Below are 59,275 nucleotides of genomic sequence, written 5' to 3'. Positions count from 1 at the left end.
GCCATTGAATTTCAGGTAAAGCAAAACTCAAGCACACGAAAGCTTTGCGGGGATTTCAAGGCAAAGGAAGAAACATTATTAGAGACAGATGGATCTCCCTTTTCCAATCTTAAATTCTCTCTGCTTCTCTCTGTTTCCACAGGAATCTATGGATTTATTTATGGTGTTTTAATCCTCGTGAAAAATTGGCATTACTCTAGAGCACATTTCTCCTAATCCACGTATTTTTGCAAGCAATTTCCCTAATGCAATGCTATTTTCACTAATTGCATCAATGTTTGTGTGCACTTTCCCTTAACATATATGCACATTGTTTCATTGGAGAACTGCTTTGTAAAACTCAGAGGAGTGTGCATTTCGATGGATAGCTGTGTTTCGGTTCATGTATTGGTTCGAGAAGCATGAATTGGGTAGTTTTTCATCAAAATGCAAACAAAATCAAATCTGTCTCCCATCCCTAAACATCAGCAAAATTTATAGGGGTCTTGTGTGCCTATATTTTTCATATAGTCGTAAGCATAATAGTAGCACCTCTCTCCTAACTATTAATGCATGTGATCTTGAGCAAAACCTCTTAGTTTCCATTGTATTGTGAAGCTGCACTTCTCTGAATGCTTCACACACCACAGAAATTTAGTACTGCTGGGCTAGCAAGCAAGTTTCTAACAATGGCTAGAGGTGTTGATGTTGCAAATGATACTGCCCTACTTAATGTTTCGCAATGATACTTGCACAATTTCAAGACATTAACTTCTCCCATTGTGATATGACACATTCACCATAAAAATCTATACAGCCTATCATTTATTTCTCAGGGCAGTCCAAAAGGTGCCCGTAAAATCGGAGTTGGGCTTCTGTTGATTGTGTGTGTACTCGAAATATACAATGCTTACTAGGGAGGAGTATACAAGCTCCCCTCCCCACCTCTTTGGATCAGGGATGGGAACATCTGGTCCTCCAGATGTTTCTGAAGAATAATTCTTTGAACCTTGGCCATGCTGGTTGGGATTCCAGCTGTTTCACTTGCAAATTCCCCCAAATATATTGTACGTATGGCTGCTGCTGGCATCACATTAAAGGTAAAGGATAAAGGGACCCCTGACCTTTAGGTCCAGTCGTGACCGACTCTGGGGTTGCGGTGCTCATCTCGCTTTATTGGCCAAGGGAGCTTGCGTTTGTCCGCAGACAGCTTCTGGGTCATGTGGCCAGCATGACTAAGCCACTTCTGGCGAACCAGAGCAGCGCACGGCAACACCGTTTACCTTCCCGCCGGAACAGTACCTATTTATCTACTTGCAGTTTGATGTGCTTTCGAACTGCTAGGTTGGCAGGAGCTGGGACCGAGCAACGGGAGCCCACCCCGTCGCAGGGATTCGAACCACCGACCTTCTGATCGGAAAGTCCCAGGCTCTGTGGTTTAACCCACAGTACCACCCGCGCCCCTGACTTCACATTAGGCATGGCCTAATGTAGTGCACATGGAATACTTCAGAGGTTGTCAGTCTCCAGCTCCCATCATCCTCGGCCATTTGCCAGGCTGCCTGGGGCTGACAAGAGTCACACAAACAACTGAAGGGCACCATATTAGCCATACCCATCTGCTACCTTTGCTCTGGCCTGAGATGGTTCATTTCTGCACTCCAGATTGCTATTACTCATGTAAAAGCTGGACCTAGCACTTAGGACATGCATGTGAGATTGCATGAATTCATCTCTGTGCTTGCCTGTGACATTAAGTGTGTGAATGCAAATAAGGAGCTCACTTTTTGTTACTTAAACAGCAAGCAACCTCGGGAAAATCTGAGCAGCCTTGAGACTATGGTTGGTGGGGATGGAGAAGGGGAAGGGTTAACTTTCTCCCTTTTATGGCTCTGACAAGAATAGCCAATCCAAAGGTTCCAAGGAACATTCCCTCCTTTGAGACCAATAGGAGCTTCCACTGATATACAGGAAAGAGCTTCTGAAATGTGATTTTTATCAGGACCATGGCAGAGAGAGGAAAAACTAATATTCTGCTCCCCAACCCATCCCCATGGTCCCAAGGTTGTTCAGGATTGTCTCAGGAAGATGGATTAGCTCTGCTGTTGTTACACATGGAACGCAAGCCACTTGAAACTGGGTCATGTTGGGGGGCTGGTTTTAAAGTAGTAGTGATTCCACTGTGGGGATGGGCTATCCGAAGAGGTGGTAACTAAAGCTACCCTAGTTGGAATGACATGATGCAATGTTGTCCACTTGCTGAGTGTGCCAACTTAATATTTTACATTATGTACATGGTTGTACGCTGTGGGATAAGTTTCAGCTACGAAGGGCTAGCCCAAAACATTTTGGCACCTAAGCCGAACCACAAAATGGCACCCTCCCTCCCCCAAAGAAGAAAGGGTAAGTGAAGATCTACATCAGGAACAAGAGAGGTATGCAGATCTACACCAGGATCTGCTGTCCCTATGGATCTGGCCACCTGATGTGGTCACCTCTCGTTACCTCCTGGGTGGCCCTGGAGCTATGTATAGGATAGCATTTGAATGGTTGGAAAGCCTTCCCATCTTGATGTCCCTACGGTTCAGAGATAAAAACACACCCTTCTCAATACCAGTGCCAAGCTGTTTCCCTCACCAGGGTGTGGTGTGGTGGATGACACAAAGAGAGGACACAGATGAGGGAGGGAACCCATTCACTGAATGAGGAGCACCACATTGGAATGGATACAGGGATGGAGAGAGTAGACCTGGGTCATCACAAGCTTGGATAATATATGCATGTGTGCAACTTGGAATTACCCAGCGTGATGCTTGGCAATGGACCCATAAACTAAGTCCACTAGAAAGCAATGTCATTAAGGCAGGCATAGGCAAACTCGGACCTCCAGATGTTTTGGGACTACAACTCCCATCATCCCTGACCACTGGTCCTGTTAGCTAGGGATGATGGGAGTTGTAGTCCCCAAACACCTGGAGGGCAGAGTTTGCCTATGCCTGCATTAAGGTGATGTTTTTGCAAGTAATCATTCAATCAGATAACAGAAGTGCATATGGGAACCAGCTGCCTGTAGATTATCAGTCTTAAAACTGAAAAATGCTACCCATAATGTAGCTCATTCAATCTCTGCTGCATGGTTAAAGCTAGTCAGACTGGAGTCATTGCTTAGCTGAATGGATTTATTTAAAATAGAAGTTCACATGCACACACACAAAAGCAGAGGTTCACATTTTTAAAAAGCAACCCACCAGAGGGTAAAAGGCATGCCCAAACCTGAAACAGTTTCCACTTTCTTGTTGGGCTATTCTCTGCTAGCAGTCATGCAGTGCTAAAGCTCTGTCACTGAGATATAATTTGGCAGATACACAAGCAGCTGAAAAGCAACCCGACTCCCTTTCTCATTCACCAAAGACTGGTGTATTCAGTCTCATTTAGGCTGTCTGAATACCTTCACCTCTATCATTCACAGAAAGCACTTTGTCTTTTTTTGCAAACCGGTTTTGGTTATACATTCTTGGCTTGCATGAACACACAGCTTTGTGCAAACCAGTGCCTGGATCGGGTATTTAAAAAGGGCTGGCAATGCAATTCTGTGCATGTCTACTCAGAATCAAGCCCCACTGAATTCACTGAGGCTAACTCCCAGTCCCTGCCAAGGTAAATGTGTACAGGACTGCAGCCCAAGAGAAATTCTTAGAAGATAGATGTCTCTAGCTATTAACCATGGCATCAAACTGCAAGTGCAGTATGTGTTTAACTACTGCTGGACAAGCAATAAGGAAGGGCCATAAAATGTTTTGTAGCATCAAGAAGACATTGCTGGAATCAAAATATCAGTCCATATCCCCACCTCCCTTCCAGGGAAAAGACAGGAAGTTTTTTTTTTTTTTTAAATCTAACCTATGACCCATTTGAGATACATATATGATCATTTACAGTATTAAGTCCCTGTCTGGAAGCACCCAAAGTTTGTGTAAAGAAGCAATTTCCCAGGACAAAACCAAAGTAGAGAAGCAAGAAAGGGTGCAAAAGTCTGGGTATTTGCAGGTAAGAAATAGACTTTGAACACAGTATTTTCAGCAGGAAGCTATGTACTTTTTTTTTTTAATCATCAGAATACACAGCATTTCCAAATGAAATAACCCTTCCCTTTCACTGTAAGCGTTGGAACTTGCTTTCGTAATCAGTTACCCTGAAATGACAACATCCTCTTAAAATCAGTGTTTTGGGTGATCAAGGGGTTTAACTGGAGCTGGAGGAAAGCCCCTGGGGGCTCCTGCCTTACCTCCGTTTGATCTTAGAATAAGAGACTGCAATAATAGCAACAGTCTTTATCCTGGTTATGCAGAAGTTGGTTGATACTCAGAATTCACTGTGAATTGAAAGTGACATAAGATTAGGGAGCCAATAAAGGTGGATGGACCTGTCCCCAAGGATTGTCCTGAAAAGTACAAGAATTGCTGAGTCAAGGTACAAATGCTGAATCAACAACTTCAGGCATGCAGAAACCCAAAGTCTAGATTTAACCTCTTGATGCGCAAGGAGAAGCCGCTGCTACATGCTTAACGTTGGAGCTCTTCACACTCTGGGTGCTAAATCCTTCGGGAGGAGGGGTATGGCTGTCTCCACATGGGAGACCTGCTTCTCCACAGGGAGCCATGCCTCTTTTGGAACCTGCTGGGCTGCAGGGATCTCTTCCATTTGTCATAATGTGACCACCTCTTCCAGGTCCACAGTGGTGGTCAGGATTGCACACAACAGCGCCCTGGCTCCTCTGCACAGCTGTGGAGGGAAAGGGAAGGAAAGGACCACATGATGAGATACATAGAAAGGGTCCACCCAAAAACAGAAAGAAATGAATTAAATTAGCAATGGCATTTCTGGAGGCATCTCTTGGAGGTACTTACAGATGTTCACAGCACATTCTCCATCGCCCATCCTAGAAGGAATTAAATAGATTGAAATATCTCATTAGCTGAATATTAGGTCTAAATCACCAACAATTTCATAGCTAGAAATAGGTTGTGCATGTATACGTGCATATATATGTGTGTGTGTGTGTGTGTGTGTCTGTCTATCTATCCATCTGTCTGTCTATCTATTTATCCATCTGTCTGTCTGTCTGTCTGACTGTCTGTCTAGGTATGGCCCTTTAAAGAAGCAATCCAAACTACCCAGATTGTGGGACAACATACAGAAAAAACGACTTGGCAAAGGCCAGCATTAAACAGCACCCACAGCAGTAAATTCTCAGTGAGAAAAGGTAAAAGGTAAAGGATCAGTGGACGGTTATGTCCAGTCAAAGGTGACTACAGTGGTACCTCTGGATGCAAACAGGATCCGTTCCGGAACCCCGTTCGCATGCTGAGTAGAGTGTAACCCTCGACTGCGCGTCTGCGCGTGTGCAGGTCATGATTCGCCACTTCCATGCATGCGCATGATATCATTTTGAGCATCTGTGCATGCACGAGCAGCGAAACCCAGAAGTAACGTGCTCCATTACTTCTGGGTCGTCGCAGAGCGCAACCCGAAAATACCTAACCTGAAGCTACTTCAACCTGAGGTATGACTGTATGGGGTTGTGGCGCTCATCTCGCTTTCAGGCCGAGGGAGTCAGCGTTTGTCCACAGACAGCTTTCCGGGTCATGGGGCCCACGTGACCTAAGCACTTCTGGTGCAACAGAACACAGTGATGGAAACCAGAGTGCACGGAAACGCCGTTTATCTTCCCGCTGCAGCAGTACCTATTTATCTACTGGCACTTGGCGTGCTTTTGAACTGCTAGGTTGGCAGGAGCCGGGACAGAGCAATGGGAGCTCAGTGAGAAAGTCACCACCCAATTGCAGGTGGGGAAAAGCCTGGGAAAAGTCAAACTAGCAGGTCCTTCATGTTGTGAATGCTACCTGTCACCACCTGGGGGCATGTTTATCAGAAAATATTCTAGCTTGTAAAACTGGTGAGTTTAAATCCTCCTGTATTAAATTTTCTCGCTGGGCTGATGTTTTTTTTAAGCATGTAATTAAAAATAAAATGAGAACCTGACTTGGCACAAGCCTTTACATTCATTCTTCCCTCCTTTATTCTGATCACTTGTGCATAGGAAAAAATGCACACAGAACATATATACTTTGTTGTGTTTGCTTCTATACTTTTTACGAAGCGCTTTGCACATGAATAAATGTCAAGGAACCTCTGCATCTACGCTACGGAACTTCTGTATGTTGCAAAGGATTCTGGGGATTCTGTGGCATATTCTAGGTGTACATTCTAGGTGTTTGTGTGTGTGTGTGTGTGTGTGTGTGTGTGTGTTGCTACCATCTTAGATAGACTGAAAGCATAGCCTACAGAACAGGTTCTCTGTTGCGGCTGCATATGGCAAAGGAGGATAAATGATGGAGAACAAGCAGTCTTCCAGTGAATTTTGAATCATTACTGATTTCCTTATGGACCTTTATATGTGCACTGCATGACAAACACTCTCATTGCCTTCAGATAGCTGCCTGCAAGGATTGGAATCTCCCTTGCTCCACACCATAAGTATATGGCAGGGGTGGGGATGTTGCCGTGCTACAGCTCCTGGTTTTTGAGCTGAAAACTGTATCACAGAATTTGGAGAAAGTGTCAGATCTGAAGACTAATTACCGGTACATCTCAAGCCAAGTATTAGTCTGGGAGATGTGAATTAAGTCAGTTCATTTAAAAATGTGGACCAAACAAAAACAACCTTCATCCCTATTTGTGATACAGTTCCCAGCCTCCCCCCAAAAAACCCCCCACACACAACAAGGTGCATTTTAAAAGCATAGGTTGAAATAAAATATATTTAGAAATCTGCATTTTGAAATAAAGTGATATAGGAATGTATGTTTGCAAATAAACCATGTTTACAAATATGTATTCGTCTGGAGATTTCCTGTGCTGATCTTTTTTATGCAGATTAATTCAGAAAAACACAGTAAGGGTATTCATGTGTTACATTCAACAACTGTACAGTTTGCAAACCTGTGTACACCATAGGTTGATTTGTATTATACAAATCAACAAATGTACACACTTAATATTGCAGTGAAACTTTGAAATTTGCTTTTCTGGGGGAGCTTTTCTAAAATAGACTTTCAAATGGGTCCAGAAGAGTCTCACCTGAACTCCTCTCCTTCCAGGAGTTTCCTGTAGGTGGCAATCTCAATATCCAGGGCCAACTTGAGGTTCATCAGTGTCTGATACTCCCGTAGCTGGCAAGCCATGTCCTGCTTGGCTTTGTGCAGGGCCTCCTCCAGACCTGCCAGTTTGCATTTGGCATCCTTCACCGCCATCTCCCCACGTTCCTCAGCTCCAGCTACCTCCTCTTCCAGTTTGCAGCGCTGTCGGCACAGAACACACAGAGGGAAGGCGAGAGACAAAGAAAAGAGCACACGACAACAAAGTTCTGTAGCATGAAGAGTCTAAGATGAATCTCCATTCTCCTTTGGTTTTCACATGGCTATCGGATGGGTGGTGGCATGAGAAAAGTTCTTGAACAGCTTGTGAGTGGCTGTTCCCCAGGCTTGCACCACTGTACACTCAGGTCCAGTGGCACAGATTCAGGAGGCCAAGGAAGAGGGAAGAGGGCGAAGTTCCATTGCAGAGTGGAACTCCTTGCACTTAAGGGATGTGTTAGGTACAACCCAATGGACATCAAAGGGAACAAGATAGTTCTCATCTGGATGTTTTGGAGCACACATCCAACTCACTAAGGATTTCACATAATGAAACAAACCTTATCTCTTCTTCCAGCACAGGCAGAATGGGTCTTGAATAACATATCCCCTTCTTAAGATGACAATGTGTTAATCAGCCACAAGAACTGTTAATATTAGGTCCATCACCGTTATGACACTCCTCAACAATAGTGGTGTTCTTGTTGCAGCCAAGCTCCACTGGTCATTCTCACCTGGGATTTGACATTTGAGATTTCACCCTGCAGTCGGTGAACCATCCGAGTCAGCTCACCAAGTTCATCCTTGACATTGCGTAGATTGTCACAGTGTTTGGCAGCCGTTGTCCTCAGCTCCTGGTACTGCAAGGAGAGAAGTGATGTGGCTGGGCAAAATACCAATGCATCTGAAACCCATATGGATAAGTTGAACCTGCTTGCCAAACACATACTCTCTCACTGAGCTATAGATGGTACCTATCACAGGCAAGTGTTCCTCTACACCAGCGATTCTCAACCTGTGGGTCCCCAGATGTTGTTGGACTACAACTCCCATCATCCCTGAGCTCTGGCCTTGCTAGCTAGCGGTGATGGAAGTTGTAGTTCAACAACATCTGGGGACCCACAGGTTGAGAAAGGCTGCTCTACACCCAGCTTCCTCCAACCTGAGGCCCTGTAGCTGTTGTTGTGACTACAGCTCCCATCGTCCCTGACCATTGACCACATGGCTAGGGCTGAAGGGAGTTGGAGTCCAACAATATCTGGAGGGCACCAGGCTGAGGAAGGCTGGCCTGCATTATGGAACCAACGAGGAGAAGCTGGCAGAGGGGAGCTGTTTTAGGTGGTCATCCCATGGCATGCATACCAGGTGATTCCAGCCTTATTATGTGTGTCACCCAGAAAACTATTGTCGCTAGGTGACCAATACACCAATGTGGTGTAGTGGTTAAAGTGTCAGACTAGGACCTGGGTGGCCAGGGTTCAAATCTCCACTCAACTACGAAGCTCATTGGGTGACCTTGGGCCAGTCACTGACTCGCTGCCTAACCTACCTCACAGTTATTGTGGGGAAGACCTTGGAGAAAAGGGAGGGATATAAATGCAACAAACAACCAGGAGGAGGAGGAGGAGGAGGAGGAGGAGGAGGAGGAGGAGGAGGAGTTGGAGGAGCTGGCCCATCTAGTCCAGCATCCACTTGTCATCACAAAGCCACTTCTGACATAAGGAGGAGGTAGTGTTGCGGGCTCACGCCCCCAACAATCGTGAGGGGCTGGCTGCAGCCCCGCGCGACCAGGGGAATCCTCGGGCTGCGTCAGCACCAGAGCCAGCCAATCAGCTGGCTCTGTGGGCGTGGCCTGGGTCATTTAAGCCTGGTGCGGCTCCGGGATCTCCCCTTTTCATCCCAGCTGCAGATTCGGTTTCCCACACCCACCCTTTAGGTTTTCCTTCTGACATTGCTATGGACTTCTGTTGGTCGCCATTAAGGGGCCTGGTAGGAATTTTTTCCACTTGGCAAATTGGCCATTTGGTTTTTTCCGCCTACCTTGTAGCAAATCGTCACAACATCTCTTGGTTATGGCAGTTAGGCATTGGTATCACCTCCCTCAAATATTTAAGGGTAATCTGGTAAAGGATTCTGGGGGACGTTGCCTCGTCCGAAACCTATGGAGGCCAGGGCCTAAAGCACGCCCCCAAGTGGTGACCCCTGGGGGAGTTCCTAGCAATGTGCATCTCAGGGCTCCCCCTGTTGGTGTTAAGCCTTTCCAGTTTTCATGCTAACAGGCTGAAGCTGGAGAGTCTGATAGGACCAATGCCTAAAGCCAATACAGCTCTTACCTGTAACCAATAAAGTTGTGGCCAATTTTTGCCCATTAACCTTAATCAATGGTGTCCTGTGTCTTTATTTATTCCAATTGGGGGGAGGCGGGAACTCTCCCTCTCCTGTGTGTTCCAGCAACTGGTATTAAGAAGCATTGCTGTCTCCAGCTATTTAGGTGGAACATAGTCGTAATGGCTAGTATGGGGTATACACACACACACACACACACACACACACACACACACACACAAAACATATATAATGGAGATGTTCAAGAAGACAGATCAATGTACCTGGCACTGGCACCAAGCCTCAGCCTCGGCTCGACTCCGGGAGGCAATGTCTTCATACCGACGGTGGAACTCTTCAATGATGCAGCCCACATCCAGGCCTCGGCTGTTGTCCATTTTCACTGTGACACAAGTGTCTGAGATGCATGACTGCAACTCACATATTTCCTATGAATTACACAGAACACATTCAGCCTGTGGCTGTTGAATTTCCTTTTTTTAATGTCACAATCCTGAGTTGGATAGTAAACTATTTTACTTGGGATCAATTTTTTTAAGTCTAAAAAAAGGATGCTTGTACCTAGACCTTAAACACATTTATGTCTACATAAAGTGGTGTTCATGCATAATATTCAACAAGTATACAATCTGAGTGCCTGTGTACACAAATAGTTGAGGTGCACATTTAGGTGTGACAATGACACTGTGTACATATCAGTTGAGCTGTACAAGTCAAGAAGGGTACATTTATTTCCACTTATTTCAGGGGCTCTTAGGAGGACAGCCTTCATCTTAAATAAGAGGGGAGGGGAGCCTCTGACCTTCCAGACAGGACCATGGGAACCATTTTGTGATGACAACCAAGCAGCATGATCAAATATACACATTCCTTGTTACCTCTTCAAATGTATTTCTGTAAAAGCAGATGTCTTGCATTAATGTTTCCACCTTGGCTTCTTTCTGTGATTTGTCCATGAAGACACAATCCACTTCCTAGGAGAAGACGAAAAGGCACAGTGCTGAAGCAGAGTTTCGTCACAGCTCCTACTATCTGGGTTGCCTAGACAGCTAGTTAGTGAGTGAGGAGTATTGTTGTACATCACTTGCATGTGATGTAAAGCTGATGTAACTGAGTGCTTTGTCAATAAAGAATTAAAAATCCAGTTGCTTATCCTCATTGTTCTGGTTGTGTTCAGGACATTTATGAATAATTTGCACTTTCATAAAAGCTTTATCTAGCTGGTATACAACATGCAAAGCTATAATAAAATCAGCAAAGTTATCCATGAAGACATTGTTAAAAATCAATAAAACATAAATAAATACTGGTCTGCTTGAAGGGCTTCAAGCCAGGTCTTTTGAGTCTTCACCTAGACCAGGGAAGGAGAACCTGAGGCCTTTCAGATGTTGCTGGACTCCAGCTACCATCAGCCCCAGGCAGCATATGATGGGAATTGTAGTCCTTCATCACATGGTAAGCCACAGATTAATCTCTTTTGGTCAAGTCACTACACTGCATTGGTTCTCAAGAACAAAGTGATCATATTCTTGTGATACTTCTTCTTGACATCTGATCCATTCTGATACCATACCAACAAACCACCAATAATTCTCTCAAGGTCTTTAGAAGAAATGTGGCCCATCACTTGCCTTCTTAAGTGCAACATATTCATTTTCAGCACAGGTCCTTCGACTGCATTCTTCCTCAAACCTGGGGAGGTTATAAAGACAGACTTCATGCATTAGTGACTAATAATTAATATCACCATGTTGAACCACAAAGAAAGGAAGGCCTTTCTAAATAGAAGGTCATTATGTCCTCAAATGACTAGCCCAATAGTGACTTGTTAAGGCCTGGGGGTCACGTTGAAATAGTCCACTTATGGGTAGACTGGACCACTAACCAAAGCCGGCCCTAACATTAGGCAGAGTGGTGGCAATGGCAAGGAGTGGCAACAAGTTGTTGGAAGACAGAGCAGTGAGTTTTGTGTGATCTGCCCTGCACTGTCTAAGCTAGCCAGCTGTCCCATCACCAATGTTGAAATAAGATTCAACTGCCTGTCTGGCTGGTTTGTGTACACAGAATGGTGGTGGTGTCAGGAAGCCACCATCATTCCTTTGCATCGGGCAGCAAAATGTATTGGGCAGGCCCTGTTGTTCATATTGCAGGCACAGACTCCATGGCTCACATGACTCAAGGTGCCCCCATCATACAAAGGTCCCTGCATATACTGTACAAAATGTAGCCAGTTGCAACTGGGCATGTAGCCAGTTGGGGGAAAGTGGGAAATGAAAGAATGAATGAATGAATGAATGAATGAATGAATGACAGGAGTTTGGGCCATTGGTCATCATGACCCACTACCAAGTTGTGGCCTGGTCTGATGTGGGTCGCAACAGCAGCACAGCCACCATACAAATATCTATTGGCACTGGGTCACCCAGTGCATCGGGGACGCAGGTGGCATTGTGGTCTAAACCACTGAGCCTCTTGGGCTTGCCGATCAGAAGGTCGGCGGTTCAAATCCACATAATGGGATGAGCTCCTGTTGCTCGGTCCCTGCTCTTTTCAACCTAGCAGTTTGAAAGCACACCAAAAAGTGCAAGTAGATAAATATGTACCGCTCTGGTGGGAAGGTAAACGGCATTTCCGTGCGCTGCTCTGGTTTCGGTGTTCCATTGCGCCAGAAGCGGCTTAGTCATGCTGGCCACATGACCTGGAAAAACTGTCTGAGGACAAACGCTGGCTCCCCTGGCCTGTAAAGTGAGATGAGTGTCGCAACTCCAGAGTCATCTGCTACTGGACTTAACTGTCAGGGGTCCTTTAGCTTTTTACCAGGTCTGAAAAAGTTGAAGAGCATTGAGAGCATTGAGCCAATGGCCACCTGCTGCCAAGCAGTGCAACTCACACCACACGGCTTCCCACAATGAATCCTTGGAGCTGTAGTTCAACCGTCACAGAGCTACAGTTCCCAGCACCCTTAACAAACTACCTCGAACCCAGATTTACCACTTCATTGAGGAAAACATGATGGCCTTATGCAGAGAATAACCTGCAGGGAATAACCCTGTTATTCAGCCATGCTGCTGTTGCGACCCACCTCAGACCAGGCCACTTAGAAGAAAAATGCTGAACCCAGCCCTGGAGTTCACCTCTTCTTGTTCCCTTCCATGCTTTCTCTCCAGTTGTTCATTTCGACCTTCAGCTGATTCCTCTCCCATTCCAGGCACTCCAGCTCCTTCCTCAGCCTACTGATGTATTCGCTAAACAGGGGCTCCATGTGGCTTTTCTGGCGCTTCTTCTCCTTCAAGAAGTCCCACTTGGTCTTCAGCATCAGATTGTGCTGCTCCAGGAACCGGACCTGAATGGAGAGCAAAAGCAGCTTAACGGGAGACCATTTTTTAAAAAAACAAAAGGGCGGTGTATTGGTTGATCATGTTATTTATTCACATGCTGTGTAAGAAACTAGACAGCATCTTAAAAAGCAGAGACATCACCTTGCCAACAAAGGTCTGTATAGTCAAAGCTATAGTTTTCCCAGTAGTGATGTATGGAAGTGGGAGCTGGACCATAAAGAAGACTGATCGCCAAAGAATTGATGCTTTTGAATTATGGTGCTGGAGGAGACTCTTGAGAGTCCCAAGGACTGCAAGAAGATCAAACCTATCTATTCTTAAGGAAATCAGCCCTGAGTGCTCACGGGAAGGACAGATCCTGAAGCTGAGGCTCCAATACTTTGGCCACCTCATGAGAAGAGAAGATTTCCTGGAAAACAGCCTGATGTTGGGAAAGATGGAGGGCACAAGGAGAAGGGGACAACAGAGGACGAGAAGGTTGGACAGTGTTCTCGAAGCTACCAGCATGAGTTTGGCCAAACTGCGGGAGGCAGTGGAAGACAGAAGTGCCTGGCGTTCTCTGGTCCATGGGGTCACGAAGAGTCGGACACGACTAAACGACTAAACAACAATGTAAGAAACTAAACTGGAGAAAGAATGCCTTTTTGGAACGTTCAACCATCCAAACCCCCATGCACTTTGAAGTGGTCCCCATGTGAACTGTGATACAGACACAGGAAGGTCCTACATGTACTTCAGTTGAGAAGGCAGATATATGTGCAGAGAAATGCTTCTGCTGATCTGCCTCCATACAACACCAAATGTCTATAAGGGCATAGATTGGGGATGAGAATTCCCATGTCCTGGGGGGACCACATGTGACCTTCTGGAGTTCCCTATCTGGCCCTTGACAGTCCCCCAGGCCAAATCCAATTCTGAGCCACACCAGTCTTTCTTTACATTTCCCTTGCATGTTTTTGCCTGGCTGGAATATGTTCTCAAACTCTGATAATGCTGCTTGCTTGCCTGGGCAGAGGATAGAGAGGGGCGTGTGAGATATGAATAAACCAGACTATGGCACAAAAGTAAAATTCCCATTCCTTGCTCTGCCCACTTTTGCTCTAACCTTCACTAACAGGTAGACCCCAGCAGGTTGCCAAGAAAGGAATGTGGCCCTTGAGATGAAAAATGCCATCACCCCTAGATTATAGTATCAGAGAGCATTGTTTTCATTCTTTTTTGTACCATGTGGCATAGAGGGCCACCCCGGCCATGCCTTTCTCCCACGTAGTTGATTGGGATGCATTCACAAAGAGGAAAACACATGCAAAGGTATTTCACTGGGACTGAAACATCCATATCAGTTTTGCAGAAAAGTTCTGCATGAGGACTATCCTATCTTCTATTGCAACGGATCCTTACATATGTTGTTTCTGTATCCATTACAACAACCCTGTAAGGAATATCCTTGCAGTGGGGAGCAGGGATTGACACTGAAAGAACACTTTCTCTAAGTTGAGAGAGGAAGAGGGGGCATTTAAATTCACAACCCCTATCCGTTAGCTCCTGTCTGCAGCCAGCAAGTGCCATGCTAATGCAGTGATCCGGGAGGGGGGAGGGGAATCATTTTGTATTTTTATTTCTTATGTCTGATTTCCCAAGCACATTCTGCTACATGTATAATATAAGTGTAAACATTAGTGCCTGGAATAGTATTTTGTGCTCTGGAAGGAAGAAAAGAAGGAAAATTCAAATAAACATTGACAGGGTTAGTTTCCTCAAAACATAATACACTGGAGGCTTATTGTGCTTTTACAATAAGTAAAATTGTTGCAAATGCATAGGGTACGTGACCAAGCATTACGGGAGAATACAGAGAGCACCCATCTCTCCTTTCAAAAAGTGGGCAGTGTAGATTTAACATATAGATTAAGAGAACAAGAAGAATGTATGTTTAAAGAAGACTGGAAAACGTTTACTGAATACATGGGTGAAAATTGGGTTCATTTAAAAACGGTGGTAGCATTAAGATAAATTCAACAAACTCAAGTAATTTTTTAATGAAATGATTTTAAAATGTTGTCTTATTTTATTGTTGTTAGCCGCCCTGAGCCCGACTTCGGCTGGGGAGGGCGGGATATAAATAAAAAATTATTATTTATTATTATTAACAGTGTAAATAAGTTTTGATAGATGTAACAATGGTTTCGTTCATGTGTTTGCAATAAGTTTTTCAAAAGCATCTTATAAATTCACTGTTCAGGGAGGATACTGGACTAGATGTGACTTGCCCAAGACAACAAACTGAATGCAAAGCATTCCCACAACCTCACTTGATTCCCAAGCCTCACTTGATCCCCACAACCATTTCTGCTTCAGAAGGCAAATGTGTCAGACTTGGGAACAAGTGATTTGGCTGAGACCACAAATTTCCAGCCTCTGCAAAACTAAACCATCAAAATATTCAAATCCCGAAACATTAAGCAGTGGCGTAGCGTGGGGGTGCGGGGGGGCCGGCCGCACCGGCCGCAACATCTGGGGGGTAGGGTTAGGGGGCGCAAATCCACAGGTTAGGGGGCGCAAATTACTTGCCTTGCCCCGGGTGCTGACAACCCACGCTACACCACTGACATTAAGTTCTGATAACCCATATTGGTCATAACATTATGTTTGCTGACTGGGAACAGTTGTGGACCACTGGTATGAAATTTACGGCATGTAATGCCTTAAGGGAGAATATTATGAAAATGATATATAGGTGGTACATGACCCCAGTCAAGCTTGCAAAAATCTATCACTTGCCCGATAATAAATGTTGGAAATGTAAAGAAACTGAAGGAACATTCTTTCACCTTTGGTGGATGTGCCCAAGGATTAAGGCTTTCTGGGAAATGATCTACAATGAATTGAAAAAGGTATTTAAGTATACCTTTCCGAAGAAACCAGAAGCCTTTCTCCTGGGCACGGTCGGCCAATTGGTGCCAAAGGACAGAACTTTTTTATATATGCAACAACAGCAGCAAGAATACTCATCGCAAAGTATTGGAAGACACAAGATCTACCCACTCTGGAAGAATGGCAGATGAAGTTATAGAATATATGGGACTGGCAGAAATGACTGGCAGAATCTGAGACCAGGGAAAAGAGTCAGCGGAAGAAGATTGGAAGAAATTTAAGGACTATCTAGGGAAATACTGTAAAATTAATGAATGTCAGAATGATGTTGGTTAGAAAGTGTGATGGGACGATGAGCTGCTTGTGCGTAAAATGCAAGTCCCTCAGAGTTTGATCAGGTTTTCAAACCTCTGCCTGTGACGGAGCCCCTCCAGCATGGCTGCGTCAATCACTAGTAGAATCCGAAAGTGGCTGCTTTCGGAATCGTTTCCAACATAAAAGCTCTTTAACGGAAACACGTCGTCTGGCCTCTCGGCGTGACAGTTTCCGGCGAGGTGTGGGTGTCCCTATAGGAGGTCCTGAGACCTCCCCACTGTTTTCGCTGGAAGCGTCTCTGAGCCATCCCTCCGACTCACTTTCCCTTGGAGTTCTTGCTCGCCCTCTACTGGTTCCCTCTTCCGCTGCTACTCCTCTCTCAACCTCAGTGAGCCTTTGCGCCCCCGGCGCTTTAGATGGCAGTTCCCTGACATCCACCTCCCCTCCAGGGCCCCCTTCACCCCCTCCCGTCTCCTCCCCTACTGGCGGTGAGGAGGTAAAACCCCTGAAAGAACCTCCTTCGTCTTCCGACGTCGCGAACACTTCCCTCCACTTGTTGCTGTTCCTACTCTCTCGGTAATCTTCGTCATCGGAGTCCACTCCCTCTTCCAACTCCGACTCCGCGAACCCTTCCATTTCCTCTTCCTCATCGGTGGTGCCGAAATACTCCCTCCTAAACCTTGCTATCGGCTGAGGTTTCCTCGGGAACCTTTGGTGGAACGTTTCTGTTAAAACCTCGTCATTGACTTCCTCTGCATTCACCCAGGTGTTTTCTGACTCCGGTTCCCCTTCCCACGCCACCAAATACTCCACCTGATTTCCCTTCCACCTGGAATCGAGGATTTCTGCTACATGGTTGCGGCGTTCCCTCTCTTCCAAGGCTGGTCCCCTGACGTACTCCCCTTCACGTCCCCCCCTGTATGGTGACAGTAACGACCTGTGGAACACTGGGTGCAATTTCATGTGGTTGGGTAATCGGAGTTTGAAAGCTACCGGGTTGACCTGCTGAATGACCTCAAAGGGTCCCAATCTTCTGGGCCTCAATTTCTTACAACCCCCTTTGAACGGCAACCCTTGGGTTGACAACCACACTTGATCCCCCACCCTTATGGTTTCACCTTCCCTTCTGTTCTTGTCTGCCTGCTTCTTATATTGTGCCTTAGCCCTTTCTAAGTTGAGCTGGAGCTGATGATGGATCGCTTCCATCTCTTCTACAAAATGTTCAGCCGCTGGGACGCTCCATCTCTCCCCTCCTTCCCCTGGAAATGCCCTGGGGTGACACCCGTAATTTGCCAAAAAGGGACTCATCCCTGTGGACACATTCTCCGCATTATTGTAGGCAAATTCTGCCAACGCCAACTTTTCGACCCAATCGTTCTCTCTGTCATTGACATAACACCTCAGATATTGTTGAAGAATGCCATTTGCTCTTTCCGCCTGCCCGTTGGTTTCAGGGTGCCGGGCAGTTGAAAAATTGACTTCCACGTGCAGCAAGCTCATGAGCTTCCTCCAGAACCTGGAAGTAAATTGTTTGCCGCGATCTGAGATCACCCTCAAGGGAGCCCCGTGCAACCTAAAGATGTGTTCTACAAACAACTTCGCTGTTTCTTCCGCTGTGACTGCATGTGAGCATGCTACAAAGTGGCACATCTTAGTTAACAGGTCTACTACTACCATGATGGCTGTTTTCCCCTTGGACTTTGGCAGATCCGTCATAAAATCTATTGATATCGCTTCCCAAGGCCGTTCTGGTGTGGGTAATGGTTCTAATAACCCTGCCGGCGCCCTTCTTTCCCCTTTGGCTCGCTGACATTGGTCACACCCTCTTACATACTCCCTTACATCTTCCCTCACCTTAGGCCACCAAAATTCCCTGGTAACCAACCACATGGTCTTGTGTTGTCCAAAATGTCCCGCCGTGGGGCTATCATGCAACTGCTTGAGTACTCTCCCCCTCAATTCACCTTCGGGTATATACAGTGCCCCTTTGTAATACAATGCCCCATTTCTTTCCTCAAAACCTCCGGGGCTCTCGCCCTCCCCCCTGAGACCTCTGAGCTTATCCTGGGCATATTCATCATTTTCCGTTTCCTCTACCAGTTCTCGTTGCCCCACCAGCGCCGCCCCACACACCCAGCGGTCCTCAGGGATGACATGTCTCTCTTCGATCACCCCCTCCCCTTCCCAATACTCTGGTTTGCGTGAGAGCGCGTCGGCCCTGACGTTTTCTGGGCCTGGCACATAACAAATTTCAAAGTTGAATTTGGAGAATTCCTGTGCCCATCTCACTTGTCGTTGGTTGAGCACTCGAGCTGTTCTCCAATACTCTAAATTCTTGTGGTCGGTGCACACTTGCACCTTGTGTTGTGCCCCAATTAATAAATGTCTCCACCTCCGGAATGCTTCGTGAATGGCAAGTAGTTCCCTGTCATACACCGTGTAATTCCTCTCGGATTTATTCAGCTTCCGCGAGAAGAAGGCACACGGTCTCCACTCCGACGCACTCCTCCCCGGTTGAAGAAGGACCGCCCCTACCGCCCGGTCGGATGCATCGGTTTCCACTCTCATGGGTTTTCGTAAATCCACATGCAGAAGTTGTTCTTCCGAGGCGAAAGCCCTTTTCAGTTCTTCAAAGGCTCGATCCGCCTCTACCGTCCAAACAAATTTCTTCTTGCTGCTGAGGCAGTCGGTGATGGGCGCCGTCAAGTGGGCAAAGTTCTTGATGAACTTCCGATAAAAGTTCCCAAACCCCAAGAATCTTTGCACGTCCTTCTTGGTCTTCGGTGTCTTCCATTCCAGTACCGCTTGGACCTTGCCTGGATCCATGGCCAATCCCTTGTCTGACAAGCGGTACCCCAGGAATTCCACCTCCTTGGTATGAAACTGGCACTTCTCCAGTTTCACCCACAGCTGGTTGGCTTGCAGCCTGCCCAACACTTCTCGAACGTCCCTCACATGCTGTTCCTCATCTTCCGAATACACCAACACGTCGTCTAAAAAGGCCACACAATTCTTGTAGAGCAAAGGTCCCAGAACGTGGTTTATAAAAGCTTGAAAACAGGCGGAGCCCCCTTGTAGACCGAAGGGCATAACGAGGTATTCAAAGGCTCCCAAAGGGGTAAACATGGTGGTCTTCCATTCATCTCCCTTCCTTATGCGTATCAGATTGTACGCCCCCCGCAGGTCCAGCTTTGTAAAAATCTTTCCCTTCCTTACTCTGGTCAAAATGTCATCAATTCGGGGCATAGGGAAAGCCAGGGGCTCCGACACTGCATTGAGGGCCCTAAAGTCACACACCAGTCTCGGTTTGTCTGTGTTCTTTTTGTCCACAAAAAACACTGGGCTGCCCCCCACCGCTCGGGACTCTCTGATGAAACCTCGCTTCAGGTTTTTGTCAATGAACTCCCTCAGCTCCTGCATCTCCCTGTCTGACATGGCGTACAGCTTGCCTACTGGGAGTTGGGCCCCAGGGAGTAGGTTGATTTGACAGTCAAAGGGTCTATGCGGTGGCAGTTTGTCTGCTTCCCTTTCGCTGAATACGTTGCTCAGATCTGCGTATTGCGGGGGCACCTTCCCTTTGTCCATTACTTCCATCCCGGCTAGGGTGACTCTGTCTCCTCCCGAAACCTTCCCCTCCTTGCAGTGTTCTAGGCAATGCGCTGACCCAAAGGAGACCACCCTCTGATGCCAGCCCACTAGCGGATCGTGTAGCGCCAGCCAGCTCATCCCCAAAATGATGGGCGCTCCTCCCAGGATGGCCACATTAAACGCTATCTGTTCGGTGTGCCTTGCCACCCTCATTATCATCGGGACAGTCTGTTGGCTAACTTCTCCCCCCAACAGCTCTCTGCCGTCAATCGTAGTCACCTGCAAGGGGTTACTTAAAGGGATGGTCTGTATCTGGTGCTCAGCTGCAAACTCCTTACTCATGAAATTACAGGAGCTGCCTGAATCCAAAAGCGCCTTGATCTTTAGTGGGTGTCCGTTTGGCAGTTCTAGTAACACCTCTATCACTAAAGCGGGTCTGGGAGGTTCCGGCATGGGCACTTTCACTGCTCTTTGGCCTGGCTGCTGTGCCCCGACGGTGGCAGCCAGGCGTTGGCTTTTACTTGCTCCTTGCCTTCCTCTTCCTTTCCCCCAACAGCTCCTGCCATCCCTTGCCATTCCTTTCTTTGTGGGCAGACTCTGGCAAAGTGCCCTGGCTGTTGGCAGAGATAACATCTCTTGGCGCTCCTTCCCTCCTTCTTCCGCCCTTCACTGGGATTTGAAACTGCGCGCGCCCGCGCTGTTCCAACTTCCATCGGCTCTGCCGGCGGGAAAGGTGGCTCTGGAATGTCTGGAATGCGGAACTCCCTCCAACGGTCTCCTTTCCCTTCCCGCTTTTCCAAAGCCCTCGCCTCCTGGCGCGCTCCTATGCACAGCACAGATTTGGTTAACTGATCCATAGACTCCGCCCTGGGCCCCCGGGAAAGCTCATCTTTGACGGTTGAAGAAAGCCCCTCTTCGAAAAGCATTTGGATGGGCTCCGCCGATAGGTCCCACCCCAATTTATGAATCAGCATAGTAAACTCAGTCCAGTACTCACGGACAGATCTGCTTCCTTGCTGGCAAGCCATTAACTGCCTTCGCACCACCCCCTGCTCAATATCGCTGGAAAACATCAGGTCCATGGCACGAAAAAACTTCCTCGTGTCCTTTAGGATCTCATTATTCGCTGCCATCAGGGGTCTAACCCAATCTTTCGCCCCGGATTCGAGATGGCCAATCACAAAAGCCACTCGCGATTCCTCGTCGGGGAAGTCATCAAACTGCAAGTTTAGAGCGTATTGCATCTCTGTTCTAAAGGCATGATAGTTCCTGGGATCCCCCCCGAATTTCTGCACCAATCCTGGCACCTTTCTGGCGAGCGGGGTGGTTTTCTCCTTTCCCTTTTCTGCATCCTGAGCCCTCCTCTCCTCAAGCCTCGCCGTTTGCAGCGCCAACTGGATCTCCAACGCCCTGTACCTTTCTTCCAGGCTTGGACCCCCTCCAGCTGCTCCTGCTCCTCCGGTTCCGGCTGGGTTGCTCATGATGCTTCTCCCTGCACAAGCTGGCTTTCGGTGACTTTCGGATTGCTGTGATGGGACGATGAGCTGCTTGTGCGTAAAATGCAAGTCCCTCAGAGTTTGATCAGGTTTTCAAACCTCTGCCTGTGACGGAGCCCCTCCAGCATGGCTGCGTCAATCACTAGTAGAATCCGAAAGTGGCTGCTTTCGGAATCGTTTCCAACATAAAAGCTCTTTAACGGAAACACGTCGTCTGGCCTCTCGGCGTGACAGTTTCCGGCGAGGTGTGGGTGTCCCTATAGGAGGTCCTGAGACCTCCCCACTGTTTTCGCTGGAAGCGTCTCTGAGCCATCCCTCCGACTCACTTTCCCTTGGAGTTCTTGCTCGCCCTCTACTGGTTCCCTCTTCCGCTGCTACTCCTCTCTCAACCTCAGTGAGCCTTTGCGCCCCCGGCGCTTTAGATGGCAGTTCCCTGACAGAAAGTAAGGGGTTTTCAGCTGTAATGATTAAGTTAATGGGGGGGAAGGTTGAAAATTAAGTGAAAATTAATGGTGAGGATTTGCTGAATTAATAACTTGAATTGGAATACAAAAAGGGGAGGTATGAGGAGGTCTGGGAAATAAGTTATAAGAAAAGAAGTGAATGGAATTTTATGTGTTTTTTAATTGTTTTTAGTTTTGTATTTTTGTTATTTCTTTATGTTTGTGTTTTTTTATTATAAAATGTTAATAAATATCTTATAAAAAAAAAGTTCTGATAACCCAAGTCCCAAAACATTAATTTTCTTTCCATGTCTCCCCAAAAATCAATTCACCCCCCTTCCCAAATTTTCTCAACAACAACAGCAACAAAAAAGTGCCCCGCCCCACAAAAAGAGAGTGGTTCAGCTTCAGCAGGTTTTTAATTGCTGCTGGAAGTGTTTTCTTGCATTCTCTGGCATTTCCCAAACTGTTAATTTCCACATTATACTTGAGCATTCACATGATGTAAAAGCTACTTCTGGAGAGGTAATGGAATATAACTCATGTTTAGGGGTCATTTCTATGTTACATGAGGGACGCAGGTGGCGCTGTGGGTTAAACCACAGAGCCTAGGACTTGCCGATCAGAAGGTTGGCGGTTCGAATCCCCATGACGGGGTGAGCTCCCGTTGCTCGGTCCCTGCTCCTGCCAACCTAGCAGTTTGAAAGCACATCAAAGTGCATGTAGATAAATAGGTACCGCTCCGGCGGGAAGGTAAACGGCGTTTCCGTGCGCTGCTCTGGTTCACCAGAAGCAGCTTAGTCATGCTGGCCACATGACCTGTACGCCAGCTCCCTCGGCCAGTAAAGCAAGATGAGTGCCGCAACCCCAGAGTTGGTCACGAATGGACCTAATGGTCAGGAGTCCCTTTACTATGTTATAGGGAATCCCTATGCAGCCCCCTTAACCTAAAAAATTGTGAAAGTGGTGAAATTTGGGGCAGTATACCAGCATACAGCTCTTTCCAGGCAAGGATCATCGGGATACAAAATCACACATGTGCAGAAATTGTGGGAGAGTAGTGTGTCACTGGTGTGAGTGAAATTTAATGCAACACGCTGGTATATAAATAAGGGGGTGGGGAGAGACCATGGATCCATAATGCAACAGGCACTGAAGTGTGAAACCTGAGAGAAGAACTAGCATTATATCAGGAAAAGCAACACAATATGTCCCACTGAATGAACCCACTGCTGGCTCTTTTGAAACTGTTTTTATTGTATGCTGTGAACAGTCCTGCAACTAAAAAATAAATAAAAATCAAAGAGCTATATGCAAAATGATCTCAGCAAAATAAAGAGAAAGAAAATTCCCATTTCTCCCTTCTCCCTCATGATAACTCTGCATCCTTCAGCATTCTCTATCTACACACAAATACAGAGCCAATGACCTGCGATTTTCACACTGTTAATGCTCGGGTCAAATAGAATTCCCCCTTTGTCTTCAACCACATACAATTATCTGACCACTGCTTGATCGGCATGAAAGCCCATTCAGCTCAGCATCCTGTTTCCACAGTGGCTAACCAGACACCTCTTAGAAGCCCACAAACACGCTATGATTGCTACACCGCTCTCCCTACTTGTTCTTCTGGACAATTTCTAATCTGGATTTTTCTGTTGGCATTGGCATGCTGAAAAGGTTGCTTCAGGTGCGCACAGGTTGTTCTTGATTCCACACCACATGGTTTCTAGAGCCACCAATCCAATAAGCTCTAAACAGACCAGAATCTAGTAGAAAAAGAAAACTCCCAAACCTTCTGCAAATAAGCTTGAGGAATTTGGAAAGCTGCTAAATCAGACAACTGGTCCATCTAGCCTAGTATTGCTCCAGGCATGGCCAAACCTGGCCCTCCAGATGCTTGGGGACTACAGTGGTACCTCGGGTTACAAAGCTTCAGGTTACAGACTCCGCTAACCTGGAAGTAGTACCTCGGGTTAAGAACTTTACCTCAGGATGAGAACAGAAATTGTGTGGCGGCATGTGACGGCAGTGGGAGGCCCCATCAGCTAAAGTGATACCTCAGGTTAAGAACAGTTTCAGGTTAAGACCGGACCTCCAGAACAAATTAAGTTCTTAACCCGAGGTACCACTGTACAATTCCCATCATCCCTGACCACTGGTCCTGTTAGCTAGGGATGATGGGAGTTGTAGCCCCAAAACATCTGGAGGGCCAATTTGGCCATGGGTTTCAAACAGGGGATACTCCCAGTCCTATCTGGGGATGCCGGGGATTAAATTTGGGGCCTTCTGCATGCAAAGCAGATGCTCAACCAGCAAGCTGTGGCCCTTCCCATTTTATCCCCTTTTCTCCTTTCTGCATTTGATTCCTAGGGTACAGTAATCTGTTTCCACACACCCCAGAAACTGGTCATTGAAACAAGTTGAAAGGGTGCTTCTCTTGCAGAGGGTGGACCATTCAGCTGATTTGGATATCAGTGCCAGCTGCTGCATGGACTGGGTACATCTCTCATATTCTTACGCAGCCATCCCTCTTTGTTTTCAAAACCCCAGCTTTCAAAATGTGTTTGGAACATGACTGAGTAACTTGCCAGTGAGGCCAAGAGAGCAGCTGGTGCCACCAGAGTAGGACACAGGCCAAAGGGCCCACTCAGCAGAATGAACACTCACACTTTACATTGTGGGTGCCCTTTGCGGGGTCTCACGCGGTGCTACAGTTCCCAGGGAACTTACTGGCAAACAGGGAATGGCCTGCCTCTCAGTGTTCTTTCTTGGAGGTTCATGCCCAGCCTCAGTAGTCAAGTTTCATTGCTGGGAAGTGGGGCCAGTCCCATATATAGAAGGGGGTGGATCTGACAGTATCCAGGCAGTCGGCTTAGGAGATTCACCCTCCCTGCCCTCCCTTAGTTTAATGTTTTCTTGTTTGCAGGCTAACTTTTTCTTCCTGTTTAGCGGGCGCTGCTATGGTCTATGACTGGTTGCTGTTGAAGGACTGTGAAGAAATTTTTCTGCTTTGGCAGGTTTTGTCTTCCCAGTAGCAATTCATCACAACTTTGGCGGTTATGGTCTTGGATGAAATCCTTTAGTCTTTTCTTCCCTATAATTGGGGGGGGGGGCGTGAAGTGGTGACCCCCCTGCGACAGCGATTCCAGGGTCCCCCTCTTAAAGGGGTTATATAATGGGTTTCATTGGCCATATACTGAAAGGTTGTCAGTGAACTACCCTGCGTGCGGAGATATGGGCTGGGCTGCCTGCTACACTTACATCTCGCAGAGCACATATTGCATTTACCCTGATGTTTACCATATTCCAGTTCCCCCACCTGCAGGGCCTAAGCCAAGTTCTTCCTACATTAATAAAGTTGTGGCCTAATTTTAATTCCATATAACATTGTCGGAGTCTTTATTCCTTCCTATTGATCCCTGGGGGCTGGGGCTGTCGCCGCCTGGTCACGCAATGAGCAGGAGGGCCGTCAAATGCCCCAGGGGTGGCGTACCAGATTTCAAAGTAAGTGAAGTATTCCATGTTGCCATCTAAAGCGGTTGCAGAGGACACAAGGCCATTAGGTTCAGAGTCTAAGATTACCTAACTGCATCACTACCTTGGAGAGGAGCCAAGTCCGAAAATGTATAAGAGAATTTCACACTGGCCACTTCTTCTATGTAATAGCAGCTGTTGTCCATGTGCTCTCAAAGTGAGTAAGGATGGGCAAACCAGTCCCTTCATGGTTTATGACACTTTTCCATGTGTTCAACCAGAAGTCTGCCCTGCCCTCTTTCCACATGCTCCCCCTGCCCCACAACAGCCACGTGAAAACCCACATTTAAATATGCATTTAAAAAACATTTTCTCTCCAAATATGCATCTCTAAACATTCTTTTCTTACAAAATACACATTTTTTAAATGTAATCCTAAACTTTTTTGCATAGAAAACTGGATGAGAACACTTGGACAACAAAGCCAGTGGGCAACAAAGTTCCAATCTGCACATTGGTCCAAGAGATGCCAGTGTCAGCTGGGAAGGGAGAGGGACAGAGAAAGGGCCATTGCATTCACAGGAGAATCAGAAGCAGCTGGCATCTGTCTTTGGTGAGCAAAAGTCTCCCATCTCTGACATTCCCTTGCACAAGTTCATATTTTCCTATTTCAGTTTGCTTTCCAGTATTTTTTTATGCAGTTGGAATTTAAGGGCTTTGGGGTCAATGATTGAACAGCAGGCTTTAAAGACACATGGTCAAAGCATCGCATTGAATGCTGACCTCTTAACTCACCTTGTCAATGAAACAGGCAAATTTGCTGTTCAGGCACTGGAGCTCGTTCTTCTCCTGGCATTTCATCGCTTGGGCGGCAGAGTTGATTTCCAGGTTGAGAGGTTGCAACAGAGACTCATTGCAAGTCACAGGAGTGATGAAGGGCGTCCCAGTTCCGCTGGCAACGGGTCGCCTAAACCCATATGAGCCATAAGGACTGTGACTGAATCCAGTGCCAGAATAGCCGACTCCGCGATGGCCATATCCATATCTAGCGGAGTGGTAGCCACCGCTGGAATTTCTGGATCCTCTTGAGCTGATGCCACCCAGACTTCTGCTGCTAAAGTAACCAGCTGCCCGGAACCCAGAGCTGGATCCCCTTGAAGGGCTGGGAGAGCTGGTACGGTCTTTGCTCCCGATCGGCGGAAGGACAGCTGAGCAGGAAGTAAAGCTGCTGGGTCCGTTTCCAGGGCTTGATGGAGAAGACATTGCTTCTGAAGTGCAATGCGTTCGAAAACGAGGAGAGTTAAAAATTGCAGGAAGGGCCCACACAAAACAGCCTGATCCACTCTGAAAAGAGCTTGGCCTTTATATCTCTTTGGAGAACTGGGTTTGGCAGTCTTATAATGGGGAGATCAGAACGTTTCCAGCATTTATGAGCTTGGAATGCTGTGCTTAATTAAAAAAAGCAAAGTGTGGCTTATTGAGCCTATAAAATATACACAGCTACTAGTCATTGTCCAGAATGCACAATCTACAAAGCTGTATTTTTCACTCTCCCTGGTTCTTGTTTTTTAGATTGTTAATGGCAGGGGTGCCAACTTGAATAAAATATTGGGAGGGGGCAAGTAAGCCCTGCCTTGCGTAATTGATCACAAAATGCTGCACATGCACTCCAAAATGCCCATCAACTTTGGGGCAGCCCCCTGTCTTCTACACAAGTTGGAAAGCTAACATTGAAAGCTGTTGAAATGGAAAGTGCAATAAATATAAGTGTGTGTGTGTGTGTGTACCCTACATTTCCCCCCTACAAAGCATGTGCTCAATGCAGCTTACAAATAAAAAGCAAACATAAAACAATGATGAGCCAACCATTAAAAGACTATTATTATTACTACTAATAATAATAAGTCATGCTCAAGATAGACCTATTGAAATCAATAGACCAATATTTCAATGGATCTATTCTGAGTATGACTAATTGAAAATAACAATAACACATGATAATATTGTTAAAATATGCAATAGCTTGTACAATATTATTTCCTGATATAGCTACAGAATGAGTGAAAAGTCTCTAGCATCTCAAGGAAGAAAAATTTCAACTTACACATTTCTTCAAATATTTTCCCGAATTCAAGTACATTCAAATACAGCCAAATGCATCAATAAACACAGATAAAACTTGCATAGATTTAGAAAGATTTCCATAAATAAATAAATTCATGTATATTTATGCTCTTCCCTGAATTATGATCACAAGAGGAAGGTGGACTGGCTCAATGAGAATTAGCCAATGGGTGTGGCAGGCAGGGACACTATTCTGCATGTCCAGCAGCAGCTGATGACTAGACCTGCAAATCTACCAGATAACAAAAGGAGGTAATGCTGTGTGTGTTTTCTTCCACCCTTTTATACTTTTTTAAACCTTTATTTCTGCAAAACGTTTTTAAGCATGCTTATGACTACGTGTCTCTGTGGGTTAAACCACAGAGCCTAGAACTTGCTGATCAGAAGGTCGGCGGTTCGAATCCCCGCGACGGGGTGAGCTCCCGTTGCCTGGTCCCAGCTCCTGCCAACCTAGCAGTTCAAAAGCATGTCAAAGTGCAAGTAGATAAATAGGAACCGCTCCGGCGGGAAGGTAAATGGCGTTTCTGTGCACTGCTCTGGTTCACCAGAAGCGGCTTAATCATGCTGGCCACATGACCTGGAAGCTGTACGCCGGCTCCCTCAGCCAATAAAGCGAGATGAGCGCCGCAAGCCCAGAGCTGGTCACGACTGGACCTAATGGTCAGGGGTCCCTTTACCTTTACTGCGTGCATGTGACCTCTTCCCTTAAAATCACCCCGCCATCATTGCAATGTCTCCCATTCTACAGCAAATTGGACCATAAATTTTGGTGGTGCTATTGCCCCTTTCCCTCTTTCATCTCTCTTTCTACACTATGGGTCTTTCCTGCCAAGTGGTAGGCAAATCTGTCGGTTTTGGTTTCTCTCGGTTTCTCACAAATTCAGTTCTCCACGTTTCCACATCATTTTGCAATTATTATTATCAGTGTTTTTTTCTTCAAAAAAACCCAATGATGTTTAGGGGTACTCTCATTTTGACTCAAGAAAACCACCATTTTATAGTTCAAATCAGGAAAAATAAATACAGTAAATGGACAAAAGTGCAAAGATTTACAAAATGTTTAGGGGTACATGTACCCCTGCATCCCCCCAGAAAGAAAAGCACTGATTATAATTATTATTAAAAGTCTTCATGCATATTCATCAGCATGCAAATTTCTCCTAATATACAAGTTGTTATGCAATTTTGCCTAACACATACACAAAGCAAATACATTTTTTGTATGTTCTTTTTGCTAATATATGAATTTATGTGTACATTTTAGCAATGACTTCTTGGAGGAAGAACTGCATTATAAAATTCAGAGAAGCGTGAATTTTGAAGGACAGCTTTGCTTTGCTTCACATATCATTTCAGAAAATGAAATAGGTGAGCATGAGCAACCTTGGTTCATTAATTCCAGTGGGACTTCTTTGAGTAGCAGTTAGTTAAATTCAACCAGCTGTGACCCAGACATTTTCCTCTCTTTCCTGGTGGGCTTAGAAGACCCCAATAAATATATTTTTTTAAAAAAATCAGGGAGGAGCTTGACAAAGTCCCAGAAGTCTGAGTAGACCCCTAGATACCGCAAACAAAACAATAATATAGCTGCTACTTGTGGAGCAACCAGAGAAGACAGAGAGACAGAGGCAGAGAAACCCAAAGCTACTAATAATGATTAAGCAAGCCTTCAAAAGGGCGGCAGCAACAGATCCTATAATCATAGTTTTTATTGGCAGATGAAGCTGGGATGGCAACAAAAACCACAAGGTTAATTATGGCATCTGCTCGCTTCACTATTCCTCACAAGGGCCTAGATACTTGGCTTGAGCATTGTGATGGTCATCAGTCTGTAGTGTAGCCGGTTAAGCAAGCATCACGAAGCGTCCACCACATTCAGGAATGTGCTTCTGGTGTGGTGATGACATTTCTGCAAAAGCTTCCATGGGGGTTAATGAATGTTTAGCACTCAAGAGCCCTTCTTCCTGGATGCCTTCACTCACAATGAGCTAGTTACCCAGCCTGGAGATTTTGCAATTAGGTTGCATGGAAAGGTTCAAAAACGCCTCCTTTTTTGAAGGATGGGCAACTGGAGTGGCGTTCTGCCTTGGCCCTGGCCTAATATTGTGTGACACAGATCCATGGCTGCTTTATAGGAGGCACACTCAGAAGGGGAGCTGCCGGTGTTTTGCCTGGTTATTAAGCCCATCACATGAGAAGCCTATTGCCCAAAATTCCCAGCTCATAAATGCCTAGAAATTGCTATTCCTCCACACCGAAGCAGCCAAACCCAGCTTCCCAAAATGGATATAAAGGACGACTTGCCCTACTTAAACCCACAAAGCCTTTGCCTCTCCTCTCCCCCTCTCCTCCCCCCTGGAGTGCACCTTTTGCAATTCCTTTCATCTGCTTTTGCTCCTCCAGGCAGCAATGTCTTCCCACTGTGGTTCTGGATCTGAACCAAAAAATTACAGCTCTTATTCTGAGGTTCTGCCCACCAAAGGAACCCAGGGCCTTATGAGCCAACCTCTTTGCCCTCCAATGGGTATTGGGATATATTATGGAGGAGCAGGTGGCTTTAGCAGCAAGAGTGTTGGCACTTATGGACCCAACTTTTCCACCAGTAGCAGAAGTGGCCGTCATGGTGTTGTTGCTGAGCATAGCTACTGTGGCACTGGATATAGCTGCAGCTTCATGGATACCAGAAGCGTCATGACCGGTACATCACGCACCATCGCTCCTGTGATTTGCAACAAGTCCCTGCTGCAACCTCTGAACCTGGGAATTGATACCACAGCCCTAGCGGTGAAGTTTCAAGCAAAGAATGAGCTGCAGAGCCTCAATAGTAAATTGGCCTCTTTCATTGACAAGGTGAGTTGTGGGAGGGGTGGGGGGAAATAGGTGTCAATCGGGATCTATCAGAGGAACACAATAGAATAGTTATGGTGAAAGGGAGTCAGATTAGAATGAGATTCTAATGCCAAGTTTTAGGGAAGGCCTAGCAGAACAATCCAGAAGAGCTTGACATTCTTGACCTTATTCTTGCAAATACTACTGATGAAAAGGCCTTTATGTTCTCTAAGAGCAATTAAAAGGGAATTGGACAAATGTCTTGCACAAACACTGAGCAAGGTTTCGTTACAGAAACGTTTGTCCCTGGACAGAAAAATTGTTGACCTTTTTTTTTTGTCGAAGTTGTTGAGCGTTTCAGAGAGAAGTAAGCAACAATGATATGGGCCGATATGGGCTGCCATACGTCCGGATTTTCCCAGATATTTCTGCAATATTTCAGCCTGGACTTGCGGTTTGCGGCTACAGTTTTCTGGAAATTCTGGATGTATGGCAACCCTATTTCGCCCAAGTATGTGGCAAATGTGGGGTCACAGGTGGTGCTGTGGTCTAAACCCCACAGCCTAGGGCTTGCTGATCAGAAGGTTGGCGGTTCGAATCCCCACAACGGGGTGAGCTCCCGTTGCTCGGTCCCTGCTCCTGCCAACCTAGCAGTTCGAAAGCACGTCAAAGTGCAAGTAGATAAATAGGTACCACTCCGGTGGGAAGGTAAATGGCATTTCTGTGCGCTGCTCTGGTTCTCCAGAAGTGGCTTACTCCTGCTGACCACATGACCTGGAAGCTGTACGCCAGCTCCCTCTGCCTATAAAGCGAGATGAGCGCCGCAACCCCAGAGTCATCTGCGACTGAACCTAATGGTCAGGGGTTCCTTTACCTTTATATGTGGCAAATGTTCTGTACTGACCCTAGAGATAGCTGATGAGTGGGCCTTGTGTTACATAATGATTGCTCCCCACATCAAACGGGGGGTGCCTTTTGCATGGTTGCATGCAGCCCCCCCTCCGATCCCATGTGGCTCCCAGCAGTACAGAGCGTGGATATGCCCCCCTCCACTGGACACCGGGAGGTAGCCGTCTACCTCTGCCAGATACCCAATCCCAGCAGGGGGGGGCATTGCCAGGAGAGAGTTGGCCAGGTAAGGGGAGGGATTGACCACACAACAGTGGGTGGAACTTACCTGGGAGTTCTCAGTTGGCTTCTTTTCTTGGGTTGCAACAGCAAAACTGCCATGGGCTCCTGCAGTTTCCAACAAGGACTTGCAATGCTCCTACACAGGCCTGATGCCCAGAATTGTCTAAGGGACAGGATAGCCTCAATGGACCTATTTGAAACTAGAGGAAAATTCTGTTCGGATAGCAGCTTTTTTCCAAGTGTGCCTCAAACTCATTTCCCATATGGCAATTGCCTACATGACCATCGCCTCCATGTAGGAAGTCAGCATGTGGAGGACACTTGTTCACCACCATGATTCATAACAAATGCTTGCATGTCTATCCCACCTTTGACACATTCTCTCAGCTCTGGGAGAACTGCTTTGCCATGGGTTCACCCCAAAGCACTGCTATAGGAGTTTGGATTTGATATCCCACTTTATCACTACCCGAAGGAGTCTCAAAGTGGCTAACATTCTCCTTTTCCTTCCTCCCCCACAACAAACACTCTGTGAGGTGAGTGAGGCTGAGAGACTTCAGAGAAGTGTGACTGGCCCAAGGTCACCCAGCAGTTGCATGTAGAGGAGCGGGGAATCGAAGCCAGTTCACCAGATTACGAGTCCACCGCTCTAACCACTACACCACACTGGCTATAGTGTTTAATGACTCACAACCACATGGAGAAAGCCATTCACACAGGCCTTTCCCATGGAATCAACATCCTTCATCCCATCAGAGTGCTGAGTCAATGGGGAAAGTGCATATGAACAGTCTTGCTTTCATGGTTGCAAGCCTTTACTCATAGGATGAAAACATGTTAGAGCAGCTACTGTGTTTAACGAGTTTAACACAGTGTATATGCTATGTGTAGACACATTGAGATACTGTGGGAAGTCATGAGGAAATGTTATTTGTTTGCTTGCTCCATGTATGTCCCACCATTCATCAGTTCCACTGATCCTAGGGCATGTTACATCTATGCATGCTCTATAATGATGCAATGCATTATTTTATATAAATAAAACATCACTATCCACTTTACCAGGGATGTGGGTGGCGCTGTGGGTTAAACCTCAGAGCGTAGGACTTGCCGACCAGAAGGTTGGTGGTTCGAATCCCCACAACAGGGTGAGCTCCTGTTGCTCGGTCCCTGCTCCTGCCAACCTAGCAGTTCAAAAGCACGTCAAAGTGCAAGTAGATAAATAGGTACCGCTCTGGCGGGAAGGTAAACGGTGTTTCAGTGCGCTGCTCTGGTTCGCCAGAAGCGGCTTAGTCATGCTGGCCACATGACCTGGAAACTGTACGCCAGCTCCCTCGGCCAATAAAGCGAGATGAGCGCCGCAACCCCAGAGTCGGTCACAACTGGACCTAATGGTCAGGTCCTATCCACTTTACAGCTTTGGCTCTTTAGAGCCTATCGACTTCCTTTATATCATTGCATTTTGTACATTTTCCAATTCTAATTACACCCATTACAAAATAGCTCAAAATTTAAATAAAAATAGAAAGATTTCTCATTACAAGTCTTCAGACAACCCTGCTAGTGATGTTAATTGCTTACAATAATCTGGGTGAATCATTGTATTTCAATATTCTGTTGGAAGCCACCCAGAGTGGCTGGGGAAACCCAGCCAGATGTGGGCGGAGTATAAATTATTATTATTATTATTAATTATTATTATTATTATTATTACAAATATTTTATAAATTTACTCCAGTCCTTTTGGAATACTTGATCATGCTGGTTTCAGATTTCTCCTGCCAGCTTCGCCAGTTCTGCAAAGTCCATTATCTTCATCTGCCACTCTTCTTTCATTGGTATTTCTTGTTGTTTCCATTTTGGGGCTAAAAGAATTCTTGCCACAGTTGTTACATACATAAACAGTCTTTTATCTTCCCTTGGTATCTCTTCACCTACTATACTCAGCAAAAAGGCTTCTGGTTTTTTAACGAAAGTATTTTTAAACATTTTCTTTAACTTTTACATTTTATATACCATTTTCCCAGAAAGCCTTTACCTCTTTACAAGTCCACTCCATGTGGTAGAAGATGCCTTCCCTTTCTTTACATTTCCAGCACTCATTAGTTCTTGTTACAAGTTCAGTGCTACCTCAGGTTACATATGCTTCAGGTTACATACGCTTCAGGTTGCATATGCTTCAGGTTACAGACTCTGCTAACCCAGAAATAGTACCTCGAGTTAAGAACTTTGCTTCAGGATGAGAACAGAAATTGTGCCCTGGTGGCTCAGGGGCAGCAGGAGGCCCCATTAGCTAAAGTGGTGCTTCAGGTTAAGAACAGTTTCAGGTTACGAACGGACCTCCAGAACAAATTAAGTACTTAACCCGAGGTACCACTGTAATATTAATGATGTGGGAGTAGGATTGCTCTAGAGCAGTGGTTCTTAAACTTTGGATCCCCAGATGTTGTTGAACTACAACTCCCATCACCCCTAGTTAGCAAGGCCAGAGCTCAGGGATGATGGGAGTTGTAGTCCAACAACATCTGGGGACCCACAGGTTGAGAACCGCTGCTCTAGACTATCAATAGTGACTGGTGGAACATTTACTTGGCCCCCCACAAAAGGCTGAGGTTTTAGGCTTCACTGAGAAACAACAATGATGCTTGCCTCGTTTCAAGAAGGAGGGAATTCCACAACCATGGTGCTACCACTGAGAAGGCTCCCTTTCGTGCCACCATGCCATGGGCCTCTCTTGGTGGTGGAACCACTAGGCGGGACTCTTCTACAAATATTAATGAATAGGCAGGCTGATACTGAACAGCAGGTTGACACATGAGCAGTTGTCATGTCTGTGACAGTGCACATGGTCAGCACGCTAATCCACACAATTAATTGTTGTGTGTGAAGTGCTGCTTAAGTCATTTACAGATAGCTTGGCTGGCAGTGCAAAATTATGGAATGTTTATTCTGGCTCCCAGATCAACCTTGTTTCTTACATCACCATTGTGGTGCACAGGCCTGTCGTCTCTGTGTTCCTACCCCATGGATTCTAGTAATGTCTGGATGGAGGTAGGGGTGTTGGAGAATTCTGAGGAAAACGGAAACAGAAGCAGAAATTGCTGGTGTTTGTTTATTTGTCCCATATCCGGAAGAGCCACAAACATTTTCCTTTTGGGATTCAGGTCCGATTACTGGAGCAGCACAATCTGATGCTGAAAACTAAGTGGGATTTTGTGCAACAAAAGAAACGTTGCAAGAGCAACATGGAGCCCCTCTTTAATGAACACGTCGGTCAACTCAAGAAGGAGCTGGAGTGTCTTGAGCATGAGAGGGAGAAGCTGCAGGCTGAGCGCAACACTTTGGAGCGCACTGTGGAGGGCTATAAAGAGAGGTGAGCTCTAAAGATGTCTCTAAAGATTTCACATTCCATGTTATATAGAGTACCCATAAAGAAATAAGAAGGTGTGTGTGTGTGTGTGTGTGTGTGTGTGTTGAGAGGCATGGAAAAAACATTGTGGGGGAAATTCAGATTTACCGCATAATGTAAAAATCACAACACGCACATGGATTTATACCCACCTGAGGTCACAAAGCGTGTTCTCCTTCATGGAGAGCACGTGTTGCGGTGGGGTCTGCTGAGCCACCCCTCTGTTTCCAGGCAGGGTCTCTAAAGATGGCCTGGGGCAGTGATTGGTTCACTGGGTTGCTGGGGTAAAAGTTATGTTGCAATTTTGGTGGGAGGGGTAAAATGTTTAAATACTCTGCACGCAGCCTGGAGCTTTCTCTTTGCTGTGTGCAACGGATCACCTGCCTGTCATGGGGTTGTCTGCCGTTGGGGCAGGGGCTTGGTAGGAATTTTGTCCATCTGGCTGATTAGCTGGGCCATTTGGTTTTTGCCTACTGCGTAGCAAATCGTCACAACTTGTAAGGTTGCGGTTAGGCATTGGTTATAAATTGGTGGAGGAGGGGTTAGGATAGGCTGGGCCTGCCCCTCCATGGTTGCTGCGGAAAGGGAATTCCGTTAAAGGAATCCTGGGGCTTGCCATCTTTTCGTCCAATCCCTGTAATGGGACTAGGGCCTGCAAGCCTTCGGGGAGCATGCGGATGAGAATTGAGGGTCTGTGACTCAGCTCCATTTCTTCCCGACTTGCTTTCCCCCGCACTGTCTTTCGGTGGTGCCCGGAAGTCAGTTCTGTCCCCAGGCGGGGGGACAGATAGTCTTAACCAATGCCTAAACAACCACTCACGGTTTTGTATTTAAATAAAGTTGTGGCCAAAATTATGCCAAAAACCTTAAACAAAAATTAAGTGTGTGTTGTGAATTATTTGGGGGGTGGCTTGGGGACCTCGACACGCAAGAAAGAATCATCTAGTACTTTCCTCATATTTCCGTAAGCCTCACAAGAATCCTCCGGCTTTCTCCCTCCCCAAAATGATCTCCTTCAGATGTTAGAATCCAACTCCCATCAGCTCCAGACAACATGGCCAGTGGTCAGGGTTGATGACAATTGTTACCCCAAAATATCTGGAGGTTGCAGAAGACTGCCATGAAGTGTTGTGTGGTTATATCCTTTTAAAGGGGACGCGGGTGGCGCTGTGGGTTAAACCACAGAGCCTAAGACTTGCCATTCAGAAGGTTGGCGGTTCGAATCCCCGTGATAGGGTGAGCTCCCATTGCTTAGTCCCTGCTCCTGCCAACCTAGTAGTTCGAAAGCACATCAAAGTGCAAGTAGATAAATAAGTACTGCTCCGTCGGGAAGGTAAACGGTGTTTCCGTGCGCTGCTCTGGTTCACCAGAAGCGGCTTAGTCATGCCGGCCACATGACCTAGAAGCTGTCTGCAGACAAACGCCGGCTCCCTCGGCCAATAAAGCGAGATGAGCGCCGCAACCCCAGAGTCGGCCAAGACTGGGCCTAATGGGTCAGGGGTCCCTTTACCTTTACCTTTATCCTTTTAAAAGCTTTGTGTGGATTTTATAACTTCCCCTAAAAATGTCTTTCCAATATCTAATTCTTTATGAATTCCTATTTTCTTTGGTGTTTTGTTTTAATGTTTTTCATTGATTAAAAAATATTTTCCCTTATTGCATTAGGTACGAGGAGGAATGCAACAGGCGAACATCTACAGAGAATGAGTTTGTGCTACTGAAAAAGGTTAGGCACAGGAACATTTTTGTCAGAAGTTGCAATTTTTATCTTACTACCTATGCAATCACTTTATTTAAAAACTCTGAAGTGTATTTATATAATCTTTGTGTTTGCCCTGAATTATTGAGGGTGATCTGGGTCATGATTATTTCACTTTTCCGACTGCACCATTAAGAAGGCTTCTCAAGGCACACTAGGGATTCCCTAAGTTTCCAAGTGGCCATTGCTATCAAAAACAAAATGCACAGCCATTCCCCTCAGGGAACAAAGCCAAACTAACTAGGAAAATGCCCAGAGTTCATAACAGAAGGTGGATGTGTTGCTGTGGGGACAGGACTTCTTTGTCACAGACAGGTCAAGCTTATAAAAACAGAGAAATATTTTCCGAGAGCACTCCAATTAAAAACTGCTTGCTTTTCATACAGATCTATTTCAAGGGAGAGATCTCCATGCAAATATGTGGGTGAGGGCAGAAGCTAACCCACACCAATGATTCTTGGGTTTCTTGGGGACCAATCACCACTTTTGCCTTTTGAGCTTCATGGCTCATCCCATTCCTTGTTCCAGGTGGTAAAATGTGGTACAAATCGCTGTGGTTTCCTTTCTTTTGCAGGATTTGGACTGTGTCTATTCACACAAGGCAGAACTGGAAGCCAAGGCAGAAAGTCATATGAAACAAATCAGCTTCTTGAAATGTGCATATAAACAGGTGATAAGATTTTCTGCTACTGTGGTGAAGTATTCTCACTCAGTTCTCTTAAAGAAAGGTCTAAAACAATAAAACACAATGTTCTCTTGGCTCCCAGGATGTAACCAAAATCTTTGCTATTGGAAGCAAAGGATATGATGGGAGCCCGTTCACCCATTCCAGAAGCTGATTGGACTGGCAGGCCACATCGGCAGGGATAGATTTAAAGCACTATTATATAAAGCACTATTTCCAGAACTTTAAATGAAGGCCTAACATATTACAGAAGCTGTCTAGGCCTTTGTGTTGTTTAGGTAAAGGTAAAGGGACCCCTAATCATTAGGTCCAGTCATGGACGACTCTTGGGTTGTGGCGCTCATCTCGCTTTATCGGCTGAGGGAGCTTGCTACAGCTTCCAGGTCATGTGACCAGCATGACTAAGCCGCTTCTGGCGAACCAGAGCAGCACACGGAAATGCCGTTTACCTTTCCACTGGAGTGGTACCTATTTATCTACATGCATTTAGATGTGCTTTCAAACTGCTAGGTTGGCAGGAGCAGGGACTGAGCAACAGGAGCTCACCCTGTCATGGGGATTCGAACCACTGACCTTCTGATCGGCAAGTCCTAGGCTCTGTGGTTTAACCCACAGAGCCACCTACCTACTAAATCTAATTTTGTTTGTTAGATTAATGCCAGTATGATTTGTTAAAACCCAGGTTTGGTCAAAAGTTTCTAAACCTGAAGTTACTTCAGCACTTGTCTCAATTCCTGGTTACACATACATAACTGAGACTTCACATACTATGTCACTGCAGGAAATTTGTGAGCTCCAAAACTGCATTTCCGACACTTGTGTTCTGGTGCAAATGGACAATAGCCGAGGCCTAGATATGGACCATGCGATTGAGGAGTTCCGGCGTCGATATGAAGCAATTGCTTCCAGAAGCCGAGCTGAGGCTGAGGCTTGGTTCCAGTGCAGGGTAAGGAATTGGGCAGATTTCACCCCAGGGATCCTTTCTCCTACATCAGTGGTGGAGAACCTGGAGCCCTTCAGATGTTGTTAGATTCCAGCTTCCATCAGCCCCAGCCAGCATGGCCAACTGTCAGGGGCGATGGGAATGATAGCCCTGCAACATCAGGACAGCCACACATTCCTCACCCCTGTCCTTGGGGAAGCATGGCCGAGTTCTTGCCTGCTCCACTTCTTAACCAGTTATTTTGTTTTTCATGGTAGTATGATGAGCTCAGGACAACAGCAGCGAAACGCTGTGATGATCTGCATAACGTCAAGGAAGAACTTCAGGCTCTGACCCGTGTTGCTCACAGGATGGAGTCAGAAATTGCAAGCGTCAAGGCTCAGGTGAGTTTAATGCAGGGATGGTGAATTTGTGGTCATCCAGGTGTTGTTGAACTACAGCCCCCATCACCATCCCTGACCATTGGCCACGTTGAATGGTGCTGATGAGAGTTGGGGCCCAGGAAAAAGTGGAATGTGACAGGCTCCCTTCCTCTGGTCCATTGGTTTGTCCATTCAATAGACAAGTTTGGGCAGCAAACCTGAATATCAAATGCCACATGGAGGGGCATTTCTCAGGAGGCCCTCACAAATTTTGAAAACAACTTAAGGGCAGATACAGATGTTCCCCACAAAGATGTGCAAGCTGTTTCCCTGTAATCCCTTCCCATTTCATCCCGATAACGTCTGGTTCCAGGAAACTTTGGGGTTGGATCCACTTATTTTTATTTCCTAAACCATTTAACATGTTGCAAAATCTCAAAGTGGTGCATACTATGTACAATATAGAACAACACCCATGGAAACAAAAATACAGCCAGAAACAGTATTAAAAAGCTAGAAAAGGAATTAATAAGCAAATGCCACTGTCTCTCACAGATGGCATTTCATTGACTTGCTTTGGGAACAAGAGCAGGGCAGGGAGTTGCGAACTCTTTTCCTGATGTAAATTTCACAGTACCAAAAAAGTGTCATGTGCCTTGCTAGAGGAGGCAGACATATATGTTACTTAAGGGATCATCTTACCTCGTATGTTCTGACTTGATCACTTCAGACTGCAGAACTTGCACTTTTATGAGTGCCACACAATGTCTGTTTGCGTTTGTGAGGAGGCGAACAGTACTTTGCAATTCCATGACTGTTGATAATAGTCAGGCACCATCACTGCATTCTTTTAGATACCTGCTGAAAACATTTCTGCTTCGTCAGATCTCTCCAATCACATGATTTGCTTATAATGTTTTATCGGGCTTTTTAAATAGATGTTTCGAACAGTTTTGAAATGTATTTTAAATGTGTTTCATTTTATTTGTTGTATTTTTTAAAAAACTGAAGATATGTCTGCTTCCCTGAGCTTCTTTGGGAAGAAGGGTGGATAATGAGAAGGAGGAGGCGGAGGAGGCAGATGTTTCCCCAAAGTGTGTAAATTTAGATGAGGAAAATGACACTGGGAAAGGATTCCCCCTTTCCTCCCAGGGCAACTTTCCAATTCAGCTCATATTTATTTATTTTATTAAATTAATACCCCTCTGTTCAAATATATCACCAGGGGAGCTTACAATAATAATAATAGTACATTGGAACAAGAATAACAGTACATTGGAATCAGATACAAAGTGCAAATCTCTTTACTCTGTGTATCCACACAACTGCTTTTAAGTAGTAGTGAAGCTGGCAGGAGATCTGATAAAATGCGATATACTGGCCCTGATTTGGAAGCTTCAAAAATAATAGCACACCAGAGCACTGCAGGATATCACAGCTTGCCAATGGCTCGCTTCATATGGAACAAATGTTGGCTTGGGTCAAACTTCCAAGCACACCTAGGAAGGTCCATAGAGTGCATGTCCTGTGCATTCTGCATTGACAGCTTCGCAAATTGGAAGAGGAGGTGTCTGGAGCTGAGGAACGCGGGGAGATGGCGGTGAAGGATGCCAAATGCAAACTGGCAGATCTGGAGGAGGCCCTGCACAAGGCCAAGCAGGACATGGCTAGTCAGATACGGGAATACCATGAACTGATGAACATTAAGCTGGCTTTGGATATTGAGATTGCCACATACAGGAAGCTTCTTGAAGGAGAGGAAAGTTGGTGAGTGTAAATTAAGCTTGTTAAAAACATCCGGTGGGAAGAATCCCAAGCAATATGTCTTTTCCTAGTACGATTCCAACTAGGGCACTGGCTCCTGGTAGGCAGGTTTTTTTTTTAGGGGGCTGGGCCCCCTCAGTGCTCAGAGGGCCCCTGCATGTGTCAGGACATTGTGTCTGTTCTCCTCAATCCTCTGGAGAAGGTGGGGCCTCTGCTTTCCAAACAATACGTTTGCTTTACCCCCTATGTTCAGAATAGAAATGAAGTTATTTGCACAAAATTCAACATGTGGCAGATTTCCAAGTCTGAAATAATTGGGTTCAGGCATTTGAATTTTGAAATATCAAAATGAAAAGTTTCATTACGGAAATGAAAGTTAGGTGCTGCAATATGAGGGCTTTTTGTTCTCTTACTAAAACAGACTCCCACTCCAGAATTTGCCTAAGATTTCAGGCTTTGAAATTGGACATTGAAATATAAAATAGATCCATTCTGAATGCTGCATCTTGACAAAATCTAGAGATAATATTTGAAAGGGTTATAACATTTATAACAAGTATTTCGCTTCCAGTTTGACTTTTAGACCTTCAGGGTTTTTTATTCTCTTTTTTTCTGGTACACATTATCCTTTCATATACTCGGAAACAGAATGGATATTTTTTAAAGCACTTTTAATACTTTAAAAGACGCTGCAAAGGCTAATTCACATGTTGTCCACTCACTTATTGACTATAGTTATCAAGAAGTGACTTGCATCTGTAAAACAGCCATCACAGGTAGGATATCTGCATGAGCTCATTGGGAGTGCCAACTTGAATAAAATATTGGGGGCCCCAGATGCACACACACCATTTGAATGCCAATGCCCATCAACTTTGGGGAGGCCTGCCCCCCTCAAATATTTTATTGGTGGGGCCAAAGTGACCTTGGCCCCTAGGAGTTGGCTCCCATGAGGCCCATTATCAGCACCCAGCCTGGTAGGGGAAATGCTGTGGTCCATGGGCCCCGGACCACAGCTGGGGCTGCTCACTGGCTGCAGCCTCACGCAACGATTTGCTTAACCACACAGCCTGTCTCCTTAGAAAATTTTTTTTTAAGGGATTACACGCAAAGGGCCCATCAGGGTGTCATTGGGGTGGTCTGGAGGGTCCCTTGCTCAGGGTCCCCCTCATACCTGGCACCAGCCTTGCTTCTGCATGATGGTTTTCAATAAAGACATTTAAGTCATTTGACTGTAAGTCATCAAGTGACAATGACTACTAACACATCAGTGAGCCCTAAGAGGCATCTCAAGCCTGTTGAGCATAGACAGAGATCTGAAATGGTTCTTCTTTTTTTCATTTCTCCCTAGGTTGAATGAAGGGGAGTGTGCTGTGAACATCTGTAAGTAGCTTATAAACTGAGATAACTATATGACAAGTACTATGAGACCCTAGTCCACATCCTCTTGGTGGTTTAAAAAGGAAGGGTGCTACAGCACACACACACCCAAATCCAGGGCCATCTTACCCATAGCCGCTAGGGGTGCGGGACATCTGGGCGCCGGGCTCTCAGGGGCACCAGGCTGAGAGTCCGGGGCCCGAGAGTTGAGTCCGGGGAAGAGCCCGCCTGTTGGTTGGAGTGCTGTGGCGGGCACTTCTGCTGCGGATGGCTCTGTGCCACGAGTTTAGGGGTGGCCAAGCCAGCGAGACGCTGAGGCGACCGACCGGCTCCGCCCTCCTGCATGCCTGGGACTGGGCAACCTGTGGAGGGGCGCCAGGCAGATCTTTGCACCCGGGTGCCACAAATGCTTAAGACAGCCCTGCCCAAAGCCACACATATTTCCAACCCAGTCCCTTCCTGGACCCTCAAAGTATCCTTCCTAGGGCTAAAACGTTTACTCAGCTGATTAATTAGACTGGTGGATTAAAAACCTTCAAACTGTTTAAAAACATGCCACTATTGGATCACTATTGCTTACTTCTTTAACAAGCTTTACTAGAAGTACTTGCAGAACTCCAGATTGCAGGCTCCATTTTAGAAGAGTGATTTCCCCTAAACTCTTACCAGTGACTCTTCTAAGATGGTGCCTGTGGTGATGTGTGCGCCATCTAAACATTCCAGTATAATTTGTTTTCCTTTTGGAATATTGCTTTTACTCCAATTGAAAGTTACACAGATTTCATTGATGTATTTATTGATCAAATACACAGTTGAATCAAGTTCAGCATTTGAGTTTTAAAAGGAGATTTATGGATTGGTTGCACAGCACTAATCTCCACCCACCCACACCACAAAGAGGCAGTAAGTGTGAGACCAGAGTAAACCAGCCACCAGCTTTGCCACCTTAAAAACAAAAAAGTGCCTTGTTGCATCAGTTCAAAGCTTTATCTTGTCCTCCGGGCATTCTTTCTCCAGTGCTGGGCCTCCAGCTGCCTATAAACTCATAGATCATAATGAGACCATGAGAATCTGCCTTATACTGAAATATATAAATAAGTAAGTAAGTAAGAAAGTAAGTAAGTAAGTAAGTAAGTAAATAAGTCCAGTAGCACCTTAGAGACCAGCTAAGTTTGTTCTTGGTATAAGCTTTTGTGTGCATGCACACTTCTTCAGATACACTGAAACAGAAGTCACCAGACCCTTATATATAGTGGGAGGGTGGGGTGGGGTTTTTCTCAGGAGGGTAGTAGGCGATGGGTGATTGGCTCAATGGTAAACCTGTTGACGACAGTTAACAACTGCAATTAGTCCTACAGGAAAAAGCAAGGAATAGTATGCAGATGATTAGCATATGTAATGAGACAGGAATCCAATATCTCTAGTAAGACCAGGTCTCTCCATAGTTTGGAGTTTAGTGATAAACTGTAATTCAGCAACTTCTCTTTCAAGTCTTTCTGAAATTATTTTGTAATAAGACAGTTGCTTTGAGATCCTGTATTGAATGTCCTGGGAGATTGAAGATAAGACAGCTGCTTTGAGATCCTGTATTGAATGTCCTGGGAGACTGAAGTGTTCTCCCACTGGCTTCTCTGTCTTGTCTTATACTGAGTCACACCATTGGTCCACATGGCTCCATGTGAACTAGTAGCAGCTCTCCACAGTTTCAGGCAAGATATGTCACCAACTGCAGATTTTGGGGACTGAACCTGGAATCTTCCGCATGCACAGCAGATGCTCTACCCCAAAGGGTCTTCAGCAGGACCAGGTGGCTATAGGCATCTCCTGTTGTTTGTCTCTAACATCTGTCATTGGTAGCATACTGCTTCTGCATATGGAAGTCCCATGCTTACCCATTAGTATGTCTTACAACTGGCCTTGATGGGTCTACCCTACATGAATTCATCTTCTTAGATACTTGGCTAGCTGAGATCACTAAAAGCCATGAAGCTTCCATAAGAAGTGTGTCCTTATTCTGGTAGGAAGCTAAGTCTAGATTCCCCAAGAAACGTAAATGTGCTGTTCTCTTTTCTTCCTCCTCAGCTGTTCAGAGAAGTGAGGGGGCGATAGTGAGTGATGGTGGCCCCCACCGTGGAGCAGGAGACACACATGGAAGCAGCCATAGAAGTGAAGGTGTTTGCAACCGTGATAGGGCCACCTCTGGCAGCGGCACAACCACAAGGAGCGTCCAGACAAGTGGTGGGGATGTTTGCAGTTCTTCTTGCCCAGTGAAACATGCCCCTGCTCAGGGCTTCAGTGGTGGAAGTACTAAGACCACCACATTGCGCTTTGTGTCTGCTAGTTACTCATGTGAGCCACCACATTGAAAATAAGGAGTCCTGTGTAGAATGAAACACAAATGTTTCTCAGCTCCTGATATCAGAATTCATTGCTGAGCAAGAAGCGGGGGCCACTTGTTGATGATTTGGGGTACAAGAAGCGAAATATATAAATCTGAAGGTGGAAAAAAACCCTGTTTTCTCATTGTAGTCTTTGTCTGATAAAAGGCCCTTTCTGATATCATCTCAGTAGAGTAGGAGGCTGCCACCATCTGTCTCCCTCTGGGGCTGCTCTGGTAACACTGGAAGCCCAAAATTATTTGGGAGGAATCTACAACACTTTCCCATAGCACCACTGCCTCAGCATCTGACCAGAGAAGCTTTCATTTGTCATATTTATTCTTACATTTAGATCCCTCCACCTTTCCTCCAAGGCAGGGATCAGCAATTTATTTCAGCAGAGGGCTGGTCCACTGACCCTCAGACCTTGTGGGGGGGGGGCGGACTATATTTTTTGGGAGGGGGAATGATGCAAGAGCACCACGAGCCCTGGTGGCTGCTTACCTGTGTCTTGCAAGCAGCAGGGGCTGGCAGCATCAGAGGGACGATGAGCAGTGCGCAAAAGGGCTCTGGAGAAGGGCTGCTTTAAAATGGCGGCCGCTTGAGCAACAAAATGTTGCAGTATGGTGGGCTCCTGTGCAGAATGCCAGCCAGCCAGCCAAACTCTTTTTCCAGAATTCTCCCATTCAATTCTCCTCCACGCAACAGACAGTCAACACTGCATACCCACTATGCATGCTCAGTCCTTACCAAAATGATTTTAGTCTCAACCCCCAAACTTGCTTTTTTGTACTTCTGCAAACCTTGGGATTTCCCCAAACTTGCAGATTACTTCCCTCTTGTGCATAGGCAATGCTATTTTGGTTACACCCCCTGAGCCAGCCGATTGGCTGGCCAGGGGATGACGCGGCTCGAGGATTCCCCTGATCGCACGGTGACCGGAAGCCAGCCTCCGCGCGCCTGTAGGGGGCGTGAAGCCCACAACACCACCTCCTCCCAAGGTCGGAACTGGCTTTACATAAAGATTCACACTTGAAGAATGACTTCGCTATTAGTATATATGATAGGATCTGGCTGGGACTCACATCAGAAAAAATAATAATTATTATGGAGCCTTGCATTTTTTTTCCATAAAGCTAAGATACCACCACACTGTAAGTCATGTGCTGCTGTATAGGTTTATTGGAAAATACAGAAATTAATCCAAGAGAAACGCAAACCACGGGGACAGCAGGAGGAATAATCAGCAATGTCCCCACCTCTACTTGTACACTGAATAAAGGAATGCAACTGCAAATCAGTGCAGCTAGCTGACAGTGTGGTAAGCTGGAAAACGACAGTTTTTGCATGTGTGTAGTTGCCCCATTGGTGTGCATGAAATGATCTGAAGGAGTTAGCCGCCACTTAGCATTCATCTATCCAAGAAATCCCCACAAAATCAAATCCCTGCTTATTGCAAAAAGCAATTGTTTACATACTCTGCTCTCGAGGAACCTCAGAGTTCCTCAGAAGCTTATCAAAAGCCTTTTTCTTTGCTTTTTTTTTTTTAAGCTGATTGGTCATGGTGGAAAACAGCTTGCCCACCAGGACCAAGTTAGCAAAGAAGATTTGGGTGAGTGTGTTCTGCATTTTACTGTCAGTTGGAATCTTGTGAGTGGTAGGGGGAAAAGATGTGCTTCCCATCTGGAAGGCAAAAAAAAGCTGAGTGCATAATACTAGCATGCACTGTGCATATTTGACACAGTCCATATATATTTTGTAACTAGGTGATAGGGATGGAATAGTTTTAATTGGTCTCAGGTGCTCTCCCCCGCCCCCCCCCACCCAAAGTTCAATTCTTCCCATTTCTACACCAGTCTGCAACCCTTAAAAAAACCAAAAAAAGACCACCTGAAAATTAAGGTGCATTTTCATCTGCATTTCACTTAATATGTAACCCTAAGGAATGAAGTTTTGTGTGCACTTTCCCATAAGACATGCTTTGTTGCATGCTTTTGGGTGTCATTTGTGTCGGAGAACAACATATCAAGACTCGGAGAAGTGCAAATTTTAAGGACATTTGTGTTTTGATTCACATGTTGCTTCAAGAACTGTGAATTAGGTAGGTTTGCATTTTAATGTGAACGAATGTCTCACCCATCCCTACCAGGTGTGCATACCTGGCTGAAGAAAGGAGTATGCAGAGTAGCCCTAAATGCTCTTCTAGAAGGTTTAGGTGTCCCGCTGAAGCACCGAGTTCCCCTTTCAGAATGCTCCTTTTTGTTTTCGTTTTAATATTTTGTTCTAAAAGAAGTGGAAGTGGACACAAATTTGACATTAGAGCTTTTTGCACTTCCCGCACTGTGTGCCCCAACTGATAGGCAAGGGGCACCCAGCTCACTGCCACCAGCCATGATGCTTCTTCCAACAATCCCTCCACCTCGGACTATGGTCCTGCTGCTCGAAGCATATCCTCCTCCGATACAAGGATCAGAATCATACACAGCTCCTCCCTGGGTCCGACACACTGCTGCAGCAATAACAAGGAAACACAATGCAGGCTTCATTAGTTCAAAACTCAAGAGAGATCCGCAGGAGATCCATAACAAAAGTGAAAATATAGAAAGCGAAGTACGACTTACAAATATTCACGGGGCAGACCCCTTCACCACACAACCTGTTCAGAGAGAATGGGAAAGTCTCATATTTCCATTGCATCATGGATGTTGAATTCTGAACTGCAGTGATTCCCCCCTTGTCTTGGTTCATGTGGCTCACCACATGTTGCAGTTGCAATCAGTTTCCAAATGGTGGCCCTCAAGGGTTGGGTCATGCTGAGTTAAGATCAGAGGTAGCCAACATGGGGTTCTCCAGATGTTGCTGGATGACAGCTTTTCATCATCCCTGACCATTGGCCAGGCTTGCTGGGGCTGGTGGATATTAGAGCCCAGCAACATCTGGAGGGCACCATGTTGGCTAGTTTGGCATAAAAAGGTAAAGGGACCCCTGACCATTAGGTCCAGTCGTGGCCGACTCTGGGGTTGCGGCGCTCATCTCACTTTATTGGCAGATGTGGACAGCATGACTAAGCCGCTGTTTACCTTCCCGCCGGAGTGGTACCTATTTATCTACTTGCACTTTGATGTGCTTTTGAACTGCTAGGTTGGCAGGAGCAGGGACTGAGCAATGGGAGCTCACTCCGCCGCGGGGATTCAAACCGCTGACCTTCTGATCAGCAAGTCCTAGGCTCTGTGGTTTAACCCACAGTGCCACCCGTATCCCTGGCATAGACCTCAGGAATTCTATGGGACTTGTTTGTAATGACTAGCCAAAGTCCCGGTGACTTCAGCAGACCTATTCTACATGTGACTATCTCTGGATCCAACCCAGTGTGTGCACCTTGCATTGAAACAATCAACTCACCTGCTCTCCTCTCCTTCCAACAGCTTCCTGTAGGTGGCAATCTCAATATCCAGGGCCAGCTTGACATTCATGAGCTCTTGGTATTCCCGCAGCTGTCGGGCCATGTCTGCTTTGGCCTTCATCAGGGCATCTTCTAGCTCTGTTAGCTTGCACTTAGCATCTTTGAGAGCCATCTCTCCACGATCTTCTGCTTCTGCAATGGCAGCCTCCAGTTTGCTGCGCTGCAGAGGCAAAACCCAGAGACATATTCCCAACACATTCTCATCCATTGGGCTGAACAATTTAAGCTACCATGGATAAATTGGACATTAGGGCTAAAGTTCTAAAGGAGTTTTTTCCAGCCTGAGGATGACATTCCCTTCTGGGAAACAGTGGTGGATGGAGACAGAGGCAAAAAAGGGTTGTGCAAGGAGTGTCAATTTTATCTCTGTACAGTAGAGTAGTTTCTATGTACATTCACACACCCCTCTGTATCCTCCATCCAGGCAACCAAAAGTTAAAGGACACATTCAAGTCAGGCCAAGAAATCTTAAGCAGGATGCAAAGCATAGTCAGGGAACAGATGTGGCCTGGGAAAAGTCCTGAGGGCCAGATGGAGAAAGTTGGAGGGCTACTTTTGCCAGAGCTTCTACCCAGGCCTGAGGTTCCCTATCTCTGATCTAGAGGGACTGTAGTGAGAGTGACTGATATTAGAACCTACAACTCTTCACATTGAATGAGTTCTGGAGACCCCAGAGAGGCAGCTATTGTATTATCTTTGCAAGAATTACACAATTCAAGTCAAGGCTCTCTGTTGCACCAGGCACTTCATTTATACACTTTATAGCAGGAAACATGAAGATCCCCCCCCCCCAAAAAAAAATCTTGCCCAGAGCAAAACTAGAAATTAATTCTGAGAATTCTGCTTAGGTGAAATATCTGTGGGAGGTTTCAGGGTAGTTAACAGAAAGTTGATCAGACTTTCACTAGGTTTTTTTTAAAAAATTAACTATATTTCTTATTTCTGTCAATATAGTCCCAAATGTGTGATCTGAAAGGACGCGAAGCTGCAACCTTGCTGAAGTTAGGCAGCTCTGGATCTGTCCAGTGCCTGCTTATTAGCTAATAGACACTATGGCTCCTACTCCTTCCAGTCCTCTCGCCTTCACCCTTTGCTTTCATCAATATAAACAAACAACAGAGTTTCTTCAGCATTAAGAGCTGGCTAAAAAAATCCCCAGAAGATTATTTATTGAGAAACGAATATCTCATCCCATGCCAACAATATTCCACAAAGCACACCCCTCAATTTTCCTGCCCACAAATAGCACGAAGAATTGGAGGGTGAGGTTGCCCAGCCTTCATATTTTTCCTCAGCTTGCTGGGAGTTTCTTCCAGGAACAAACTGGTATAATTGGGGCAGACACCCACACAAAAGTTGCCCATAGTTACCTGTCCTTTGGCACTGTCAATTTCAGCCTTCAGTCTCTGTATCATGCGGTTCAACTCCATGATCTCGTTCTTTGTGTCACGTAGGTTGTCACAGTGCTTGCCAGCTGTTGCCCTCATCTCTTCATACTTAGAAAGAAAACATGACATGTGAAATACCTTCTGGGACAGTCAGACTTCATAATTATCCAAGCAACTCTTCCCTCTTAATAATCCATAGTTTACTAAAGTTCAATGATGTTTCAGTAATTTTCATGTTAGACAACAATTAACCATAGATTGCATCTCATTTTTAAAGCCACCAATCTTCCTATACACCTTTTTTTAAAACAAAAAACACCAAGCTTTATTAAAACATCATCTTTTTTTTAAAAAAAGTTTGTATTTAAGCATCAACAATGCAATCAGCATCTATCTGATGGTACTTGTGAACGGCATTATCTTAGCCATCAAGACAGAAAATGTTTCAACAATGCTCCAGGAGCTGCTAGTATTTTCGGTTGTGAACTTTCTCTGCTAACATATACAATATCAACTATCCTTTCCTCCCAGAGAAATCTAAATCTCACCTTGCACTGGTACCATGACTCTGCCTCAAAGCGGCTCCTGTTTGCGATGTCTTCATACTGGGCTTTGACCTCAGCAATAATGTCATCCAAATCTAGGGCTCGGCTGTTATCCATTTGCACAATAACAGAGGTATCTGAGATGCAGGCATGGAGTTCCTGGAGTTCCTGTAAGAAGATAGGTAAGAGATTCCTCTCTACACCTGTATACAGGACCGGCCTCGGTCCTGTATACCTGAAGGAGCGTCTCCACCCCCAACGTTCAGCCCAGACACTGAGATCCAACGCCGAGGGCCTTCTGGCGGTTCCCTCATTGCAAGAAGTAAGGTTACAGGGAACCAGACAGAGGGCCTTCTCGGTTGTGGCGCCTGCCCTGCGGAATGCCAGGGGTGACTAACTCCCAAGTCAACAGCTTGATGCACCCACCCCCAATATCCCACCATTTTTGCTGGGTGCAGCAAAAAGGGGAGGGGTGTTAAAGAAGACACAGTGCTGGGCTGGATGGAGCCCAGAGCCTTGATTCAGATCAAACATTTGATGAGCAGAGAGGGCAGTGACAGCCCTGACTCCTCAGCTGTTCTGTATGAATCAGCTGAGGAAGGAAAGTTGAGTGCTTCTGCCTGTGTGTATCGTATGTGTGTGTGCATGCAAGAAAATACATGTGAGTGTGTGATGGGTACACCCCCTTTTGGCCTCACCAACTGCTGGCATGTGCCCATCTTGCCTCAAGTTTGCCCATGGGTGAATTCTTGGGCCCCAAAATGGTTAGCCACTCTTTACTTCCTGAAAGGCTCCAGGAATTATTAAAGAGATTCTTTGCCATTGGGGAATGCAGCCAGACTGATGTGGAATACACAGCAAGGCACAGGGCTGCATAAGAAAGGGGGTTGATGGGGGGGAGAAGAACACTAAAAAAACCTTCAGCACACCTGAATTAAAATGTAATGAAGTGATCAGAGACCAGATAAAGCTTCACACCAGAGACCCCTTGCAGTAGGGGAACTTAGGTCTGGTGATGCCTCCATCCTCTCTGCTTGAGGAGGTAACCCTCTCGCTCTTCTGACTCACATTATTTGCCCACAGAATGTCCTGCAGTTCTGGAGCCACCCCTCCACTATCACACCACGTCCAGGGGCATAAGAAAATTTCCCAGCTCCAAGGGGGGAGGCAGTGCCTGTCAGTTTTCCCTAAGGAGATGGAGCGTGAGGAACTCTCCAGACAGCAAGACCCCTTAAAGCTTTCACTTTGCTCCAGATTTATGCCAGGGAGACATTCCAAGCACTCTGGGTATCAATTTTGAACTTGTAATCAGGTACTGCAATGGGCACTCTATGGTCCTGACTGGCCTATCTTGGACTTCTTCCATGCTTGCCTGGGAGACTCCAGTAAACTTCTGTCTCAAACAAGACAGACTGGATCTGGCCTGTGGGTTGCCAATTTTCATCATAGATGTGTGTGTGTGTGTGTGTGTGTGTGTGTGTGTGTGTGTGTGATCAGCTCCAGCTGCATAAGGTTGAATACTATGCATTGACTTAACATACCCGAAGTTTGGTTGTGCTTCTGAAAAATCAAATGGGCTCATCGGACATATGTCAAAATGCCTCTGTATACTGGCTAACCTTAGACTTTCCCCCTCTTTTATTACCATACATTCTCATTGTTTCTGTTGCTGTTTAAAGGAATATAGACTTTCCCCATTTCATCAATAAAAAGTGGGCTACAATGTGTATTGCAGATTAGGAAATGTCATTACCGCCTCGTACAAGCATCTCAGAAAGTTGATCTCCTCAATTAAGCTTTCCACTTTCGCTCCCAGGTCAGCCTTGTTCATGTATATGCAGTCAACATCCTAGGGACCAGTTAAACATATGGTAAGACAGGATATTTCTAAACTACAATTTCCCAGAACACAACAGTGGGCCATTGGTAGAGTACTTTGATAATGGCACATACCCAGTATTTCATGCAGTAGAGCAGGAAGCCTGTTTGAAGAAGATACAAGTGGGACATCTGACAGTGTAGAGTGCTTGCTGTTTAGGATTTCAGCCACTCCATTCCATTTTCCCCCTTCAATACCCAATCAACATCCCATGGCCACTGAGCATGCTCAGTTCTCACTAGAAAAAAGACCCTTGTTGGATCAGACCATTTTATGCAATTCAATCTCCTCTTGTGCCGTGGAGGGGACTGTCCTTTCACCAGTGCTGAAGTCAGATACTCCTGCCAATCTGCTTGGCTCCTTGGCAAAGAACCATCTCGCTCTTCATTCTCAGGAAAGAAGCAGCTTTGGCTCAGCCCTGGAGTATCATCTTCTGTCTGGAGAGGGCTAGAATGGTGCTATCCTTCCATGTCTCAACATGGTTTCAGTACCTCATTGGTTCCTTATGGCCTTGCTATGAATAATCACAGGTGAAGCCTATTTTGTTTTGCTTTTTTGCTTTTTTGCTTTTTAACCTGGGCAGCAGCTAGATTCTTGACTATGTACCTCTTTAGATACTTCCCCATTACCTGCACTTACCATCTTATTCTACCATCTGAGTCTGTAGACTCAACATGCAATTCTGCTTCCCCCTCTGTTGTACCTCAGGACTGGTCCTACCATTAGACAGACCGAGGAAGTCACCTCACAAAGCACCCCAACATGGCTGCGCCCACTGCTTTTTTTCTTTAAAAAATTGTTTAGGGGTACTCTCATTTTCCTACCATATTGAAATACTGCCCCTCAATGAGTCCAAACTTAGATTCACAAAGTGTTTAGGGGTATACGTACTCCTGCGTCCCTGCAGGAGGGGAAATCACTGGCTGTGCCTGAGATATTTTTCTCAATAGCCTGCAAACCAATCTTTACAACACTGAAACTTGGAAAGAAGACCTCCAGTCACATCTCTGCCTTTAGATAAACAACTAGTAAATGGACACTTTCTATATCCAACACCAGAAAGAAGAGATGTCACTGGAGAATGGCCATAGCACAGTGCTAGAGCATCTTCAGAAGGTCCCAAGTCCAATCTATGGCATGATCTCCAGGTGGAGCTGGAAATGTCCTCTGCCTGAAACCCAAGGACAGCTGTTGCCAGTCAGTGTAGATGACATGGGCCAATGGTTTGACTTGGTACAAGGCAGATTCCTCTGCCCCCATGCTCTTTTATTTCAATCAAGATGTGCATCACTTACCTTTTTAAGTGTTACAAATTCATTCTCAGCACGGGTTCGTCCATTGCACTCCTCTTCATACCTGGTGAGAAAGTGGATCAATTCTGGACAAGGTAACGTGCATGGGGCACTCAACCTGATCTGATTGCACAAGATTTGTGCAGAGCTTGTACAATTCCCACTGCATATTGACATTCCTTCTGAGTTGTTTGCACTGTGGGTATATGATGTCACTCAACATCGTCTTTATCCCACCTTTCCCAGTGCATTTTCCCATCAGTTTCCTTACTACGTATTATGTGTGAAGCAGATCTGTTGGCCAGGAGACCAAATCCACCTTATTTGTGCAACTTGAATTTGCTGGTGCACGATTGATTCATACTGCAAAATAGCAACAGTCCAAAACTGGCCCTATTCTTACACTGTAAAAAGTCTGTGACGTTTGAACAGCATAGCAAATGGGTTTTTCTTATAGTTCAAAGAAATACAGGCATCGTTTGGAGATATTGGGGGTTTGGTTCCAGACCACTGCAACACAGTAAATATCACAATAAAGTCACACATTATTATTATTTTTTTGTTTCCCAGTGCATATAAAAGTTGTGTTTACACTATACTGTAGTCTATTAAGTGGGTGGGCTGCCTGTAGCTGCACTAGTGTCCTTGTAAGGTGTGGCAGGAGTCGCTGTGCGACGGGTACAGGTTCCTGCAGCCTTGTCTCCAACCCAGCAGCAACAGCAGCAGCTATTCCAGTCCTTCAACTTGTAAAAGAACACAATTTCTGAGAAGTTCAATATATCAAGATGTACCAGTGCTATGTTCTTTGGCAGAACTATCATCTAATTTCTTGTATGAGACTGGGAATGTAGCTTTTAGTTAAGGGTCAAGTTTTTTAACCTAGCATGGGAATATGGATCCTTTTTAGACAAGGGGGGAAGAATCTGTGGCCCTCCAGAAGTAGTTGGACCACAGCTCCCATCATCCCTGACCATCGTCCATGCTGGAGTGCAACAGCTCATGGAGGGCCACCGGTTCTCAAGTCAAGCTATCCCTGTAGTAAAGATAGGAAGAGGATAAGCCATGAAAGCGGGGAATGGGCCTCCTGAACCTCTCATCAGCACACAGGAGCCAGGAAGAGGGATCTATCACACTTATGTATTTAGTTTTCTTATTATCTTGCTTTCCTTCCATCATGAGAGCCCAAGGCAGCAGTGATGTGGTTTCCAGGTGGTCACCCAGACAGGTCTTAATTAGACATAGACCTGCTCAGCTTCAGCAAGGTGGTAATCTCATGAACCTTCAGACCACACCCTGGAACTAAAATATGCAGACCCAACAGATATCTATGCTGCACTGCATAAGCTGTGCATTGTTCATCAAATGCAGAACATCACAATTCTTTGCAGAATGAAGTCCTGGAGGGAAGGGTGAAGTCTTTGCAGGATAGCTTAGTGCGCTTAGCCTCAGTGCATGTTGATCAATCACCTTTGCATGCAGAAACAGTGGCAAGTGGGGCTTATTGAGTCCTTGAAAATGGCTGCTTCTGAGGGAATACTTCACAGAAGCAACATCTTCAAACTTTGCATAAGCAAAATCTATGTTGACTCAGACTGGCATTAAAGAGATTAAATTTATTTCAATCTGCTATGTGTCACTAAACTTTTGAAGAGCTGCATATATTAAGGACCTGTTTGTATGGTGTTCATGTGTAGTAGAATACCCCACAAAAACGCTTTTTCTTCTTCAAATGAAGCTTATGCAACTTCGGAAAATATGCTGTGCCCCGGTAAAAATAAAAGCCACTTACTTTCTCCTGTAATCCTCCAGTACATCTCTTGAGTTGGTCAGGTCAGTCTCCAGTTTACTTCGGTCGCAACCGAGACCCTCCAGCTGCCTCCTCAGGTTATTGATAAAGGAATCAAACAAGGGCTCTATGTTGCTCCTGACTCGTTTCTGCTCTTGCAGTAAGCTCCATTTTGTCTCCAGCACCTTGTTTTGTTGCTCCAAGAAGCGGACCTAGCTCCCCCCGCCCACAAAACAACTGTTGTTATTATGAAAGTAGGCATACCCTATGTATTTATCTGCATGTGTCCTATTTCAACAGCCCTTCTCCTTCCTGCCACCATAGTTATACCTTCCTCCAGCATGGAGACAGGATAATGGAGCATATGGAACACTCAGGCCCTACCTACTCAAACTTGGCTTTGTAGCCACATCTCAAATAACTTACTGTAGTTTGATGTGTTGAGGTGCTGCTAGAGTAGTTTAAGAATAAATCCCTCGTGTCAGGGAACTCTGGGAAATGTGAAGGGGAATAGGATTCTCCTAACAACTCTCAGCACTTGTAACGAACATTTTTAGAGGAAGCCATGACTGTTAAAGTGGTATAAAGGTAAAGGGACTGCTGACCATTAGGTCCAGTCGTGACCGACTCTGGGGTTGCGGCGCTCATCTCGCTTTATTGGCCGAGGGAGCCGGCGTACAGCTTCAGGGTCATGTGGCCAGCATGACTAAGCCGCTTCTGGCAAACCAGAGCAGCGCATGGAAACACTGTTTACCTTCCCGCCCGAGCGGTACCTATTTATCTACTTGCACTTTGATGTGCTTTCAAACTGCTAGGTTGGCAGCAGCAGGGACCGAGCAACGGGAGCTCACCCTGTTGCGGGGATTCGAACCGCCGACCTTCTGATCAGCAAGTCCTAGGCTCTGTGGTTTAACCCACAGTGCCACCCGCATCCCGTTAAAGTGGTATAATAGTGCCCTAAATATGTGGAATGGATGTGGCCAAATCTATTTTCTAAGTTAAGCATACCTAACTCCTTCAACTTTTCCTCATAGGACTTGGTCTCCAGGTCCCATCCAAATGTTTCTTGCCCTCCCTTGGACATGTTCCAGTTTGTCAATGTCCTTAAACTGTGGTGCCCAGAACTATGCTGCATCATAGCTGAGTGGGAATTTGGACCCTGGTCTTTGAGATCCTAGCTTGACATTTTATCACCACCTTTACTATGTTTATAGTCTACTGCTTAGGCATACTGAATTGCTGCAATATATATATATATATATATATATATATATATATATATATATATATATATATATATATATATATCCCCTCATTCCTGATCTCCACGGCCAGCCCAATAGTTGCATGAGAACATTTTCCCTCTCACAATACTCCCTACCCACCAATCATTTGGAAAAGCTCTGTGTCTCCCCATGGGACAAAGTTGTACAGAATACTGGAATGTGTCCTCCAAATGTATCAATTTGGGTGATAGATTTCCAGCTTTCTTCCAGTGCTGTAGGATCTAATATTTTGGCCAGTGTGTACAGAAATCCAGTATTCTGAAATCGGGAGTTGAATTTGTTTGGCATTAAGTAGTAGAACCCATTCTACTACTTTGCGTGCTGAAGACTCAAAGTTCAAGTTCCTCACATCTCTACTCTTGTGAAAATGCCATAGCTCTATGCTAAGGTTGCATCACACCCTTTAGAGGGTGGATCAAGGAACCCCCTATAACCATGGTCACTGGGAATACAGGTGTTAATTGGTTTAACCTTTAGCAACCACTTGCACCCTGAGGCAATTTGGTCTCAGAGAAGACCAAGAGGGCCAAACCACAAAACTACAGAAAGTAGAGTAGGAGAGACTGTAGCACAACAGAAAGTAACAGTGAATCATAGCTCTGTAGTAGAACAAGTATTTTCTATGTGGCAGTTCCCAGGCTCAATTACTGACATATCAATTTAAAGGATCATCCGCAGGTAAGCAAAGTGGGTAAAACATACTATCTGAGACCCTGGCAACACAGCAGGAACCTGTGGCCCTCCCTCCAGGTGTTGTTGGACTACAACTCCCATCATCCTTGACAATTGGTCTTGCTGGCTGGGGCTGAAGTCCAGTAGCTTCTGTTGGGTTCCACATCCCTGATTTAGATGGATAAGGCCACTTAATGTTCTTCCTCCCAAGGGTGCTTTGAGAGTTGTTGTGTTTTGTTTTGTGGTTGTTGTTTTTTTTAAAAAAGCCAGGCAGCGCCTGTGGGTCTCAAACTGCTGGAAGCAATTGGGGGATCCAAGCAATGCACTGGTCAGTTGTACCGCTAAGCTGAGAGTTTTAAAATAACCATCAGTCCAAAAGTAACATCCAATGTGTTTTAAGTCAGCAAGGCTCCTTACTAGGGAATTATGAATTACCCATATATTCCCATGTCAAGATGTTTCTGCTGTAAAACATGGTTTCATTCTCTTCTCCCCATTGGGACATGACTTGGAGCATGGATGGCAGTTGGAGGATGGATGGCGGCTAACAGATTGAGGTTGAATCCTGAATACTGTTTTGGGGGGACAGGAGGCGGGCAGGAGTGGAGGACTCCCTGGTCCTGAATGGGGTAACTGTGCCCCCTGAAGGACCAGGTGTGCAGCCTGGGAGTCATTTTGGACTTGCAGCTGTCCATGGAGGCACAGGTCAATTCTGTGTCCAGGGCAGCTGTTTACCAGCTCCATCTGGCACACAGGCTGAGACCCTATCTGCCTGGAGACTGTCTCACCAGAAAGATGCATGCTCTAGTTATCTCTCATTTGGACTACTGCAATGCGCTCTAGGCGGGGCTACCTTTGAAGGTGACCCAGAAACTACAACTAATCCAGAATGCAGCAGCTAGACTGGTGACTGGGAGCGGCTGCCGAGACCTAAATGGCCTCTGTCCAGTATACATGAAGGAGCGTCTCCACCTACATCGTTCTGCCCGGACACTGAGGTCCAGCATTGAGGATCTTCTGGCAGTTCCCTCACTGCGAGAAGAGAAGTTACAGGGAACCAGGCAGAGGGTCTTCTTGGTAGTGTCACCCGCCTTGTGAAACACCCTCCTACCAGATGTCAAAGGAAAAAAGAACTACCAGATTTTTAGGAGACATCTGAAGGCAGCCCTGTTTAGGGAAGCTTTTAATATATGAAGGACTATTGTATTTTAATATTTTGTTGGAAGCCACCCAGAGTGGCTGGGGAAACCCAGCCAGATAGGCGGTGGTATACATAATATTATTATTATTATTATTATTATTATTATTATTATTATTATTATTAAAATAGGTTTTCCTCAGAGTAGACCTGCTGAAATCAATAAGTTAGGTCCATTAATTTCATTGTGTATACTCTGAGTAAAACTTAGTTGGATACTACCAACCGCATGCTTTCTTGCTGAAGATTTTGGTTAACGAATAACTTTAACTCCATCCACTGAAATATCTATACGAGTTGTTTAGAGTGGAGACCCCCATCGGATGACTCACCTTGTCAATGAATGAAGCGAATTTGTTGTTGAGGGTCTTCAGCTGCTCTTTCTCCTGTTGTTTCACCATTTGGACGTTGGGGTCAATGTCCAGGTGGAGAGGCTGGAGGAGGTGAGGGTTGACCGTGACAGGCGCAATGCCTGGTGAGCAAGTCCCACTGACTCCACCAACCCTGTAGCCAAAGCTGGAAGTACCATAGCCATGTCCAAAACCAGCGGCCCCCAGACCATATCCATATCTCACTGGGCGGTAGCTGCCAGCAGCTATTCTGGGCCTGCAGGACGCAACACCAGAAAGACTTCTGCTACCAAATCCTAGCCCTCGGGGGCCCACACTGCTGCCCCCTTTGTATGAGACGGTGCTAACAGCACTGTAGCGTTTCACATTCCTTGGTACCACAGCTGAGGATGAGCTGTAATTCCTGACTGCACCACCCCCTCTAGTACTAGCACAGAATGACTGGCAAGACATAGCAGCTGACAGACAGCGGAATGAAGGATGATGAGTCCTTGTGTCTCTGTGTGCTGAAGCAGGCAAGGAAGTTATCCACAGGCGGTACCCTCACTCTGAAACCAGAACTGGAACTTTCTCCTCTTTTTATCTGCGTGATGGGCAGCTCTCATCAGCCCCAAATCTCCATTTACATCCCGTTTATTAGCTTGGGGTGTTGGTTAACCAGTATGCTTGCCCGTTTTGCTGAGCAGAGATCTGAGCTATACTTAAAAGCACGTCTGCCGTAACTTCTAATTTAATGGCAGGGAAATCCAGTTCCATAAAAACTAGACTTGAAGGCCTCCACTTTTTATAGTGATGATGAAAAGAGAAAAGCAAGAGAAAAGGACTCTTTTGATGTCCTCAGCATGTTCAGAGTTAGGAAAGAGGCACTTGATTCATTTTACAGGTGAGAAAAAGCAAATGTTGATACATAAGCCTGTGAGAATGCTTAGCTGGTGATGAACAGATGTGGTCAAAATCTGAATTCAGATTATGCCAATGTAACTCTGGAGCTCCTTGTCGATTTACCTTGGGTCCAGGTTTTTTCCCAGGGGGAACTCACAGGAACTCAGTTCCAGCACCTCTCAGGTGGGTACTGGCACCTCTCCATTGCCATTCTAAGAAAACAAGAGAGGTATTCGTGGAGAGTTCTGGCACCTCCTTTTCTAGACAAAAATGGCACTGTTTGGACCCATTGAGCAAAGGAAGCGTCTCTGGAAGTATATGTCTGGGTTGGCAGTCCCACATGAACACTGACTCCATTGCACATCCTCGTCCAATGTAATTTTTGATAGAGCCAAACACTTGCTATGCCATCAAGCTGAAATTTTGATCATCCCTGCAAACAGCAGCCAAGGAAGTGGAAAGGGCACTGAAAACTCACATTGCGATGGCATCATATTCTGATGGCATCATATTCCGTTCATTTATTTATTGTAAATGTCTGTAAATTGCCTTTGGGCCAAATGTCTCCAAGGTAGCTAACTTTTCAGCTTCTCTTTTTTCTGTTTATTTTGCCACATTTCTGCACCGTAATTCATCAGTATTTTGGTGTGTTTACCGTATTTTTCGCTCTATAAGACGCACCAGACCACAAGACGCACCTAGTTTTTGGAGGAGGAAA

General features: G+C 45.8%; 3 protein-coding genes across 3 annotated transcripts; 1 reads left to right on the top strand and 2 right to left on the bottom strand.

The window, feature by feature from the left end:
* Positions 1-3,889: 3,889 nt before the first annotated feature.
* LOC309362828 (keratin, type II cuticular Hb5-like) lies at positions 3,890-26,315 on the bottom strand (the record flags this gene model as incomplete). The annotated part of the gene is made up of 9 exons (XM_081898727.1): positions 3,890-4,761; positions 4,887-4,918; positions 7,120-7,340; positions 7,910-8,035; positions 9,785-9,949; positions 10,400-10,495; positions 11,153-11,213; positions 12,656-12,864; positions 25,848-26,315. The coding sequence occupies 9 exons, from the start codon at positions 26,313-26,315 to the stop codon at positions 4,502-4,504; spliced, it is 1,638 nt and encodes a 545-aa protein (XP_081754853.1). The 3' UTR covers positions 3,890-4,501.
* Positions 26,316-36,380: 10,065 nt separating this feature from the next.
* On the top strand, positions 36,381-43,862 carry LOC309362927 (keratin, type II cytoskeletal 75-like). The gene is made up of 7 exons (XM_081898966.1): positions 36,381-36,394; positions 36,879-36,974; positions 37,771-37,935; positions 38,190-38,315; positions 39,841-40,061; positions 41,410-41,441; positions 43,521-43,862. Exons 2-7 carry the CDS (start codon positions 36,936-36,938, stop codon positions 43,802-43,804), a joined length of 867 nt encoding a protein of 288 aa, XP_081755092.1. The 5' UTR covers positions 36,381-36,394; positions 36,879-36,935; the 3' UTR covers positions 43,805-43,862.
* Positions 43,863-45,706: 1,844 nt separating this feature from the next.
* LOC309362832 (keratin, type II cytoskeletal cochleal-like) lies at positions 45,707-58,128 on the bottom strand (the record flags this gene model as incomplete). The annotated part of the gene is made up of 9 exons (XM_081898737.1): positions 45,707-46,325; positions 46,438-46,472; positions 47,219-47,439; positions 48,650-48,775; positions 49,216-49,380; positions 50,966-51,061; positions 52,387-52,447; positions 54,173-54,381; positions 57,658-58,128. 9 exons carry the CDS (start codon positions 58,126-58,128, stop codon positions 46,087-46,089), a joined length of 1,623 nt encoding a protein of 540 aa, XP_081754863.1. The 3' UTR covers positions 45,707-46,086.
* Between the last annotated feature and the right edge of the window lie 1,147 nt (positions 58,129-59,275).

Source organism: Podarcis melisellensis (genome assembly GCF_964234715.1).
Source record: "Podarcis melisellensis genome assembly, chromosome: 2".
Lineage (NCBI taxonomy): Eukaryota > Metazoa > Chordata > Lepidosauria > Squamata > Lacertidae > Podarcis > Podarcis melisellensis.
Note: the sequence above shows the minus strand (reverse complement) of the source record. Positions and strands in the feature narration are given on the sequence as shown.

Coding starts and splice junctions, on each gene's coding strand:
- LOC309362927 (XM_081898966.1), top strand. CDS start 36,936: ATGAAACAAATCAGCTTCTTGAAATGTGCATATAAACAG. Junction 38,316..39,840: donor TTGCAAGCGTCAAGGCTCAG/GTGAGTTTAATG, acceptor CTGCATTGACAG/CTTCGCAAATTGGAAGAGGA. Junction 40,062..41,409: donor CTTGAAGGAGAGGAAAGTTG/GTGAGTGTAAAT, acceptor ATTTCTCCCTAG/GTTGAATGAAGGGGAGTGTG.